Source organism: Homo sapiens, chromosome 21, assembly GCF_000001405.40.
Source record: "Homo sapiens chromosome 21, GRCh38.p14 Primary Assembly".
NCBI classification, from domain to species: Eukaryota; Metazoa; Chordata; class Mammalia; order Primates; family Hominidae; genus Homo; species Homo sapiens.
The window spans coordinates 8,169,632-8,239,820 of record NC_000021.9 but is presented as its reverse complement, the minus strand read 5'-3'; the positions used below and the strand labels follow the sequence as shown (position 1 = coordinate 8,239,820).

Genomic DNA, 70,189 nt, shown 5'->3' with positions numbered 1-70,189 from the left:
TACTGCCTTCTCTTCCGATAGCTACGTTCTCCGTCCTATTTTAAGAACTCAGTTCTTCATAAGACTTGTGTGGTTTTCGATTTTTTCCCAAGTCTGGTTGATCCTTGTGTTGTTATTTTTTTAAATGTGTATCGTCTGTTCAGCTATTTTGCAGGAGTCGCATTCTTAAAAAAATCTTAACCCTATCAAAAATTGTGTTTGTTTAAAGGAGGATTATTCAGATTGGCCAGCTTTTACTAGGAAGAGTGTAAATGCTGACGTATTTAGGTAGCTCTAAATACTGAGCAACTTTATTCTAACCACAAAATAGATAGCCTTTCTTTTGTCTTCACTTTCACTATCATTAGCACAGTGTTTAATACCGTTTCTTCATCTATAACACAATTATAATGATATAGGAAGCCACTCAAATAAGGCAGACATGTTGCGTTGCGCTTAAAAAAAAAAAAAAAAAGAAGTCTCTCTGTGGCACGGAATGAGGTGTGGCTCGAATCTAGAATCTCCAGTGAAAACCAATGAAAGAGGGTGAAACCCCGTGTCTACCAAAAAAAAAAAAAAAAAAAAAAAAAAAAAAAAAAAAAAAAAAATGAGCCGGCCATGGTGGCGCTGAGACAGGAGAATCACTTGAACCCAGGAGGCAGAGGTTCCAGTGAGCTGAGATCACGCCACTGCACTCCAGCCTGGGGGACAGAGCAAGACTCCATCTCAGAAACAAACAAACACACAAAGCCAGTCAAGGTGTTTAATTCGACGGTGTCAGGCTCAGGTCTCTTGACAGGATACATCCAGCACCCGGGGGAAACGTCGATGGGTGGGGTGGAATCTATTTTGTGGCCTCAAGGGAGGGTTTGAGAGGTAGTCCCGCAAGCGGTGATGGCCTAAGGAAGCCCCTCCGCCCAAGAAGCGATATTCATTTCTAGCCTGTAGCCACCCAAGAGGGAGAATCGGGCTCGCCACAGACCCCACAACCCCCAACCCACCCCACCCCCACCCCTCCCACCTCGTGAAATGGGCTCTCGCTCCGTCAGGCTCTAGTCACACCGTGTGGTTTTGGAACCTCCAGCGTGTGTGCGTGGGTTGCGTGGTGGGGTGGGGCCGGCTGTGGACAGAGGAGGGGATAAAGCGGCGGTGTCCCGCGGGTGCCCGGGACGTGGGGCGTGGGGCGTGGGTGGGGTGGCCAGAGCCTTGGGAACTCGTCGCCTGTCGGGACGTCTCCCCTCCTGGTCCCCTCTCTGACCTACGCTCCACATCTTCGCCGTTCAGTGGGGACCTTGTGGGTGGAAGTCACCATCCCTTTGGACTTTAGCCGACGAAGGCCGGGCTCCCAAGAGTCTCCCCGGAGGCGGGGCCTTGGGCAGGCTCACAAGGATGCTGACGGTGACGGTTGGTGACGGTGATGTACTTCGGAGGCCTCGGGCCAATGCAGAGGTATCCATTTGACCTCGGTGGGACAGGTCAGCTTTGCGGAGTCCCGTGCGTCCTTCCAGAGACTCATCCAGCGCTAGCAAGCATGGTCCCGAGGATCCCAGCTCCCAGCAGAGGCACTTTTGGTCACACAGGATCCTGGGCAGGAAAGTTCTCAGCAGGCTTAGGCCTCCTAGCCAAAAAGCCAAAACCACTTCTGGGATTTTTTTCAAAGAGCCAGTGGTTCCACAAGGGGCCGTGGGTAGTTGTGGAAATGGAGAGAAGTGTTTGCACGTACATATTTGAGACAGGACGGACAGGGCTCGGTCACAGATCACTTAGGACACGGGCAGATGCACATTGAGAAAACTCTTCCGGCATCCTAGGGGAACAGAGGTACGATTTTTCGAGACAGTCGAGGGAGAAGCCACCCCAGATTTTAGGATTGGATCTTTATTCATATGTAGTTTCTATGAGGTATCCAAGTCCAGAAATCAACTCGCCAGTTCTGTACAGCATTCTGTAGGGAGATCAAATCTGGGATGTCAGAAGTGAAGAATTCAGGCCTTGGTAAGGGATTAGATTAGATGTACTTGAGCTTCTTTTGCAAAAAAAGAGAGGGCGGGGGATAGCGAGAGCCAGAGACCGAGACAGACAGACGGACAGACAGACAGAGAGAGAGAGAGAGAGAGAGAGACAGAGAGACAGAGACAGAGACAGACAGAGAGAGACAACGATACACAGAGAGAGAAAGACAGAAAGAGAGAGAGAGACAGATAAAGAGACAGACGGAGAGAGACAGATAAAGAGACAGACGGAGAAAGACAGAGATGGACAGAGACAGAGAGAAACAGAAAGAGAGAGAAACAGACAGGAAGGGAGAGAGACAGGCAGAGAGAGAGAGTAAGACAGAAGACAGAGTGAGAGAGACAGGCAGAGAGAGACAGAGAGAAGGAAAGAGAGAGACAGTCAGAGAAAGACAGAGACGGAGAGAGAGAAACAGAAAGAGAGAGAGAGACAGAGACAGAGAGAAACATACAGACAGGGAGAGAGAGAGAGAGAGACCGACAGACAGACAGAGAAAGGGAGTAAGACAGAAGACAGACACAGTGAGAGAGACAGGCAGAGAGAGAGAGAGAGAGAGAGGCAGAGAGAGAGAAACAGACAGGCAGAGAGAGAGAGACACAGAGAGAGAGAGAGAGAGAAGACAGACAGAGAAAGAGAGAGACAGAGACAGACAGAGAGACAGAGAGAGGGGGAGGAAGGGCGTGCTCAAGAAATAATCACACATATTTTATAATGCTTTTGATCCCATAAACGGTGGCCGGGGTATACTTTGAAAACAACGACAACGACAACAACAACGACAACGACAACAGCAACGACGACAACAACAACAACAACAACAGCAACAAGAGCAGCAGCAGCATTCGCCTACGGATTTCTAGAAAATAAGATGTCATGATGAAGGATAGTAAACATCAACCGGCTCTCACTGCACGTTGAGAGAGTCACAAAAGCGCTAGTTCACAACAGGAAAAAACGGCAGCTAACGTGTCTTGGGGAAAATAGACGTCTTCCTGAAAACTGGGGATTTCTACTTCACCTGAAAAGAAAGACATACGAGAAAGGAAAAACACGAACAAAACAAAACAGAACGAAACAAAACAAGCCAACAAACACGGGCCAAGGCGCCGTCCCTGGAAATCTTAAGTGAGCAAAGTTATTAGTTTTCAGAAAGCGTTTCTATTTTGGGCAAGTACTGAGAAGGCCCAGACTAGAGCCGTGGCGCCCTTCGCATTGTGAAACTCTGCTGGCCGGAGGGCGGAGAAACTAAAACATCGTGATAAAAGGTGACCGAGACCCAGCCAGGGTGAAGCTTTCCTAGGGAGGGAGGCCTGAGGCGGGAAGCAGCGGGGGGAAAAGCCTCACAACTGCAGACCCGCCCGCTTGCCCACGCGGGTCAAGGGGCTATGCCATCGGCCCAAGCTGCCTCCGGGGAAGTGGGACCGTGCCGCCCCCATCTTCAAAAACGGTGGCCCCCGAGTGAGGCCTGACGCCCACCGATGCAAATGTCAGCCTGGCAAGAATGAGATCGCCGGCAAGGGGTGGGGGAAGGGGAGAGAAGACGGAGGCACACCGGGGTGGCTCTGGAAGGTTTCCAAGCAGGGTGTTGGGAGGCGGGGGGGGGGGGGGCGGTTTGGGGGAAACCCACCTAACCGACTCACTAAATTAAGGTGAAGGGACGTGGGTAGTGGGGGGAGCCGGGGGGCAACTTGAAAATTAAACTGACCCTTCCCAAAGCCCAAGTAGAAGAGTCTAGGCGCCAAAACACAAAGAAAAGTAAAGCGCCGATCAAAGAACAATAGGGCCCCCGCCAGGGCGGAGGTTCCCTAGGCGAGGTTCCCTAGGCAACGAGGGAGAGAGGGAGGGGCCTCCAGAAGGGAGAGAGAGAAACCCGTTGCCCCAGGCTCGGTGAAGTCGGCGAGACCTCCCTCCGTGTCACGTCGACTTTCAATAACAGTGGCCGCTAGGTGATGCCCGAAGACAACCGATGCCTGCCTGCAAATGTCCGTCAGCAGGGAAAAGAATTAATGAATTAATTAATTTCCGTATTTATTTAGAGACCGAGTCTCACTCACTCTACAGCCTGGGCCGTAGTGCAGTGGCGCGATCTCGGCTCCCTGCAGCCTCCGCTTCCCTGGTTCAAGCGATTCTCCCGCCTCAGCCTCCCGAGGAGCTGGCATTACAGGGGCCTGCCCCACCGCTCCCGACTCAGCTTTGTATTTTTAGTAGAGACGGGGTTTCGCCGTGTTGCGTCCGGCCTTAACAGTTTATGTTGAAGTCGAGGAGCTTATCGGGGAAATAGGAGAAGTACGGACGCCACACGTGACCGAGAGAAAAGTCTGAAAATGCCCCTCGCATCCAAGCGGGGACCCGGCCTCGACCTCCCGAAATCGTACACCGAGTGGGGAAGCCCAGCAAGGCCCGCCTGTCTAGATTCCTCTCGGCCTCTCTAAGCACCGAAGCACGCGCTTCTCACTCTCGTGGAAGGGGCAGGGCCCTACCCGGCACGGGGGTGTCTGACAGACTGACAGAGAAAGAGACAGACATAGAAAGACAGAGATGGACAGCGAGAGATAGAGAGAAACAGACAGAAAGAGAAAGAGAGAGAGACAGAGACAGAGACAGAGAGAGAGAGACAGACAGACAGACAGGGAGGGAGAAAGACAAACAGAGAGAGAGAGAGAGAGAGAGAGAGACAGACAGACAGACAGACAGACAGAGAAACAGACAGAAAGAGAGAGAGAGACGGAGAGAGAGTGAGTGAGAGGGAGAGAGAGAGACATGGAGGGAGAGAGACAGACAGAGAGAGAAACAGACAGAAAGAGAGAGAGAGACGGAGAGAGAGTGAGTGAGAGAGAGAGAGAGAGACATGGAGGGAGAGAGACAGACAGAGAGAGAAACAGACAGAAAGAGAGAGAGACGGAGAGAGAGTGAGTGAGAGAGAGAGAGAGACATGGAGGGAGAGAGACAGACAGACAGAGAGGCAGGCAGAGAAAGAGAGTAAGACAGAAGACAGACACAGTGAGAGAGACAGGCAGAGAGAGAGAGAGACAGAGACAGAGAGAGAGAAAGAGAAAGAGACAGACAGAGATGGACAGAGAGACAGAGACAGAGAGAGAAACAGACAGACAGGGAGGGAGGGACGGAGACAGGCAGAGAGAGAGAGACAGGCAGACAGCCAGAGAAAGAGAGTAAGACAGAAGATAGGCACAGAAAGAGAGACAGACACAGAGAGAGACAGAGAGACAGAGAAAAAGAAAGAGAGAGACAGACAGACAGAGAAAGAGACAGACAGAGAGAGAGAGAGGCAGAGAGAGAAACAGACAGACAGGGAGAGAGGGACGGAGACAGACAGAGAGAGAGAGAGAGACAGGCAGACAGCCAGAGAAAGAGAGTAAGACAGAAGATAGGCACAGACAGAGAGACAGACACAGAGAGAGACAGAGAGACAGAGAAAAAGAAAGAGAGAGACAGACAGACAGAGAAAGAGACAGACAGAGAGAGAAAGAGAGAAACAGACAGAAAGAGAGAGAGAGAGAAACAGAAAGGGAGGGAGAGAGAGGGAGAGACAGACAGACAGACGGACAGGCAGAGAAGGAGAGTAAGACAGAAGACAGACACACACAGTGAGAGAGACAGACAGAGAGAGAGAGAGAGAGAGAGAGAGAGAGGCAGAGACAGAGACAGAGAGAAAGAGAGAGACAGACATAGAAAGACAGAGATGGACAGAGAGACAGAGAGAAACACCCAGAAAGAGAGAGAGAGACAGAGAAAGAGAAAGGGAGGGAGAGAGAGAGAGAGAGAGAGAGAGAGAGACAGACACACAGACAGGCAGGCAGGCAAGGAAACAGAGTAAGACAGAAGATAGGAACAGAGAGAGAGAGAGAGAGACAGAGAGACGCAGAAAAAGAAAGAGAGAGGCAGACAGACAGAGAAAGACAGAGACAGACAGAGAGAAACAGGCAGAAAGAGAGAGAGAGAGAGAAAAACAGACAGGAAAGGAGAGAGAGAGAGAGACAGAGAGAGAAAGAGAATAAGACAGAAGACAGACACAGTGAGAGAGGCAGAGAGAGAGAGAGAGAGAGAGAGACAGAGACAGAGACAGAGAGAAAGAGACAGACAGACAGAGAAAGAGACAGACAGAGAAAGACAGAGAGAGAAAGAGAGAAACAGGCAGAGAGAGAGAGAGCTAGCGAGAGAGAAACAGAAAGGTAGGGAGAGAGAGAGAGAGACAGACAGACAGATGGACAGGCAGAGAAGGAGAGTAAGACAGAAGACAGACACAGTGAGAGAGACAAGGAGAGAGAGAGAGAGAGAGACAGAGACAGAGACAGAGACAGACGACAGAAAGAAAGAGAGAGACAGACAGACAGAAAAAGACAGAGACGGACAGAGAGAGACAGAGAAACAGAGAGAAAGAGAGAAAGACAGAGAGAGCGAGAGAGGGAGAGAGAGAGAAACAGAAAGGCAGGGAGAGAGACAGAGAGAGACAGACAGATAGACAGGCAGAGAAAGAGAGTAAGACAGAAGATAGGCACAGAGAGAGAGACAGAGAGACACAGAAAGAGAAAGAGAGAGGCAGACAGACAGAGAAAGGGACAGACAGAGAAAGACAGAGACAGAGAGAGAGAGAGAGAGAGAGAGAGAGAGAAACAGACAGAAAGAGAGAGGGACAGGGAGAGAGAGAGACAGACAGACAGACGGACAGGCAGAGAAGGAGAGTAAGACAAAAGATACACACAGAGAGGGAGAGACAGAGAGAGAGAGAGACAGAGACAGAGACAGAGAGAATGAAACAGACAGACAGAGAGAGACAGTGAGAAACAGACAGAAAGAGAGGGAGACAGAGAGAACAGACAGGGAGGGGGGAGAGAGAGAGAGAGAGAGAGAAGCAGAAAGGGAGGGAGAGACAGAGAGAGACAGACAGACAGGCAGAGAAAGAGAGTAAGACAGAAGATAGGCACAGAGAGAGAGAGAGACAGACAGAGAGACACAGAAAAAGAAAGAGAGGGGCAGACAGACAGAGAAAGAGACAGATAGAGAAAGAGAGAGGCAGACAGAGAGAGACAGAAACAGACAGAAAGAGAGAGAGAGAGAAACAGACAGGGAGGGAGTGAGAGAGAGACAGACGGGGAGAGAAAGAGAGTAAGATAGAAGACAGACACAGTGAGACAGGCAGAGAGGGAGAGAGAGGGACAAAGACAGAGACAGAAAGAAAGAAAGAGACAGACAGACAGACAGACAGACAGAGAAAGAGACACAGAGAGAAAGACAGAGACGAACAGAGAGAAACAGACAGAGAGAAGGCCCTAGCCCAGTAGCAATACAGTGCCTTTTCTTTCATTTTCTCTTTCTTTTCTTTTCTTTTTTTCTTTCTTGTATATCTGTATGTATGTATGTATGTATGTATGTATGTATGTATGTATGTGTGTATTTATTTATGTACGTATTTATCTGGAGACCGGGTCTCACTCTGTCGCCCAGGCTGTAGTGCAGTGGTGCGATCTTGGGTCACTGCAGCCTCCGCCTGCCAGGTTCAAGCAATTCTTCCACCCCAGCCTCCCGAGTAGCTGGGGTTACAGGTGCCTGCCCCACGGCGCCTGACTCCATTTCGTATTTTCAGTAGAGACGGGGGTTTCACCACGTTGGCCGGGCTGGTCTCGAACTCCTGACCTCGGGATGACAGACGTGAGCCACTGCGTTCAGTGTACAGTACCATTTCTTAGAAATCACTCCTCACGGGAACACACACTTATGGGTGACGTGTAGAGATTTTAGTTAGTTAGTTAGTTAGTTAGTTATTATGTGCGCGGGGAGGTGGGGGGACGGAGTTTGGCTCTTGCTGCCCAGGCTACAGTGCAATGGCCTAGGGGACTCAAGGAGTCAACCTATGGCAGAGAGGACACGTCATTCTGAGCGTAAGGGCCGCAGCGAAAGGTGGCAGGGCCCGCGCTTTTAAAGGCTGAAATCCCGGCGGCTCAGGCCTGTCGTTTCCAGCACTTTGGGAGGCCCAGGAAGGTGGATCATTTGTGGTCAGGAGTTCGAGACCAGCGTGGCCAACGTGGAGAAACCCCGTCTCTACTAAAAATAGAACGATGAGCCGGCCGTCATGGTGCGCACCTGTAATCCCAGCTACCGAAGAAGAATCACTGGAACCCGGGAAGCAGAGGTTTCAGTGAGCCGAGAGAGCGCCACCGCACCGCAGCCTGGGTGACAGAGCGAGAGAGACTCAGTCCAAAAAAAAAGAAAGAAAAGAAGAAGAAGAAAAAAAGAACGGGCCCAAATACTGCATTGTCGCTGAACGTTCTCCCAAAAGGCCAGAAACCCCCTGACTCAGGTCAAGGAGGTGGTGGTTGGTTTTACTTCTCTTTCTCTCTCTCTCTCTCTCTCTCTCTCTCTCTCCCCCCCCCTCTCCCCCCTCTCTCCCCGTCTCTCTCTCTCTCTCCTCTCTTCTCCCCCCCGAACTTTTATTTGTCGTTCAAGCATACATGAGCAAGACTGTGACATAGGTAAACTTGTGACGGGGGTGTTCAGTGTGCAGATGATTTCATCACCCGGGTAGTCAGTGCTGTGTCCGACAGTATTCGTGTTTTGTTTTCTTCCTGAAGCTGTCTCTCCTTCCACCCCTCCTCCCTCAAGCAGGCTTCCGCGTCCCCGGTCCCCCTCGTTCTGCCCATGCAAGAACTGTCATCTGTAAGTTCCCACTTCTAGATGAGAACACGCGGTATTTAGCCGATCTTTGCTTTCATCTTCGGTGGTGGCGGTGAAAGAGGCATGACACTAAATCGACCCTTAGGACGCCGTTTATGTTGAAGTCGAGGAGCTTATCGGGGAAATAGGAGAAGTACGGACGCCACACGTGACCGAGAGAAAAGTCTGAAAATGCCCCTCGCATCCAAGCGGGGACCCGGCCTCGACCTCCCGAAATCGTACACCGAGTGGGGAAGCCCAGCAAGGCCCGCCTGTCTAGATTCCTCTCGGCCTCTCTAAGCACCGAAGCACGCGCTTCTCACTTTCGTGGAAGGGGCAGGGCCCTACCCGGCACGGGGGTGTCTGACAGACTGACAGAGAAAGAGACAGACATAGAAAGACAGAGATGGACAGCGAGAGATAGAGAGAAACAGACAGACAGAGAGAGAGAGAGAGAGAGAGAGAGAGAGAGAGAGAGAAACAGACAGGGAGGGAGAAAGACAAATAGAGAGAGAGACAGACAGACACACAGAAAGACAGAGACAGAGAGAAACAGACAGAAAGAGAGAGAGACGGAGAGACAGTGAGTGAGAGAGAGAGAGAGAGAGACATGGAGGGAGAGAGACAGACAGACAGACAGAGAGGCAGGCAGAGAAAGAGAGTAAGACAGAAGACCGACACAGTGAGAGAGAAAGGCAGAGAGAGAGAGAGAGAGAGAGAGAGAGAGAGAGAGAGAGAGACAGAGAGAGACAGAGAGAGACAGAGAGAAAGAAAGAGAGAGAAAGAGAAAGAGACAGACAGAAATGGACAGAGAGAGAAACAGACAGACAGGGAGGGAGGGACGGAGACAGGCAGAGAGAGAGAGAGAGAGAGAGAGAGAGAGAGACAGGCAGTCAGCCAGAGAAAGAGAGTAAGACAGAAGATAGGCACAGACAGAGAGACAGGCACAGAGAGAGACAGAGAGACAGAGAAAAAGAAAGAGAGAGACAGACAGACAGAGAAAGAGACAGACAGAGAGAGAAAGAGAGAAACAGACAGAAAGAGAGAGAGAGAGAGAGAGAAACAGAAAGGGAGGGAGAGAGAGGGAGAGACAGACAGACAGACGGACAGGCAGAGAAGGAGAGTAAGACAGAAGACAGACACACACAGTGAGAGAGACAGACAGAGAGAGAGAGAGAGAGAGAGGCAGAGACAGAGACACACACACAGTGAGAGAGACAGACAGAGAGAGAGAGAGAGAGGCAGAGACAGAGACAGGGAGAAAGAGAGAGACAGACAGAGAAAGACAGAGATGGACAGAGAGACAGAGAGAAACAGATAGAAAGAGAGAGACAGAGAGAGAGAGAGGCAGAGGCAGAGACAGAGACAGGGAGAAAGAGAGAGACGGACAGAGAAAGACAGAGATGGACAGAGAGACAGAGAGAAACAGACAGAAAGAGAGAGAGACAGAGAGAGAGAGAGACAGACAGACAGACAGGCAGGCAGAGAAACAGAGTAAGACAGAAGATAGGCACAGAGAGAGAGAGACAGAGAGACGCAGAAAAAGAAAGAGAGAGGCAGACAGAGAAAGACGGAGACAGGCAGAGAGAAACAGACAGAAAGAGAGAGAGAGAGAGAAAGAGACAGGAAGGGAGAGAGAGAGACAGACAGACAGAGAAAGAGAATAAGACAGAAGACAGACACAGTGAGACAGGCAGAGAGAGAGAGACAGAGAGAGAGAGACAGAGACGGAGACAGAGAGAAGGAGACAGACAGACAGAGAAAGAGACAGACAGAGAAAGACAGAGACAGACAGAGAGAGAAAGAGAAACAGGCAGAGAGAGAGAGAGAGAGAGAGAGAGAGAGCGAGAGAGAAACAGAAAGGGAGGGAGAGAGAGAGAGACAGACAGACAGACGGACAGGCAGAGAAGGAGAGTAAGACAGAGGACAGACACAGTGAGAGAGACAAGCAGAGAGAGAGAGAGAGACAGAGACAGAGACAGACAGAAAGAAAGAGAGAGACAGACAGAAAAAGACAGAGACGGACAGAGAGAGACAGAGAAACAGAGAGAAAGAGAGAAAGACAGAGAGAGCGAGAGAGGGAGAGAGAGAGGGAGAGAGAGAGAGAAACAGAAAGGCAGGGAGAGAGACAGAGAGAGACAGACAGACAGACAGGCAGGCAGGCAGAGAAAGAGAGTAAGACAGAAGATAGGCACAGAGAGAGAGACAGAGAGACACAGAAAGAGAAAGAAAGAGAGAGGCAGACAGACAGAGAAAGACAGAGACAGAGAGAGAGAGAGGAACAGACAGAAAGAGAGAGGGACAGAGAGAGAGAGAGACAGAAAGGGAGAGAGAGACAGACAGACAGACAGACAGACGGACAGGCAGAGAAGGAGAGTAAGACAGAAGATACACACAGAGAGTGAGAGACAGAGAGAGAGAGAGAGAGAGAGAGAGAGAGAGAGAGAGAGACAGACAGACAGAGAGAACGAAAGAGACAGACAGAGAGAGAGAGAGATGGACAGAGAGAGACAGTGAGAAACAGACAGAAAGAGAGAGAGACGGAGAGAAACAGACAGGGAGAGGGGGAGAGAGAGAGAGAGAGAGAGAGAAACAGAAAGGGAGGGAGAGACAGACAGACAGGCAGAGAAAGAGAGTAAGACAGAAGATAGGCACAGAGAGAGAGAGAGAGAGACAGACAGACAGACAGAGAGAGAGAGACCGACAGAGAGACACAGAAAAAGAAAGAGAGAGGCAGACAGACAGAGAAAGAGACAGACAGAGAAAGACATAGACAGACAGAGAGAGACAGAAACAGACAGAAAGAGAGAGAGAGAAACAGACAGGGAGGGAGAGAGAGAAACAAACAGGGAGGGAGAGAGAGAGAGAGAGACAGACGGGGAGAGAAAGAGAGTAAGACAGAAGACAGACACAGTGAGACAGGCAGAGAGGGAGAGAGAGAGACAAAGACAGAGACAGAGACAGAGAGAAAGAAAGAGACAGACAGACAGAGAAAGAGACACAGAGAGAAAGACAGAGACGAACAGAGAGAAACAGACAGAGAGAAGGCCCTAGCCCAGTAGCAATACAGTGCCTTTTCTTTCATTTTCTCTTTCTTTTCTTTTCTTTTTTTCTTTCTTGTATATCTGTATGCATGGATGTATGTATGTATGTATGTATGTATGTATGTATGTATGTATGTGTGTATTTATTTATGTACGTATTTATCTGGAGACCGGGTCTCACTCTGTCGCCCAGGCTGTAGTGCAGTGGTGCGATCTTGGGTCACTGCAGCCTCCGCCTGCCAGGTTCAAGCAATTCTTCCACCCCAGCCTCCCGAGTAGCTGGGGTTACAGGTGCCTGCCCCACGGCGCCTGACTCCATTTCGTATTTTCAGTAGAGACGGGGGTTTCACCACGTTGGCCGGGCTGGTCTCGAACTCCTGACCTCGGGATGACAGACGTGAGCCACTGCGTTCAGTGTACAGTGCCATTTCTTAGAAATCACTCCTCACGGGAACACACACTTAGAGGTGACGTGTAGAGATTTTATTTATTTAGTTAGTTTAGTTAGTTAGTTAGTTTGTTAGTTAGTTATTATGTGCGCGGGGAGGTGGGGGGACGGAGTTTGGCTCTTGCTGCCCAGGCTACAGTGCAATGGCCTAGGGGACTCAAGGAGTCAACCTACGGCAGAGAGGACACGTCATTCTGAGCGTAAGGGCCACAGCGAAAGGTGGCAGGGCCCGCGCTTTTAAAGGCTGAAATCCCGGCGGCTCAGGCCTGTCGTTTCCAGCACTTTGGGAGGCCCAGGAAGGCGGATCATTTGAGGTCAGGAGTTCGAGACCAGCGTGGCCAACGTGGAGAAACCCCGTCTCTACTGAAAATAGGAATATGAGCCGGCCGTCATGGTGTGCGCCTGTAATCCCAGCTACCGAAGAAGAATCACTGGAACCCGGGAAGCAGAGGTTTCAGTGAGCCGAGAGAGCGCCACCGCACCGCAGCCTGGGTGACAGAGCGAGAGAGACTCAGTCCAAAAAAAAAGAAAGAAAAGAAGAAGAAAAAAAAAGAACGGGCCCAAATACTGCATTGTCGCTGAACGTTCTCCCAAAAGGCCAGAAACCCCCTGACTCAGGTCAAGGAGGTGGTGTTTCGTTTTCTCTCTCCCTCCTCTCTCTCTCTCTCTGTCTCTCTCTGTCTCTCTCTCTCTCTCTCTCTCCTCTCTTCTCCCCCCTAACTTTTATTTGTCGTTCAAGCATACATGTGCAAGACTGTGACATAGGTAAACTTGTGACGGGGGTGTTCAGTGTGCAGATGATTTCATCACCCGGGTAGTCAGTGCTGTGTCCGACAGTATTCGTGTTTTGTTTTCTTCCTGAAGCTGTCTCTCCTTCCACCCCTCCTCCCTCAAGCAGGCTTCCGCGTCCCCGGTCCCCCTCGTTCTGCCCATGCAAGAACTGTCATCTGTAAGTTCCCACTTCTAGATGAGAACACGCGGTATTTAGCCGATCCTTGCTGTCATCTTCGGTGGTGGTGGTGGTGGTGAAAGAGGCATGACACTAAATCGACCCTTAGGACGCTCCCCTCCGTCCCCACCCCGCACCCCCTCCCCACACACACCCTCATTCCCGCACCCCCTCCTCAAACGCAAGAAAGGAAGAAATGAAAGTAAGAGGTGAGCCTGCAAGGCGGTGGAGGCGGGGGATCTCAGAGGGCGAGCAAGCGATGGCGGTCGGGGGATGTGTCGGCTGAGGTATCAAAAATAGGGGACCCAGTTTTCAGCCCCAACACACCCCCTAATCCTCAGCCGCAGCCAGCCTCTGGGTGGGGTTGCGCCTGTCAAAGCTTCCGAATGGAGAGAAGCCCAAGGCTACGGAAGGCATCAGCTCCAACTCCAGGAAGGGAATAAGGCTCTGTGCATACGAATGGGGCTTTGAAAGGCGTTGCCGCGGCTTCCAAAGCGATGCGCTGTGCCTCGCCTCGCCTCGCCCCGCCCAGAGCGAGACTCCGTCTGAAAATAAGTACACAAATAAATCATAAGATAATTCATCAAGAAAGAAAGAAAGAAAGAAAGAAAGAAAGAAAGAAAGAAAGAAAGAAAGAAAGAAAGAAAGGATCAGTAGAGCGATGGTGGTCGTGAGTCATTCCCCGGAGTCCAGGCGCAGTGGCTCACGCCCGTCACGCCAGCACTTTGAGACGCCGGGCAGGAGGGTTGCAAAGAAATGATGAGACCCCGTCTGTGGGAAAACATTTAAAAATGAAGGCCGGGCGCGGTGGCTCACGCCTGTCATCCCAGCACTTCCGGAGGCCGGGGAGGGCGGATCACCTGAGGTCGGGAGTTCGAAACCAGCCCGATCGACATGGAGAAGCCCCGTCTCCACTAAAAATACGAAATCAGCCAGACGTGGCAGCGCATGCCCGCAATCCCGGCTACTCAGGAGGCCGATGCAGGAGAATCGCTTGAAACCGGGAGGCAGAGGTTGCGGTGAGCCAAGATCGCGCCACCGCACTGCAGTCTAGGCCACGAGAGTGAAACTCTGTCTCGGGGGAAAAAAAAACAATTAAAAACGGTGTGGGCACAGTGGCGCGTGCCCGCGGTCCCAGGCTCTGTACTCTGGAGGCTGAGGTGGAAGGATCGCTCGAGTCCAGGAGCGTCCACGCTGCAGGGAGTGAGTTACGACGGCACCACTGCCGGGGTGACGGAGCGAGATGCCGTCTCTAAATCAGTCAATGAGATCACTGGAAGGCGCTCTCTGCGTCTCACTTTCCAAGAGGGTCTCTTTGGGCCAAGCAGGCATGGTGCCTCCCGCCAGTCATCCCAGCACTTTGGGAGGCTGAGGCGGGAGGAAAGAAGGAAGGGAGGAAGGGAGGAAAGAAGAAAAGAAGAAAGGCAGGAAGGCAGGAAAGAAAGAGGGGAAGAGAGAAAAAGAAAAAGAAAGAAAGAAAGAAAGAAAGAAAGAAAGAAAGAAAGAAAAGAGAAGCAAAAAGAAGAAAAGAGAAGGGAAGAAAAGAAAAGCAAACGGGGAAGGGGCATATCTCCTTGACCGGTGACTGCCCAGGATACAGTGGGTCACGGCCGACCGAAGCCTCGACCTGTGGGGCCTCAAGTGATCTTCTCCTCGTCTCAGCCTCCCGAGTAGCCGCGACTACAGGCGGCCATCACCGCGCACAACTCATCTTATAATAACATCATGATTCTCTCGACACGGGGTCTCGCTCCGTCATCCAGGCCGCATCGCCACGGCACGATCTCAGCTCATCGCAACCTCGGCCTCCCCGGTTGGAACAAGTCGCCCGCCCCAGTCTCCCGAGCGGTCGTGATTCCAAGCCCACGCCACCAGGCCCGGCTAATCGTTCTATTTTTCAGAGAGACGGGGTTTCGCCACGTCGGCCAGCCTGGTCTCGAACTCCCGGCCCCAAGCGATCCACCCGCCTCGGCCTCCCAAAGTGCCGGAGTGACAGGCGTGAGCTAGCGTGCCCGGCCCAGATCATCTTTTTCATCAATTGTAGAGAAGGGGTTTCGTCAGCCAACGGGTGGAGGGTGGGGCGGGTTTTACTCAGCCTGCGTACTGTGAAAAGGGGAAGTGAGTGTGCTCTGTGAACTAGATATGGAAATTGTGTGTGTGTGTGCGCGCGTGCGCGTGCGAGAGAGAGAGAGAGAGAGAGAGAGAGAGAGAGAGAGAGAGAGACCAATCCCACCACGAGGACCCGGAAATAGTGTTTGATCTGTGTCCCTGCCTAGTCACCTGTCTTGTGTGTCGATGACTGAGGATTCCACAAATGAAGGTCAGCGGTATCTATTGAGCTGTTTCTCCCTCTCGTGCGTCTCATCTGTGTGCTGGAGAAAGGGAAGAGAAGAGGTTCCGATGGGAAGTTGTCTTCACGCCTGAGGCAGCTGAAGGCAGACCGAAGGGAAGGAGGGCATCCTAGGTGACATTTCCATACCCACGCACCCTTTACAATGCTGGGGCTGCCAGTCCACCCTGTACGTCAACCCACCCCCAAGAACAGCACGGTCCGGGGTGGTCCAGTCTGATCCCAACCGGCCCACCCGGGGCATCCGGTGGAAGTCTTCGCCGGAGGATCCGAAGGCAGCATCAACGCGGTTCCCCTGGGGTCGCCCGGCAAAGGCCAGCCGGGGGAGGGTAGCGGGACGTGACGGGGGGGTGGGGGTCGCATCCGCCTCAGAGCTCCCTGGAAGGTGGCAGGTAGCCGGTGGGGCACGCCGAGCCAGAGACGTCCGGCAGGATATAGATCTGGAAGGCGTGTCAGTCCTCTCCCATACCTCTCCTATGGAAAATGCCAGGGCGGCGGTGGGAGCCTCGGCTGGGGGAGAAGCGGGGACAAGGGGGAGAGGGAAGGAGGCCCTCGGGAGGTTTCGGCACCGAAAACCCACTCAGCCAAGCTCCCTCCGTGTTTCCGGGTCCAAGGTACACCCCGGGAGACGGCAAGAGAAACGTTCACACCGTGCTTTCCGTCTTCGTGTTTATTTCTTTCATCTTTTCCATTTTACGAGAGATGCTCATTTCAACAACCAGACGGCGGATGTGACGGGAGAAGCGTCAAGGCCAGGAGTTTGAGACCAGCGTGAGCAACAGAGCAACACACGTAGGAGAGCCCAGCTGAAAGAAATGAAAGAGGAGGAGGAGGAGGAGGAGGAGGAGGAGGAGGAGGAGGAGGAGGAGGACGACGACAAGGGGGGGTGGGGGGGGAGGAGAAGGAAAGAAAAGAAAAGAAAAAAAAGAAAAAGGAAAACAACCACCACCAAGAAAGTTAAGATTCTCCAACGGTCGGAAGTTGAAGACCAGCCTGACCAAGATGGAGAAACCCCATCTGTAGTAAAAATAGAAAAATTAGCCGGGCACGATGGCTCATCTCTGTCATTCCAGCTACTCGGGAAGGCTGAGGCAGGAGAATCACTTGAACCTGGGAGGCGGAGGGTGCGGTGAGCCGAGAGCCGCCATCGTACTCCACCCTGGGCGACAAGAGTGAAACTCCGTCTAAAGAGAATAAAAAGAAAGAACGAAAAGGCGGATCGGTGAGATGCGTCTGGAAATTTTCTTCGTTCGCAGTCCCCGTATTAAAAACGGAAAGAACCGACCCACGACAAACACGACCAGAGCGTACCGTGCCCACGCGTGTCATCACAGCACTCCGGGAGGCCGATGCGGGAGGATCTCTGGAGCCTAAAAGTTCGAGATCACCTCGACACGTGAGATGACGCCTACAATAATAATAATCATAGAAGTTTGAAAAGAGACCACGTGTGCCCAGAGCATGGACAATAAAGCGAGAGCACATCCGTACTAAAAAGAAGACGATTGATAGGCAGGCAGGCAGGCAGGCAGGCAGGCAGGCAGGCAGGCAGGCAGGCAGGCAGGCAAATGTAGAAGGAGCCAGGCGCAGCGTCTCACGCCTGTAATAGCAGCAGTGTGGGCGGCCGAGGCAGGCAGGCGGATTGCTTGAGGACAGGAGTTCGAGACCAGCGTGGGCAACATGATAGAACCCCGAAACCCATCTCACTCACATACATACATACATACGTACATACATAGATACACACACACACACACACACACACACACACACACACACACACACACACACACACACCTACCTACGGAAAACATGAGAAACAACATAAAAGTCAGCCGGTGTGGTGGTGCGCGCCTGTAGTCTCAGGTAATGGGGATGGGAGGGATCAGAGGCAGAACGACCGTTTGGTCGGTCCAAAGCGTTGAGGTTGGGGTGATCCTGGGCGGCAGAGACAGAGGAAGACCCTGCCAGTAAGGGAGGGAAGGAAGGAAGGAAGGAGGGAAGGAAGGAAGGAAGGAAGGAAGGAAGGAAGGAAGGAAATAAACAGGCAAGCAGGCAAGCAAACGATGAACGTGACAATGACACAGAAGAACCCATGAGAATAAACGAGCAAATAACAGGGTATGAATGAAGCTAAAAGGCAATTGAGATCGCAATCAATCGTTTTCTCTGCACCCCACCCCACCGCAGCCCACGTAAGCTGGAGTGGAAGTGTGCGATCACAGCCCACGTTAACCTCTCCCTCCCGGGCTTAAGAGATCCCTGTAGTCCCAGCTATTTGGGAGGCTGAGGTCACCAGAGCGCAGAGACAGAAGACCAGGCGGGCCGGCCCCAAAAGAAAAGAAAATAAATAAACGAAAATTATTAATAAATAATGAATGAAGGAAGGGAGGAAGGATATACATACACGTGTATGTAAATGAAATGGGGCTTCGATACATATTCATCCATTAAAAGTAACATAATATAAACGTATTAATTATGGAAATATCATTTACATAGTTTTATCACTACGGGGGGTGTGTGTGTGTGTGTGTGTGTGTGTGTGTGTGTGTGTGTGTGTGTGTGTGTGTGTATGTGTAGATGTATGTTCATACACGGCAGCGTTCAGAAAATAAGATTGAAAAAAGGAAGGAATCGGCCGGGCATGGTGGCTCACATCTGTACTCCCAGCAGTCTTTGGGAGGCCGAGGCGGGCGGATCACTAGGTCGGGAGTTCGAGACCAGCCCGGCCAAAATGGTGAAATTACGTCTTTACTCGAAATAGAAAACTTGCTGTTTGCTTGAACCGTGGAGGCAGAGGCAGCAGCAGCAGCGAGCCGAGAAGGCACCAAGGAGGGAGGGAGGGGAGAGAGACAGAGAGAGAGAGAGAGAGAGAGAAAGAAAGAAAGAAAGAAAGAAAGAAAGAAAAGAAAGAAAGAAAGAAAGAAAGAAAGAAAGAAAGAAAACGCAAGGCAAAACCAAAAAGCAAAAAAGGAGGAAGCATTACTGGCTGACGGCAGCAGTGACTCCCTCTTAAAAGTCCCGCGGACGCAAACTCGCAGTGGGGCTGAAAAAAATGTAGAAGAGGGAGTTCCGCGTGGTCCCAGCTCCACCGCGGGCCGAGGCCGGTGGAGGTCGCCGGCGCGTGAACCGGAATCGACGCCCTCGCGTCGGTGCGCCGCAGCGTCCGGCGGCCGCCTGCTGGTCGACCCGGGACACGTGCAGACGCCAGCTAAGTCCGGAGCTCGCGGGCGGCAGCTGGTCGACCCCGGAGGTGCCGACCGAGACGGGGACGCGGCGGGTCCGGCTCGTCCCGACGGGCACTCTTACACGCCGCTCGGTGGAGAAGGCCCGCCGGTCGACCCGGGACACGGCGAGACAGCGGCTAAGTGTCAAGAGCCGAGAAGGCACCAAGGAAGGGGAGAGAGGGAGGGAGGGGGAGGGAGAGAGAGAGAGAGAGAGAGAGAGAGAGAGAGAGAGAGAGAGAGAGAGAGAGACAGAGAGAGACAGAGAGAAAGAGAGAGAGAGAGAGGGCGAGAGCGAGAGACAGAGAGAGAGAGAGAGAGAGAGAGAGAAAGAGAAAGAGAAAGAAAACGAGCGAGGGAGAGAGCGAGAGAGCGAGAGCGAGAAAGAAAGAAAGAAAGAAAGAAAGAAAGAAAGAAAGAAAGAAAGAAAGAAAAAAAAAAAAAAAAAAAAAAGGCAAGACAAAACCTAAAAGCAAAAAAGGAGGAAGCATTACTGGCTGACGGCAGCAGTGACTCCCTCTTAAAAGTCCCGCGGACGCAAACTCGCGGTGGGGCTGAAAAAAATGTAGGAGAGGGAGTTCCGCGTGGTCCCAGCTCCACGGCGGGCCGAGGCCGGTGGAGGTCGCGGGCGCGTGAACGGGAATCAGCGCCCTCGCGTCGGTGCGCCGCAGCGTCCGGCGGCCGCCTGCTGGTCGACCCGGGACACGTGCAGACGCCGGCTAAGTCCGGAGCTCGCGGGCGGCAGCTGGTCGACCCCGGAGGTGCCGACCGAGACGGGGACGCGGCGGGTCCGGCTCGTCCCGACGGGCACTCTTACACGCCGCTCGGTGGAGAAGGCCCGCCGGTCGACCCGGGGCACGGCGAGACAGCGGCTAAGTCTCAAGAGCCGAGAAGGCACCAAGGAAGGGGAGGGAGGGAGGGAGGGAGGGAGGGAGGGAGGGAGGGAGGGAGGGAGAGAGAGAGACACAGACAGAGACAGAGAGAGAGCGAGAGGGCGAGAGCGACAGAGAGAGAGAGAGAGAGAGAGAGAGAGAGAGAGAGACAGAGAGACAGAGAGAGAGAGAGGGCGAGAGCGAGAGACAGAGAGAGAGAGAGAGAGAGAGAGAGAGAAAACGAGCGAGGGAGAGAGCGAGAGGGCAAGAGCGAGAGAGAGAGAAAACGAGCGAGGGAGGGAGAGAGCGAGAGCGAGAAAGAAAGAAAGAAAGAAAGAAAAAGAAAGAAAGAAAGAAAGAAAGAAAAAAAAAAAAAAGGCAAGACAAAACCTAAAAGCAAAAAAGGAGGAAGCATTACTGGCTGACGGCAGCAGTGACTCCCTCTTAAAAGTCCCGCGGACGCAAACTCGCGGTGGGGCTGAAAAAAATGTGAGAGAGGGAGTTCCGCGTGGTCCCAGCTCCACCGCGGGCCGAGGCCGGTGGAGGTCGCGGGCGCGCGAACGGGAATCGACGCCCTCGCGTCGGTGCGCCGCAGCGTCCGGCGGCCGCCTGCTGGTCGACCCGGGACACGTGCAGGCGCCGGCTAAGTCCGGAGCTCGCGGGCGGCAGCTGGTCGACCCCGGAGGTGCCGACCGAGACGGGGACGCTCCGGTTGCGGTTCGTCCCGACGGGCACTCCTACACGCCGCTCGGTGGAGAAGGCCCGCCGGTCGACCCGGGACACGGCGAGACGCCGGCTGAGTCTCACGCCCGCGGGCGGCAGGCGGTCGACCCCGGAGGCCCGACCGAGGAGAGGTCACGAGCGGAGGTCGGCCGGGTGCGCGGACGCCCCGTGGGGCCTCGCCGCCCGCCGCCCACCACCCGCGGTCTGCTGGTCGACCCGTGCGGAGGAGCGAGGAGGAAGGACGCGCGAGGGCCGGGACCCCGGGTGGCCGCCCCACCGGGGCCCGCGCGGCCAACCCCCGGGACGGGGACCGGCGGGCCACGGGCCCGGCTCGGCGCGGCCGCCTCCGCGGCTCCCAAACCACGCTCCCCGGACCCCGTCCCGGCCCGGAGCGGACGAGCCGCCCCGGCGGTGAACGGGGAGGAGGCGGGAACCGAAGAAGCGGGGCGCGCCGACCGGGGTCGCGCGCCCTCCCCCCCACCCCCACCACCACGCCCGCGGTCGGCGGGAGAGGCCGGGAGGGAGGAAGACGAACGGAAGGACGGACGGCGCCGGACGCGCACGCCCCGCCGGGCCCCCCGCACGCACGCGCGCGCGCGCGCGCGGACAAACCCTTGTGTCGAGGGCTGACTTTCAATAGATCGCAGCGAGGGAGCTGCTCTGCTACGTACGAAACCCCGACCCAGAAGCAGGTCGTCTACGAATGGTTTAGCGCCAGGTTCCCCACGAACGTGCGGTGCGTGACGGGCGAGGGGGCGGCCGCCTTTCCAGCCGCGCCCCGTTTCCCAGGACGAAGGGCACTCCGCACCGGACCCCGGTCCCGGCGCGCGGCGGGGCACGCGCCCTCCCGCGCGCGCGGGGCGCGTGGAGGGGGGGGCGGCCCGCCGGCGGGGACAGGCGGGGGACCGGCTATCCGAGGCCAACCGAGGCTCCGCGGCGCTGCCGTATCGTTCCGCCTGGGCGGGATTCTGACTTAGAGGCGTTCAGTCATAATCCCACAGATGGTAGCTTCGCCCCATTGGCTCCTCAGCCAAGCACATACACCAAATGTCTGAACCTGCGGTTCCTCTCGTACTGAGCAGGATTACCATGGCAACAACACATCATCAGTAGGGTAAAACTAACCTGTCTCACGACGGTCTAAACCCAGCTCACGTTCCCTATTAGTGGGTGAACAATCCAACGCTTGGTGAATTCTGCTTCACAATGATAGGAAGAGCCGACATCGAAGGATCAAAAAGCGACGTCGCTATGAACGCTTGGCCGCCACAAGCCAGTTATCCCTGTGGTAACTTTTCTGACACCTCCTGCTTAAAACCCAAAAGGTCAGAAGGATCGTGAGGCCCCGCTTTCACGGTCTGTATTCGTACTGAAAATCAAGATCAAGCGAGCTTTTGCCCTTCTGCTCCACGGGAGGTTTCTGTCCTCCCTGAGCTCGCCTTAGGACACCTGCGTTACCGTTTGACAGGTGTACCGCCCCAGTCAAACTCCCCACCTGGCACTGTCCCCGGAGCGGGTCGCGCCCGGCCGGCGCGCGGCCGGGCGCTTGGCGCCAGAAGCGAGAGCCCCTCGGGGCTCGCCCCCCCGCCTCACCGGGTCAGTGAAAAAACGATCAGAGTAGTGGTATTTCACCGGCGGCCCGCAGGGCCGGCGGACCCCGCCCCGGGCCCCTCGCGGGGACACCGGGGGGGCGCCGGGGGCCTCCCACTTATTCTACACCTCTCATGTCTCTTCACCGTGCCAGACTAGAGTCAAGCTCAACAGGGTCTTCTTTCCCCGCTGATTCCGCCAAGCCCGTTCCCTTGGCTGTGGTTTCGCTGGATAGTAGGTAGGGACAGTGGGAATCTCGTTCATCCATTCATGCGCGTCACTAATTAGATGACGAGGCATTTGGCTACCTTAAGAGAGTCATAGTTACTCCCGCCGTTTACCCGCGCTTCATTGAATTTCTTCACTTTGACATTCAGAGCACTGGGCAGAAATCACATCGCGTCAACACCCGCCGCGGGCCTTCGCGATGCTTTGTTTTAATTAAACAGTCGGATTCCCCTGGTCCGCACCAGTTCTAAGTCGGCTGCTAGGCGCCGGCCGAGGCGAGGCGCCGCGCGGAACCGCGGCCCCGGGGGCGGACCCGGCGGGGGGGACCGGCCCGCGGCCCCTCCGCCGCCCGCCGCCGCCGCCGCGCGCCGAGGAGGAGGGGGGAACGGGGGGCGGACGGGGCCGGGGGGGTAGGGCGGGGGGACGAACCGCCCCGCCCCGCCGCCCGCCGACCGCCGCCGCCCGACCGCTCCCCGCCCCCAGCGGACGCGCGCGCGACGAGACGTGGGGTGGGGGGGGGGNCGCGCCGGCGCCCGCCGGGCTCCCCGGGGGCGGCCGCGACGCCCGCCGCAGCTGGGGCGATCCACGGGAAGGGCCCGGCTCGCGTCCAGAGTCGCCGCCGCCGCCGGCCCCCCGGGTGCCCGGGCCCCCCTCGCGGGGGACCGTGCCCCCGCCGCCGGGGCCCCGCGGCGGCCGCCGCCGGCCCCTGCCGCCCCGACCCTTCTCCCCCCGCCGCCGCCCCCACGCGGCGCTCCCCCGGGGAGGGGGGAGGACGGGGAGCGGGGGAGAGAGAGAGAGAGAGGGCGCGGGGTGGGGAGGGAGCGAGCGGCGCGCGCGGGGTGGGGCGGGGGAGGGCCGCGAGGGGGGTGCCCCGGGCGTGGGGGGGGCGGCGGCGCCTCGTCCAGCCGCGGCGCGCGCCCAGCCCCGCTTCGCGCCCCAGCCCGACCGACCCAGCCCTTAGAGCCAATCCTTATCCCGAAGTTACGGATCCGGCTTGCCGACTTCCCTTACCTACATTGTTCCAACATGCCAGAGGCTGTTCACCTTGGAGACCTGCTGCGGATATGGGTACGGCCCGGCGCGAGATTTACACCCTCTCCCCCGGATTTTCAAGGGCCAGCGAGAGCTCACCGGACGCCGCCGGAACCGCGACGCTTTCCAAGGCACGGGCCCCTCTCTCGGGGCGAACCCATTCCAGGGCGCCCTGCCCTTCACAAAGAAAAGAGAACTCTCCCCGGGGCTCCCGCCGGCTTCTCCGGGATCGGTCGCGTTACCGCACTGGACGCCTCGCGGCGCCCATCTCCGCCACTCCGGATTCGGGGATCTGAACCCGACTCCCTTTCGATCGGCCGAGGGCAACGGAGGCCATCGCCCGTCCCTTCAGAACGGCGCTCGCCCATCTCTCAGGACCGACTGACCCATGTTCAACTGCTGTTCACATGGAACCCTTCTCCACTTCGGCCTTCAAAGTTCTCGTTTGAATATTTGCTACTACCACCAAGATCTGCACCTGCGGCGGCTCCACCCGGGCCCGCGCCCTAGGCTTCAAGGCTCACCGCAGCGGCCCTCCTACTCGTCGCGGCGTAGCGTCCGCGGGGCTCCGGGGGCGGGGAGCGGGGCGTGGGCGGGAGGAGGGGAGGAGGCGTGGGGGGGGGGCGGGGGAGGACCCCACACACCCCCGCCGCCGCCGCCGCCCTCCGACGCACACCACACGCGCGCGCGCGCGCGCCGCCCCCGCCGCTCCCGTCCACTCTCGACTGCCGGCGACGGCCGGGTATGGGCCCGACGCTCCAGCGCCATCCATTTTCAGGGCTAGTTGATTCGGCAGGTGAGTTGTTACACACTCCTTAGCGGATTCCGACTTCCATGGCCACCGTCCTGCTGTCTATATCAACCAACACCTTTTCTGGGGTCTGATGAGCGTCGGCATCGGGCGCCTTAACCCGGCGTTCGGTTCATCCCGCAGCGCCAGTTCTGCTTACCAAAAGTGGCCCACTAGGCACTCGCATTCCACGCCCGGCTCCACGCCAGCGAGCCGGGCTTCTTACCCATTTAAAGTTTGAGAATAGGTTGAGATCGTTTCGGCCCCAAGACCTCTAATCATTCGCTTTACCGGATAAAACTGCGTGGCGGGGGTGCGTCGGGTCTGCGAGAGCGCCAGCTATCCTGAGGGAAACTTCGGAGGGAACCAGCTACTAGATGGTTCGATTAGTCTTTCGCCCCTATACCCAGGTCGGACGACCGATTTGCACGTCAGGACCGCTACGGACCTCCACCAGAGTTTCCTCTGGCTTCGCCCTGCCCAGGCATAGTTCACCATCTTTCGGGTCCTAACACGTGCGCTCGTGCTCCACCTCCCCGGCGCGGCGGGCGAGACGGGCCGGTGGTGCGCCCTCGGCGGACTGGAGAGGCCTCGGGATCCCACCTCGGCCGGCGAGCGCGCCGGCCTTCACCTTCATTGCGCCACGGCGGCTTTCGTGCGAGCCCCCGACTCGCGCACGTGTTAGACTCCTTGGTCCGTGTTTCAAGACGGGTCGGGTGGGTAGCCGACGTCGCCGCCGACCCCGTGCGCTCGCTCCGCCGTCCCCCTCTTCGGGGGACGCGCGCGTGGCCCCGAGAGAACCTCCCCCCGGGCCCGACGGCGCGACCCGCCCGGGGCGCACTGGGGACAGTCCGCCCCGCCCCCCGACCCGCGCGCGGCACCCCCCCCGTCGCCGGGGCGGGGGCGCGGGGAGGAGGGGTGGGAGAGCGGTCGCGCCGTGGGAGGGGTGGCCCGGCCCCCCCACGAGGAGACGCCGGCGCGCCCCCGCGGGGGAGACCCCCCTCGCGGGGGATTCCCCGCGGGGGTGGGCGCCGGGAGGGGGGAGAGCGCGGCGACGGGTCTCGCTCCCTCGGCCCCGGGATTCGGCGAGTGCTGCTGCCGGGGGGGCTGTAACACTCGGGGGGGGTTTCGGTCCCGCCGCCGCCGCCGCCGCCGCCACCGCCGCCGCCGCCCCGACCCGCGCGCCCTCCCGAGGGAGGACGCGGGGCCGGGGGGCGGAGACGGGGGAGGAGGAGGACGGACGGACGGACGGACGGGGCCCCCCGAGCCACCTTCCCCGCCGGGCCTTCCCAGCCGTCCCGGAGCCGGTCGCGGCGCACCGCCGCGGTGGAAATGCGCCCGGCGGCGGCCGGTCGCCGGTCGGGGGACGGTCCCCCGCCGACCCCACCCCCGGCCCCGCCCGCCCACCCCCGCACCCGCCGGAGCCCGCCCCCTCCGGGGAGGAGGAGGAGGGGCGGCGGGGGAAGGGAGGGCGGGTGGAGGGGTCGGGAGGAACGGGGGGCGGGAAAGATCCGCCGGGCCGCCGACACGGCCGGACCCGCCGCCGGGTTGAATCCTCCGGGCGGACTGCGCGGACCCCACCCGTTTACCTCTTAACGGTTTCACGCCCTCTTGAACTCTCTCTTCAAAGTTCTTTTCAACTTTCCCTTACGGTACTTGTTGACTATCGGTCTCGTGCCGGTATTTAGCCTTAGATGGAGTTTACCACCCGCTTTGGGCTGCATTCCCAAGCAACCCGACTCCGGGAAGACCCGGGCCCGGCGCGCCGGGGGCCGCTACCGGCCTCACACCGTCCACGGGCTGGGCCTCGATCAGAAGGACTTGGGCCCCCCACGAGCGGCGCCGGGGAGCGGGTCTTCCGTACGCCACATGTCCCGCGCCCCGCCGCGGGGCGGGGATTCGGCGCTGGGCTCTTCCCTGTTCACTCGCCGTTACTGAGGGAATCCTGGTTAGTTTCTTTTCCTCCGCTGACTAATATGCTTAAATTCAGCGGGTCGCCACGTCTGATCTGAGGTCGCGTCTCGGAGGGGGACGGGCCGCTCGGCGGACGGACGGACGGAATCGCGCCGGCCCGACCGCCCGCCCGACGCTCCGTCGGGAGACGGGCCCGGCGAGGGGGAGAGGCGACGGGAGAGAGAGCCGCGGCCGAGGGCACCCCCGCGCCGCCCCGCCGGAGCGGGACGACCGGAGGGAGGGGCACGGGCCGGGGGCGGGACGGGCGCCGCACGCCCCGACCCGTCTCCCCCGCGGAGGTCGGGGGGACGGGTCCGAGGACGCGGCGCCGCCGCCGCCCCGACGCGGAAGTCGGGACGGGGCCCCGGCGCGGCGCGGCGCGGCCGAGCCGGAGGCGGGCGCGCGACGGCGGACGACACCGCGGCGTCCCGCGGGTCGCCGCCGGGGACACGCGAACCCCGGCGCCGCGGCCACGGGCGCGGCCGGGCGGGCCGCGGGGCGGGCTCCCGGCCCCGGCCGACGCGCCGCGAGGCGAGCCGGGCGGGCGGGCGCGCGCGCGTACGCGCGGGGAGGGCGAGGAGGACGGGCGGGGCCTCGGAGGAGGGGCGGCGGGGGAGGAGGAGGGGCGCGGGAGCGGCGGTCGGCCGGACGCCGGGCCGCCACCGGGGGCGGGCGGCGAACCGCGGCGACCGGGACGCGCTCCCCCGACCCTCTCTCCCCGCCGGCACCCTTCCCCTTCCGGACCCGCCTTCCTCCTCCCCCACCACCACACCGCACGCAACACGCCCCCACCGCCGACGACGCGCGACGACGACGACGACGGGCACGGGACCTTCCACCCGGCCGGGGCCGACGAACCCCGAACCCCGAGCCGCGCGCGGCGCGAGGGAGCCCCCCGAGGGAGGAACCCGGACCGCAGGCGGCGGCCACGGGAACTCGGCCCGAGCCGGCTCTCTCTTTCCCTCTCCGTCTTCGCGGGCGGCGGCGGCGCCGCCCTCCCCGTCTCTCTCAGCCGGGCGCGCCCCCCTCTCCCCCCCGCCACCCGACGCGTGACCACGCAGGGCCCGCGGGGGGAGGGGGAAGGGGCGGGCGCGGCGGCAAGAGGAGGGCGGACGCCGCCGGGTCTGCGCTTAGGGGGACGGAGGGCCCCCGGCGGGCCCTGCGAGGGAACCCCCAGCCGCGCACCCCGAGGAGCCCGGAGGCACCCCCGGGGGCGATTGATCGGCAAGCGACGCTCAGACAGGCGTAGCCCCGGGAGGAACCCGGGGCCGCAAGTGCGTTCGAAGTGTCGATGATCAATGTGTCCTGCAATTCACATTAATTCTCGCAGCTAGCTGCGTTCTTCATCGACGCACGAGCCGAGTGATCCACCGCTAAGAGTCGTACGAGGTCGATTTGGCGAGGGCGCTCCCGACGACGCACCGGGAGGAGGCCCTTCCTGGCGCGGCACGTCCCCCCGCCCCCCCCCAAGAGGAGAGGGGGTTGCCTCAGGCCGGCCAGACGAGACAGCAAACGGGACCGGACTCCGGAGAGGGGTCGGAAGGTTTCACACCACGGGGAGGCGCGCGCCGCCCACGCGGGGGCGAGCGCGGACACCACCCCACAGGCGCCCGGGGGTTCCCGCCCCCACGGCGCGGGGCGCACGCCACACGCGCGGCAGGCGCGCGACGGCCGCCGGGTAAAGCCCCCACCCGACGGCCGCCGCGGCGGCGGCGGCGGCGCGGCCCCGGCCGGGGAGCGGAGTCCGCGGTGGAGGCGCGGGAGGGGCCGGGCCCCTCCCGACGGGACTCCCCCGCGGGCCCACCACCGCCCCCGACCCACGGGCGGACGGGCGATCCCCCCAAGGGGTCTTTAAACCTCCGCGCCGGAACGCGCTAGGTACCTGGACGGCGGGGGGGCGGACGAGGAGGCGGGGGAGGGGACCGGCGTCCGGCCCCCGACCCTCGAGACGCCCTAGCGGGAAGGCCGGGGAGAGCGAGCGGGGCCGTGCCCGGCGGCGCGGAGCGGCGCGGCGGAGGCGACGGGAATCCGGCCGGCCCCGAAGACGGGGAGCCGGCGCGGCGGGGCCGGACGACGGGCCCCGGCGGGGAGGAGGGCACCGAGACCCCCAGACCCGCCGCGACGCCGCCGAGAACCGCCCCCGCGCCCGCCGACACCCACGCCGTCGGGGCCGCTGCCGGGGACCGCTCCCCGCCGCCCGCCGGCCCCACGACACGCGCACACCAACGACACGCCCTTCTTTCTCTTTCTCTCTCTCTCTCTCTCTCCCCCGTCTCCCTCCCGAGTTCTCCGGCTCTCGCGGCCGGCGGGGCCGGGCGGCGAACGAACGAGCGAGCGAACGAACGGGCACGCGGGCCCCGCCCGCGCACGCGCCGCGTCGCGGTGGGGGGGTGGGTGTGCGGAGGGAAGCGCGCGGCGGCGGCGCCGCCGCGGGCCTCGCCCTCCGGGCTCCGTTAATGATCCTTCCGCAGGTTCACCTACGGAAACCTTGTTACGACTTTTACTTCCTCTAGATAGTCAAGTTCGACCGTCTTCTCAGCGCTCCGCCAGGGCCGTGGGCCGACCCCGGCGGGGCCGATCCGAGGGCCTCACTAAACCATCCAATCGGTAGTAGCGACGGGCGGTGTGTACAAAGGGCAGGGACTTAATCAACGCAAGCTTATGACCCGCACTTACTGGGAATTCCTCGTTCATGGGGAATAATTGCAATCCCCGATCCCCATCACGAATGGGGTTCAACGGGTTACCCGCGCCTGCCGGCGTAGGGTAGGCACACGCTGAGCCAGTCAGTGTAGCGCGCGTGCAGCCCCGGACATCTAAGGGCATCACAGACCTGTTATTGCTCAATCTCGGGTGGCTGAACGCCACTTGTCCCTCTAAGAAGTTGGGGGACGCCGACCGCTCGGGGGTCGCGTAACTAGTTAGCATGCCAGAGTCTCGTTCGTTATCGGAATTAACCAGACAAATCGCTCCACCAACTAAGAACGGCCATGCACCACCACCCACGGAATCGAGAAAGAGCTATCAATCTGTCAATCCTGTCCGTGTCCGGGCCGGGTGAGGTTTCCCGTGTTGAGTCAAATTAAGCCGCAGGCTCCACTCCTGGTGGTGCCCTTCCGTCAATTCCTTTAAGTTTCAGCTTTGCAACCATACTCCCCCCGGAACCCAAAGACTTTGGTTTCCCGGAAGCTGCCCGGCGGGTCATGGGAATAACGCCGCCGCATCGCCGGTCGGCATCGTTTATGGTCGGAACTACGACGGTATCTGATCGTCTTCGAACCTCCGACTTTCGTTCTTGATTAATGAAAACATTCTTGGCAAATGCTTTCGCTCTGGTCCGTCTTGCGCCGGTCCAAGAATTTCACCTCTAGCGGCGCAATACGAATGCCCCCGGCCGTCCCTCTTAATCATGGCCTCAGTTCCGAAAACCAACAAAATAGAACCGCGGTCCTATTCCATTATTCCTAGCTGCGGTATCCAGGCGGCTCGGGCCTGCTTTGAACACTCTAATTTTTTCAAAGTAAACGCTTCGGGCCCCGCGGGACACTCAGCTAAGAGCATCGAGGGGGCGCCGAGAGGCAAGGGGCGGGGACGGGCGGTGGCTCGCCTCGCGGCGGACCGCCCGCCCGCTCCCAAGATCCAACTACGAGCTTTTTAACTGCAGCAACTTTAATATACGCTATTGGAGCTGGAATTACCGCGGCTGCTGGCACCAGACTTGCCCTCCAATGGATCCTCGTTAAAGGATTTAAAGTGGACTCATTCCAATTACAGGGCCTCGAAAGAGTCCTGTATTGTTATTTTTCGTCACTACCTCCCCGGGTCGGGAGTGGGTAATTTGCGCGCCTGCTGCCTTCCTTGGATGTGGTAGCCGTTTCTCAGGCTCCCTCTCCGGAATCGAACCCTGATTCCCCGTCACCCGTGGTCACCATGGTAGGCACGGCGACTACCATCGAAAGTTGATAGGGCAGACGTTCGAATGGGTCGTCGCCGCCACGGGGGGCGTGCGATCGGCCCGAGGTTATCTAGAGTCACCAAAGCCGCCGGCGCCCGCCCCCCGGCCGGGGCCGGAGAGGGGCTGACCGGGTTGGTTTTGATCTGATAAATGCACGCATCCCCCCCGCGAAGGGGGTCAGCGCCCGTCGGCATGTATTAGCTCTAGAATTACCACAGTTATCCAAGTAGGAGAGGAGCGAGCGACCAAAGGAACCATAACTGATTTAATGAGCCATTCGCAGTTTCACTGTACCGGCCGTGCGTACTTAGACATGCATGGCTTAATCTTTGAGACAAGCATATGCTACTGGCAGGATCAACCAGGTAGGTAAGGTAGAGCGCGGCGAGGCCCCGACGCGGCCGGACGGCCGGCCGGGGGGCCTCGCGAGGACGGGCCCGGCGCCCCGCAAGCGAGGAGGACGACGGACGGACGGACGGACGGGCCGCGGACGGGCGGACGGGAGGGAGCGAGCGGGCGCGGGGGCGGCGGCCGGGACCGGTGGGGCCGGGGCGGGGCGCGGGAACCGGACGCCCCAACCACCCGCCCCCCACGCGACACGACCACCGGGGCCCCGCGCCACAGACCCGCGACGCTTCTTCGTCGGCCCGCCCGCGAGGAGGCGGACGGCCCGACCCGCGCCCGGCGGCCGGGAGGGACCGGCGGCCACGCGCGCGCGCCCCGGCGCCCGCGGGCGCGCGAGGCGGGGACGGCGCTCCGCCGCCCCGCGGCGCCCCGACGTCCGGGCGGCGAGCGAGAGGCGGACCGCGGTGCCCGGCCCGGGGACAGTCGCGCCGTGCGGCCGCAGCGCCCGCGCACCGGTCCGGTCGAGGGCCCGGGGCCGGCCGAAGCCCGGCTCCGAGCCCCGCCGGCGGGCGCGGGCGCAGGGGTGGCACACGCCACACGACGGCCAAGGGAGGGCGACCGAGGCCGGCCGGCGCGCCCGCCCCCGCCCGGGACGGGGGACCGCGACCGGGGCCGAGGCCCCGGCCCGGGCCCCACCCCCCGACCCGGGGAGAGGGCGAGCGACCGGCAAGGCGGAGGTCGACCCACGCCACACGTCGCACGAACGCCTGTCCGGGAGGGACCACCGGGCCGCGCTCGGGCGCACGCGCGCGCCGAACGGGGCGACGCCACGCGGGGAGGACGGGCTCTCCCCGACGCCGACGCCCGGGACGGACGCCTCGGGGAAGGGCCGCGGCAGGCCCGGGAAGCGAGGCGCACCCGGGGGACGCGCCGACCCGGTTCGGAAGAGCGGGCCGGGAGAAGACGAGAGACCACGGGCGAGGCCGGGGCGACGGGGAAGGCGCGAGAAAGGCGGCCGGCGGGGAAGGGGACGCCACGGGGACCCCTCGAGCGCGGCCGACCGCAGCCGGGACACACGCGCGGGGCCTCACCGCCGCCGGCGGCACCGCGCGGCACCCGGGGCGGCCGACCGGCCCTCGGCGATCCCCGCGGCTCCCCCCACCACCGCCGCCGCAGTCGCGGCCGGTCCCCCGGAACCGTCTCCTCCCCCGCACGCGCCGCAGGCCGACCCCCGGAACCCTCCGGGAAGCCCACCGGGCCCCACGCGGGGCGCCACCGACCCGGTCCCCAAGGCGCGCGCCGGGGGACGCGGACGCCGGGCCGATCAGTGGCCGGCGGCGGCGCCCCACGAGGCGGTGCCGGGTTCGGTCCCAGGCGGGGCCACCAACGGACGTGAAGCCGGTGAGCCGCTCGGGGGGAAGAAGAGGATCGGCGGGCGGCGGGCGGGGAAGAGGGCACAGACGGGCGAGGGCCGGGGACCGCGAGGGCAAGGGCACCCGGGAGCCCGCAGAGGCGGCGGCTCCGGGAGAAACCTCAGGCACGGCCGGGCCACCAGGAAAACACGGCCGCGGGATCCCACCGCCACAGACACGAGGGCGGTCCCGCGGCGCCCCGCCTGGGACGCCGGACGGCCCTCGGCCCCCACCGAGAACCGCCTCGCGAGCCCCGGGGCCCCGCCACCGGGGGCCCCGGAGCGACCGCAGCCACGAACCCGACACGCCACCACCACCGTCGCTCGTGATTCTCGTCCATCCTCCGACCCGGTCCCGCTCCGGGAGACCGGCGCGCCCCCACCGTGGGACGCTTTCCCAGGGCCAGGCGGGCCCGACCCCGTGCCACGCAAACGCGGTCGTCGGCACCGGTCACGACTCGGCACGGGAGCGGGCGGAGAGCCGACTCGCGGCGGAGGGAGTCACGCGCCGGACAGAGCGCCGGGCGCGCACACCCACCGCCCGCCGGCCGCCGCGTCCCAACCCGCTGGGACGCCGGGCCCGGCCCGGCGGGATCCTCCCCCGACTCGGAAGGGGGAGGCGCGGGCCACAGTAGGCGACGAGCCGCACTCGGCCACCACCGCGGTGGCCGGCGGAACCCTCGCTTCTCCCCCCCAACCCCGTCGAGGGGGAAGCGGAGGAGGGTCCTCTGCGAGCGGGTCGCTACGGCAGCGCTACCATAACGGAGGCAGAGACAGAGGCGGCGGCCCGGGGGATCCGGTACCCCCAAGGCACGCCTCTCAGATCGCTAGAGAAGGCTTTTCTCACCGAGGGTGGGTCACACTCCCCCCACCCGCCAGCCGCTCCTCCTCGGGCCCGCAGAGGCGCCGAGGGACGCCTGGGGAAGGGAGGGGGCCCTGCGGTACGAGGAAACACCTGCGCGCGGCCACCTCGAGCGTTCGCGTTCAGGGCGGGGGCCCGGCCGGTGCGCGCGTGCGCGCAACCCCACCAGGCCCCCCCGTCCACCCACCTCCTTCCTTCCGAGGCAGAGCGCCTCCGAAGTCAACCCACACACGACCGGTCGGAGGCAGAACGGCAGCCCCTCGGCGGCCGGCCGGCGCACGCGTCACACCGGCCCGAACCCACCGCGATCGCTCACACGGCCCGCGCGCACCCGCCAGAGGGGAGCACGGGACGTGCGCTCACCGAGAGCAGGCGGGCGCCCTTCCCCGCGTGGGAGGGGCGCGTCTCGTCTCGTCTCACTCAAACCGCCCCGAACCCCACACCGACGAGCTCCCTCAGGACCCACGCGCGGACACCGCGGCGGCGACCGGAGGAGGGGGCGCCGGGGGCGGGAACGACACACCACCGTTCGGCCTCGGGCACCTGAGGGACAACCCGGAGCGCTCCAGGAGCACCGCAAGGGCCCAGGCGGAGCCGACGCTCGCGCAAACCCCCCGAGAGGGCAGCACGACGGGCCGGCGGGACGGCACCCCCACCGCCGCGGAGGGGGGCCGCCCGCAAGTCGACAACCACTGGAGGCGACAGCGAGGGCTGTCTGCCGCGTCAGAGGACCCCGCCGGCCCGCACCCGCGACGCAGAAGGCGGCGGGCGGGACGGCGAGGTCGGGCCGGGGTCCGCACCCCACGCCTTCCCACACGCACCGCCGGCGGGCGGGGAGAGGAGAGACGAGGGGACCCCCGCGGGGCGGAGCGAGAAGGACGGTCCCGTTCGCCACGAACGTCCGCCCCTCGCCCGTCGCGGCTCGGACCCGGCCCGGGAGAGCACGACGTCACCACATCGATCACGAAGAGCCCCCCGGGAGCGGAGGCCGGCCGGCCGGCCAGCGAGCCGATCGGCTCCGGCCAACCCCCCACTCCGGGGAAGGGGCGGCGGACAACCCCGCGGAGACGAGAACGCCTGACACGCACGGCACGGAGCCAGCGGGGTGGGGTTGTCGCGGCCGCCCCGGGCGCCCGCAGCGGAGAGCGCACGGGGGCACGGTGGCCCTCGCCGCCTTCCCCGCCGCCCCCGGGTGGGTCAGAGACCCGGACCCGGGCCGGCACCGGGAGTCGGGACGCTCGGACGCGCGAGAGAACAGCAGGCCCGCGGGCCCCGGCAGGCGGCTCAAGCAGGAGCGCGGCCGGCTAGCCGGGTCACCGGTAGGCCAGAGCCCCGCGCGCATCCGGAGGCCCAACCTCTCCAGCGACAGGTCGCCAGAGGACAGCGTGTCAGCAATAACCCGGCGGCCCAAAATGCCGACTCGGAGCGAAAGATATACCTCCCCCGGGGCCGGGAGGTCGCGTCACCGACCACGCCGCCGGCCCAGGCGACGCGCGACACGGACACCTGTCCCCAAAAACGCCACCATCGCAGCCACACACGGAGCGCCCGGGGCCCTCTGGTCAACCCCAGGACACACGCGGGAGCAGCGCCGGGCCGGGGACGCCCTCCCGGCCGCCCGTGCCACACGCAGGGGGCCGGCCCGTGTCTCCAGAGCGGGAGCCGGAAGCATTTTCGGCCGGCCCCTCCTACGACCGGGACACACGAGGGACCGAAGGCCGGCCAGGCGCGACCTCTCGGGCCGCACGCGCGCTCAGGGAGCGCTCTCCGACTCCGCACGGGGACTCGCCAGAAAGGATCGCGGCAGAGGGACCGCTCCCCGGCACCCGGGGGACGGGGGCGGGACGGTCCCCGGCTCCCCACGGGGACTCGGAAACGAATTCGGCCGCCGCCTCAGACGGCCAGGATGAGCGCGGACCCGCGACCGGGCCGGGAAGGGCGTCCCCAGCCTCCCGCGCCACGCGCGGCGGGTCCCCGCGGGTCGCGGCTCGGGCCTCGGGAGCTACGGCGCGCTGGTCGACCGGCCCGGGCAGCCCCACGCCCGCCGCGGGCCCAGAAGCGCAGCGACAGCCTCTCCCCCACATAAACCTGCACGCCAGAGCTGTGACTCACAAGCGACGCGCCACAGCTCTGGCGCCACCGGGCCAGCCGGGCTGACGACCGCGGGCTTTCCGGAGCTCTGCCTAGCTCACAGCGGGGACGGTCCCCTCCCTCGGCAGCTGCCACCGCAGCTCCGGAAGCCGAGAGCACGATCTCAAAGCGGCCGCCAGATGGAGCCCGACAACCGCCGCGGACGTCAGCGAGACAGATCCGGCTGGCAGGGCGGCCCGTGGACCGCGAAAGCGAAACCGTGAGTCGAGAAGCTCTTCCCGAGGCCGAAAACGCAGCCCCTCTGCCCCAACCCCACACAAACGGTGCCCAAAACGCGTCTCTGCCTCGACCGCGACAGAGTCAGAAGACAACCCACGGCGCGTGGGTGTTTGGAGATGCCTCTCGGAAGCAGGGAGGGAGGGAGGGAGGGAGGGAGGGAGGGAGAAAGAACACACAAGGACTCGGTCGCGGGTCGCTGCAGACACACGGAGAGGCAGAATGCGTAGGCTCTTCCGGAATCCACGCAGAGACAGACGGGGGGAGGGGAGTGGGGAAAAGAGACAGATGGCGAAAGGGAAGGAGGGAGGGAAGGGAGCAGGGAGGGAGGGAGGGAGGGAGGGAGGAAGACAATGGAGAAAAGAGAGACAATTTAGAAAACGTAGATACACAAAGTAAACTTCTGAAACACTCCATTTTTTAAAAGACAGACGGGAAGGAAAGAAACACGAAAAAGAGAGAAAGAATGAGGAAAGAAACGAAGGAAAGAAGGGAAAAAGAAACAGAGAGGAAAGAAAAAAGAAGGAAACACAGGGAACGAAAGAGAAATAAAGCACGAAGGAAAAAAGGACAGAAAGAGAGAAAGAAGGAAAGGAAGAGAGGAAGAAAAACCTAAAGAAGGAGAGAAAGGAAGAAAGGAAGGAAGAAAAACACGAAGGAGAGGAAGAAAGAAAACAGAGATAACTACGTACGCTCGTTCATTTACACACATAAATACGACGCTTTTCATACGTAAAATAAACGTCTTTATCGACGATCCCTTCTTTATAGAGCGATGTGTATTTATTTGTATAACACAGACACCTACATCTATCATACAGAAGTCTATTTCCATACAACCGATACGTATTTACCATACGCAAGAGTATTCAATGCAGAGATACACGTTGTCGTTGTTTGCATATAAGCGTACAGAAACGTTTACATTAATACATATAAGTAAACGCGTGGAAACGAAAGAAATAAAAAAGCGAAATGAGTCAACAGGCCGGGCACGGTGGCTCACGCCCGTCATCCCAGCACTTCGAGAGGCCGAGGTGGGCGCATCACAGGAGGTCGGGAGTTGGAGACCAGCCTGAGCAACATGGAGAGACACGGCGTGCCTACTAAAAACACAAACATCAGCCAAGCCAGGCGTGGGGGTGCCTCCCTGTAATCCCCGCTAATCGGGAGGCTGAGGCAGGAGAAGCGCTCGAACCCGGGAGGCGGAAGGTGCGGTGAGCCAAGACCGCGCCATTGCACTCTAGCCGTGGAAACAAGAGTGAAACTCTGTCTCAAAAGGACGAAACAGAAAGAAAGAAAGAAAGGAAGGAAGGAAGGAAGGAAGGAAGAAAGAAAGAAAAGAAAGAAGGAATGAATGAAAGAAAAGAAAGCAAGAAAGAAAGAAAGAAAGAAAAAGAAAAGAAAGAAAGAAAAGAAAGCAAGAAAGCACGAAAGCAAGCAAGCAAGAAAGCAAGAAAACAAGGAAGCAAGAAAGCAAGCAAGAAAGAAACAAAAGAAAGAAAGCAAGAAAACAAGAAAGCACGAAAGCAAGCAAGCAAGAAAGCAAGAAAACAAGGAAGCAAGAAAGAAAGAAACAAAAGAAAGAAAGAAAACAAGAAAGCAAGAAAGCACGAAAGCAATCAAGCAAGAAAGCAAGCAGGAAAGAAACAAAAGAAAGAAAGAAATCGAGAAAACAAGAAAGCACGAAAGCAAGCAAGCAAGAAAGCAAGCAAGAAAGAAACAAAAGAAAGAAAGAAAGAAAGAAAACAGGAAAGCAAGAAAGCACGAAAGCAAGCAAGCAAGAAAGCAAGCAGGAAAGAAACAAAAGAAAGAAAGAAATCGAGAAAACAAGAAAGCACGAAAGCAAGCAAGCAGGAAAGCAAGCAAGAAAGAAAGAAAAGAAAGAAAGAAAGAAAGAAAACAGGAAAGCAAGAAAGCACGAAAGCAAGCAAGCAAGCAAGAAAGCAAGCAAGAAAGAAACAAAAGAAAGAAAGAAAGAAAGAAAACAGGAAAGCAAGAAAGCACGAAAGCAAGCAAGCAAGCAAGAAAGCAAGCATGAAAGAAACGAAAGAAAGAAAGAAAGAAAGAAAACGGGAAAGGAAGAAAGCACGAAAGCAAGCAAGCAAGCGAGCGAGAGAGAGAGAGAGAGAGAGAGAGAGAGAGAGGCTGGGCGCGGTGGCTCACGCCTGTCATCCCAGCACTTTGGGAGGCTAAGGCAGGCGGACCACCTGAGGTTGGGAGTGGGAGACCAGCCTGACCAACATGGAAAAACACCGTCTCTACTAAAAGTACAAACATCAGCCAGGCACGGTGGCCCATGCCTGTAATCCCAGCTAATCAGGAGGCTGAGGCAGGAGAATCGCTTGAACCTGGGAGGCGGAGGGTGCGGTGAGCCGAGATCGCGCCATTGCCCTCTAGCCTGGGCAACAAGAGTGAAACTCTGTCTCAAAAAAAAGAAGAAGAAGAAGAAGAAAAAGAGAAAGTAATAAAGAAAGAAAGAAAGAAAGAAAAGGCAAGGCCAGGCAAGGCCAGGCAAGGCAAATCTACCTGCTTTCACTACATCTGGGGAGAATCAGGAAAGTCCCCAACAACAACAAGGCCTAAAGTGGAGCTGCCATCTGTCAAACCCGAGCGGAAGAGTCCACGCGGGTTAAAGACACGAAGAAAGACAAGGAAACCCCTGACCAAGGAGAAGAACAATCGGGCCCAGCCAGGGTCTGTCTCCCGGGGTTGTCTGGGCAACCAGGGAGGGCGGGCCTCCGAGACTCCGTCTCGAAACATCAATCACGATAATAACATAAAATGAAGTTAAAAAAAGAAATCACGCATAATTCCTAACGTGTTTGAGGCCTCGAAAGGCGAGAGGCGTATGTGTACGTCACGGTGGGGTTGTTCTGTTTTGTTGTTTTTTTCTTTTTTCTTTTCTTCTTTTTCCCCAGAAACTCACTTTTAATTATTTTGTTGCGTTTCATTTTCATTTTCATTTTGCCTTCAAGTCCAGCGTCGCAAGCATGGCAATACCCCTTCTCTACTAATGTTCAAAAATTAGCAGGGCATTATGGCGCGTGACTGTAATCCCGGCCACTCAGGAGGATGAGACTGGAGAATCGCTTCAACCCGGGAGATATTTGCTGCAGTGAACCCAGTGCACCACTGCATTCCAGCCTGGGTGGCTGAGCGAGAGTCCGTCTTAAAAAAAAAAAAAAAGACACAAGAAAGAACAGACCAAAATACTCCATTGTTTCAGAACATTTCCCCAGAAGACCCCAAACGCCCTGAGTCAGGTCAAGGAGGTGGTGCTTTATTTTACTTGTCTCTCTCTCTTTCTCTCTCTCTCTCTTTCTTCCCTAACTGTTATTTGTTTTTGAAGCATACATGTGCAAGATTGTTTCATAGGTAAACTTCTGAGTAGGGGGTTCAGTGTGCCGATGATTTCCTCACCCGGATTCTCAGCGCAGTCCCCTACAGTTTTTGTGTTCTGCTCGTTTTGCTTTGTCCTGAAGCTGTCTGTCCTTCCACACGTCCTCCCTCAGGTAGGCTCCTGCGTCTCTCGTCCCCCTAGTTCTTCGCATGCATTCTCATTATGTAGTTCCCACTTATGTGTGAGAACACGCGGTATTTAGATGATTATTGTTTCATCTTCGGTGGTGGTGATGAAAGAGGCATGACACTACATCGACCCTTAGGACGCTCCCCTCCATCCCCACCCTACACCCCCTCCCCACGCACACCGTCTTTCCTGCACCCCCTCCTGAAACCCAACAAACGAAGAAAGACAGAAATTAAAGTAAGAGTTCAGCCACCAAGGCGGTGGTGGGGGGGAATCTCAAACGGTGAGCAGGCGATGGGAGTCTGGGGATGTCATGGCCTAGGTAGCAACAATAGGGGACCGACTTTCCAGCCCCCACCCCACACTCCCTAATCCTCAGCCATCACTTTGGAGTTCATCCAAGGAAGGCTGGTCTCAGGGACTACATACCTAACCTCTCTGGGCTTCTATAGGATAAGATGTTATGGCCAGACGCGGAGCTCACGCCTTTAATCTCAGCACTTTGGGTGGTCAAGTTGGGTGGTACGCCTCAGGTTGGGTGTTCTAGACCAGCCTGACCATTATGGAGCTACCTAGTCTCTATGAAAAAAAAAAAATTAGCCAGGCCTGGAGGTGTTTGCCTGTGGTTTCAGCTACTCGAAAGGGTGAAGACTGGAAAATCTCTTGAACACAGGCGGCAGAGGTTGCGGTGAGCTGAGGTCACGCCACTGAACTCCAGCCTGGGCAATAAGAGCGAAACTCCACCTGAAAGACAAAAAAAAAAAAAAAAAAATGAAAAGGAAAGAAGATTTTATGAAGTATAGTTTATACCAATCGGCTCTCACTGTACCTTGAGAGATTCCGAAAATCGCTACTTAATGACCGAAGAAAACACCAGCTAACAGGTTTTGGGGAAAATACACATCTTCCTAAAATTGGTAAAATCTACTTCAACTGAAAAGAGATAAGTAAAGTAAAAACTACAAACAAAACAAAACGTAAAAACAAACACAGACCAAGGCATCGCTTGTGGAAATATTATGTAAGCAAATTGTCACTTTTTAGAAAGCATTTCTATGTTGGGCAAATACCAGTAAGGCCCAGGGAAGATCTGTGAAATGTGGCAGCATGCACCATTTTAAGGGCTGAAATCCATCTGTGTGTCTCCTTTCATCACAACTCTTTTTTTTGGGCGGGCGGATACCTGGAGTTCATGAGTTCAAGAGCAGTCTGGGCAATATAGCAAAATTCTGACTACTAAAAAGGCAAATGTTAGCTGGGTATGGTGTCACACAGAACTATGTTCCAAGAGGAAGCATCACAAATACCCATGGTCCGCAGTCAAGAAATGAACTGAGTTTACAAGTTTGTAGTGTCATTGCTGCCTCGAAAGGTGAGATGCATATGTTTGTGTCACTGCGGGTTTCTATTTCTTCTTGGAAACTCACTTATTTTTAATTACTTTTTTTTTTTTTAGATGGAATCTGACTCTGTCACCCAAGCTGGAGTCCAGTGGCATGATCTGGGCTGACTGCAATCTCCATCTCCCGGCTTCAACAGATTCTACTACCTCAGCATATAGAGTAGCTGGGAGTAGAGGTGTGTGACACCACACCTGGTTAATTTTTGTATTCTTCATACAGACAGAGTTTGACTATGTTGGCCAGGCTGGTCTCAAACTCCTGACCTCGTAATCCTCCCACATCCGCCTAGCAAACTGCTGAGATGAGAGGAGTGGCCCACTGCACCCAGCCTACTGGTTTATTTTTAAAAATAGCAATTTGGGTCGGGCGCAGTGTGTCTCGCCTTTCTATATCAACCAACATTCTTTCTCGAGTCTGATGACCTGGGATCTCCCAGCACTTTGGGAGGACGAGGCCACAGGATTCCTGGAAGTTGGAGTTCAAGACCAGCCTGGGCAACATGGGAAAACCCTGTCTTTACTAAAAAGGTAAAAGTTAGCTGGGTATGGTGGCACGTGCCTGTTATCCCAGCTACTCGAGAGGCTAAGGCAAGAGAATCGCTGGAACCTGGGAGGCGGAGGTTGCAGTGGCCCGATACTGCGCCATGGCCTGACCAACAGAACAAGACTCCATCTCAAATAAATTAATAAATACGTTAGTTAATCGAAAAGTTTAAAAAGAAAACTTCAAGGACGTTGCAGGAATGCACGGGAATGCTTCTCTCATTCCTAAAGATCAGAGCAGAAACACAGTACCATCAGGTTGAGATACAGGCCATTGTGAATCTCTTCTCACTGTGCTCAACTGACACCAAAGAAGGGCAGGTTTCCATGCCGCCCGTTCATCATCACCGCTCTCGTCAAGTATAATTGCAGAGTCATGACTACACAGAGATCTCTCAACCCACCAACTGCGTCCTTACTTGTATGAGTGCAGTTGAAAGAATAAACAGGGCATTTAGCGAAGTAATCATCATATGTTCTTTTGTCTCTCGTGTCTCTCATGAAACCAATCACATTCGTGGACCACTTTTTCCCCACCCTTCGAACATCCACAGAGCATCAAAATAAAAGAGCAGTGAATGCCTTTTACGCGACAAGGAGGAAAAACAACAAAGTGAAAGTCACAGAGGCTTGTGATACACAGGGAGATACAGAATAAGGAGAATTTTCCAAAATCCACACAAAGACAGACAGACAGAGGGATGGAAAGAAAGAAATGAAGAAAAGAGAGAGAGAGTAAGGAAGATCAAGAAAAAGAAAATAGACAGACAGAGATGTAAAGGGAAGAAAGATGAAAAAGAAAACCAAAAGACATAGAAACAGAAAAAAAAAGAATGAGAAATGAGAGAAAAAAGGGAGGAAGAAAAAGAGAGAAGAAAAAGAAAAGACAGAAAGAAAGAGAAAGAAAAAAAGAGAAAAAATGAAGGAAATAAAAAAGAGGGCAGGGCATTGTGGCTCACACCTATAATCCCAGCACTTTGGGAGGCTGAGTTGGAAGAATTGCTAGAGCCTAGGACTTTGAGACCAGCCCTGGCAACACAGTGAGACCCCGTCTCTACTGAAAAAGAAAAGAAAAGAAAAAAATCCGGGCATTATGATGGCAGGCGCCTGTGGTCCCAGATCCTTTGGAGCCTGAGTTGAGAACATCGCTTGGGGTCGGGAGGTGGAGGCTGCAGCGGGTCTTGGTCAGACAAATGCTCTGCAGTCTGTTTCCGAGGCTGTCTTGAACTCCCGAGCTCTAGCGAACTGCCCTCCTCAGCCTCCGAAATTGCAGCCGCCACAACCAACGGTCCTGAAGGTGTCATTGACAGATTTTAGTAAACAGGGTGTTTCGCCATATTGCGAATTTGAACCCAGGCATTTGAAGCTGCAGTGACCCAAAGTCGCGCCACTGCACTGCACTCTGGGTGATAGAGGAAGACTCCATCTCTAAATAATTACATAAATAATAAAAACAATAACAATAATGACAAACAATAATACAAAGAAATAATAAGCAGCAATAATAATAAACAAACTCGTGGGAGTGAAAAACTATAAAAGGTAATTTAGATCACAGTTAATTGCAGTTTATTTCAAGGAATTTTTTTCTTTAACCTGTCTCTCTTACCTTCTGAAACACTCAGACTGGAGGGCAAGGCATCATCACGGCTCACTTCAGCTTCGACATCACAGAATTAAGTGATTCCTGTAGTCTCAGCCACTTGGAAGGCTGAGATAGGAAGATCACCTGAGGGAGTCCTGGAAAGTCGAGGCGGCTGTAAGCCGAGATTGCATTCTTACACTCCAACCTGCCTCAAAAACTACAAATAAATAAAAGGTAAATGTAAAACAACAGCAACTTCAGTGTGTAGAAAGAGGAGCAAGAAAAATAAAAGAAAAACAAAACGAAGAGAAACTGAAAGTACTGTGGAAACAGTTGGAGAGGAAGAAACAACGCAAGGAAAAAGCGACACCTAGTGAATGCGGGCGGTACTGCTGCTGACCAAAGTTATCTGGTCTACCTTAGAAATCCCAAGTTGACGGTCAAGTCCAACGCTTGCCGCGGACATCAGGTGGGCACGGCGACCAGAGACCTGAGGACTGGGGCCTTAGGCCCTGGTCCCAGGTCTTCCAGACAGAGAAGCCCGCGGCCGTGTCAACTGGATGTTGCTTGCTTCCCGCAGTCGGCTGATTCGCGGGCTGATCGGGAAGCCAAAGGCCAGCATCTAATCGACAGGGTCCACCCTAAAGACCAAATGTGGTGCTCGCGGAGGGAAGCGATCAGACGCAGTTGGAACCTTATCACACAGAACCGGCCCAGGTTTGAGGCCGTCTAACTTGGCAGACCTGCCAGCCATTTCCCCGCAGTCCGCTGGTTGACCCGGACAGAGAAGAGGAGTAAAGACACAAGGGTAGTGACTAGCTAGTCTTTCATCCCAGCACCCCTGAGGCGGGGAGAGGGACTGTGACCCCAACAGCCACCCACGGGCATCGCGCGAACACTACTCAGGCAGGGACTGCAGGGGCAAAACCTCTGACACCCGCGCCTCAGCCATTCGCACGAGGCTCGAAGAATCCGGTCCCAACTCGTGGAGGAATTCCCAGCGGGATGGGAGAAAGAAGCTCAATCAGAGAGGTGGAACATCGAGCAGGGGCGCCAACCCTACCTCGCAACCCCCAGCGCTGCATCTTGGAAAGCCTGCTGTTGGGGAACGACCCCTCCCAAATGCACGGCCGACGCCAATGTTATCTCGCGAGAGACAGCCCTGCATGCCCTGGGGCTCCGGGGCGGGGGGCCTGAGCAGGCCCGGGAACTAAGTCCCCGGGGGCAAAAGGAGGAAAGAAGGAAGGTAGAGGTCCAGGGCTGAATTATACAGGACACGCCACAACGCTAGTTTTCCCGCACACTGGTTGAGAGCCCCTTGTGTGGAGGGCTGACTTTCAATAGGTTGCAGTGAGGGAGTTGCTCTGCTCCATAGGAAACCCTGACCCAGAAGCAGGGCGTTTACCAATAGTTTAGTATCAGATTCCCCATAAGCATGTTATGTGACGGGCCAGGGAGCAAACGCCTTTCTGGCCGCACCCCGTTTTTTAGGATGGGGGGCCGCACCCCATTTTTTAGGATGATAAGACCGGAGCAAGGTCTTGGCGCACAGCGGGGCGGAGCGTCCGGCCGGTGGCAAAGGCTGGGGACTGGCTATCTGAGGCCAACCGAGTCTTGCCAGCGCTGCTGCATCCTTTCTTCTGGGCGGGATTCTGATTTAGAGGCGTTCAGTCATAATCCCACAGATGGTAGCTTCACCCCATTGGTTCCTCAGTCAAGCACATACACCAAATGTGTGAAACTTTGATTCCTCTCATACTCAGCAGGATTACCATGGTAGCAACACATGGGCAACAACACATGGAGAACACACGCAGTAAAACTAACCTGTCTCACATGGGTCTAACCATGATGTTTTCCAGGGCATGCACTCCGCTTTTAGATGAATCCATTCCACTTTGCCTTGCCCTTCACAAAGAAAAGAGAACTCGCTGGCCACAGTGGCTCACGCCTGTAATCCCGGCACATTGAAAGGCTGAGGCTGACGGATCACCTGATGGCAGGAGTTCGAGTCCAGCGTGGCCAACATGGTTAAACCCTGTCTCTATGAAAATACAAAAATTAGCTGGGCATAATAACGGGTGCCTGTTAACCCAGCTCCTCGGTAGGCTGAGGCAGTAGAATCGCCTGAAACCAGGAAGCGGATGTTGCAGTGAGCCGAGATTGCTCCATTGGGCTCCATCCTGAGCCTCTAAGCGAGACTCCATCTCAAAAAAGAAAAAAAAAAAAAAAAAAAACGAGAACTCTCTCTAGGGCTCCCACCTGCTTTTGCAGAATCAGAGAATGTGATTGCCGGCAAAGGTTGAGGGGAGGGCGCAGGGGAAAGAAGGGGGAGGAGCAAAGGCTGGAGACACAATAGCTCACTCTGGAACCTTTCCAAGTTTAGTGGGGACAATTTTGAAACTAGCTGACTCTGGAAATTACACATAATTCATAGTATTATTGCTTCTTTGAAAGGTGAGCGGTTCATGATTTTTTTTCTCAGCATTTATTCATTTACTTGTAATAAGTGCATTTAGTTTCATACAGTTTACATACAACCGGTTTGACTGTATCTGCAGAGATTTAGGATAGTTTTTCTTAATGGTAAGCCCTAGGGTGGAGCTACAATGCACTTTCCGTTGTGAACCCTGAAAACTTGAGAGAGGTCTCAGTTAATTTAGAAAGTTTACGTAACCAAGGTTCAGGACGCATACCCGTGACAGCCTCAGGAGGTTCTGAGGACATGTGCCTAAGGTAAACAGAGAACATTATCGTTTTATACATTCTAGGGAGACATGAGACATCAATCAAAGTATGCAAGATGAACATTGGTTCGGTCTGCAAAGGCGGGACAAATTAGCAAACGCGGGAAGACTGAAAGTGAGGAGGGGACTTCCTGGTCAAAGGTAGTTAAGAGACAAATGGTTGCATTCTTTGGAGTTTCTAATTAGCCTCTCCAAAGGAGGCAATCAAATATACATTTATCGCTTGAAACCAGGAGGCGAATGTTGCAGTGAGCCGAGATTGCTCCACTGGGCTCCAGCTTGAGCATCTGAGCGAGACTCCATCTCAAAAAAGAAAAAAAAAAAGAGAAAAGAGCAGAGGAGTGACTTTGAATAGAATGGCAGGTTGGCCCTAAACAGTTGCCAGCTTGACTTTTCCCTTTACTTTAGTGATTTGGAAGCCTCAAGATTTATTTTTCTTTCACACACACAATTTTTAAAACCCAGGTAGAACTGTTCATGCTTACTAAAAAAAAAAAAAAAAAAAAAAAAGGAAGAAAGAAAAACAAATGATAGCCTAGGCGCCCTGGCTTATTTCTGTAAACTCAGCACTTTAAGAGGCTGAGGTGGGTGGATCATCTGAAGTCAGGACTTCGAGAACAGACTGGCCAACATGGCGAAATGACGTCCCTACTAAAAATACAAAAATTTGCTGGGAGTAGAGGCAGGCACATGTAATACCAGCTAGTGGGGAGGCTGAGGCAGGAGAATCGCTTGAATCCAGGAGGCAGAGGTTGCAGTGAGCCGAGATGGCGCCATTGAACTTCAACCTGGGCTACAAGAGCGAAACTGTCTCTGTCTCTAAATAAATAAAGAAATAAGCATTCCCAGCCAGGGTGGAGGTTTCCTAGGCAACAAGGCATAGGGGGAGGGACAGAAGGAGTGCCTCTGAGGTCAGGGTGGGGCCCGAGAGAAACCAGTTTTCCCTGGCTGTGCGCGGGCGGCCAGAAGTTTTGGTGTGATGCCTCCATTTTCAATAACAGTGACCGCTAGGTGACGCCAAATGACAACCGAACGACGTTCCAGCCTGGAATGAGTGGGGTCACTGGTTTAGGGGTTGTCAAGGAAGGAGAAAGAGATGGAGGCCCATGGGGTCGCCGGTCTTCTGATCTCTCCTGGATTACGTTTCCGGGCCCGAGACACCCTCCCAGACAATCCCCGCAGCTCTTCAACCAGTGTCCCTGGGGAAAAGATGATCAGTTCTCAGAAAACATTCAGACAGGCAAGAACATGCGCTCACGTAAGCACATGACAAGTATACAACTTTATATGTGATAGTGAGCTTTCTTTTGCAAAATGTCTTCGTGATGCATTTCACTACATAGTATTGTTGAAAACATCAAATTATAGGAGTGAGCACAGTGGCTCAAGCCTGTAATCCCAGGACTTCTGAAGACCAAGGTGGGAGGCTGGATAGAGGACAGGAGTTTGAGACTAACCTGGGCAACACATCGAGAGAGATTACCACTACTTAAAAATATTGCCCAGCATTGTGGCACATGCCTATATTTCCAGCTACTCAGGAAGCTGAGGCAGGAGGATTGCTTAAGCCCAGGATTCAACGTTGCAGTGAGTGAGCTGTGAACAGGCGACCAGAGTTTTTTTGTTCTCTACAGCTTACATTTTCAATAACGGTTGCCGCTAGTTGTCGCCCAAAGACAACTAAAACACGTGTCATCCTGGAATACGTGGGATCCCTGATGGAGGGGTGGGTGAGGAAGTAGGAGGGGACGGAGGCACACGGAGTCGCCCATTTTCTCATGATTCCCGTTGGACTACTTTTCTGGGTGCAGAGCATCCTCCCAGAAAGTCCCCAAAACCATTCAACCAGAGCTCCTGAAAAAAACAGTCGCACTCTCTGCCCATCGGATCATCCGGAATTTCCATTTATCCATTGAGAAGAATGCTCCATTGGAGTTTGGCGCAGGTTACGGTTACAGGCAGGGGCTGCCTCAGACAGAAGTCTAGTCTACAGAGTTTCACAGTAGACCCTAGGTTCAATCTCTCCCAAACTCAGAGTAGCAATATCTGTCACAGTAGAATGAAGTGCATGAAATGCGTGCTCCGAAGAAAGCGTGTTTCACACAGATGATTTGCACACTTATTCTTGTCCCTAGGCCAGTTGTTTCTTCCAAAATACCCATTACTCAATCGTTCACCCTCTCGTGAACCACTTAGGAATCTTGTTCTATGAATCCTGGAGCTTCAATATTTGACATCTTCAGAAGAACATGAATGCTATCCTAGCCTGGTAGCAATAAGGTACCATTTCTCAGAAAACACGCACCTATGCACACAAGCAAGCATGTATACACACATGCCCGCATCATATCTATACAATTTTACACTGTGATAGTGAGCTTTCTTTCCCTAGATAACTTCGTAATTGCTTTCGCTACATAGTATTGTTTAAAATATCAAATTATAGGTGCTGGGTGTGGAGGTTTGACTCTAGTCAAAGCACTTTGCAGGCAAAGCTGGGAGAATCGCTTGAGGTGGGGAGTGTGAGAACAGCCTGGAAAACATAGCAAAATCTAATCTCTACTAAAAATAAAACAAAATTAGTTAGGCGTTGTGGGGTGCACCTATAGTCTCAGCTACTTAAGAGGTTGAGGCAAGGATTGCTTAAGAACAGGAGTTTGAGATCCTATGATACTCACTCCTGCAACACTGCTGTGGCCCATGAATTGGCTACATGACCAATGACACGGAAGGAACATGATTACAAAATTCCTGGCAAAAAAAAAAAATAGAAAAACTTTTGTGGATAAACTTCTCTCACTGGGTAAATTACATAAAGATATGTCTGTTCTATATGAATCCCTACTAAGGGGTAACCGTATCAGAGCATGATTTTGATAATGATGTGGACAGAATGTCTTGTTCCGTGAGTATGGGTCATTCTTACTTCCCTGTCACCCCCATCATCACCCAATGGGCTTATAAACAAGGTGAACATAGTAGCAGAAATAGAAGCAATGCACGGGCTAAGCAATATGAACTTTGAATCCCAAAGGCCAGTCTGGCTACAGTCAATTCTGAATGTTTAATTTGACAGCAGCACAGATCTACACTGAGTCTTTGATATGACATCATTTCCAGGGTGATCCACCAGGCACCTGGTAGTAAATTTATTACGTTGAATAACTTTTATAATATAGGCGGCAACAGTTTGTACTCACTGGAGTAGGCTCTTACTATGGATACAAATTTGCTTTCCCTGGGTGGAATTCTGCCAAAACTACCCTCCATGGACTCACAGAATCCCTCATCCATCCCTATGATATTCCACTTAGCATTGCTCAGACCAAGAAACTCACTTCACAGCCAAAGTGTAGCAGTGTGCTCATCTTCACGGATGTCAGTGGACTTACCATGCTTTCCATTATCTGGAAGCAACTGGATTAATAGAATGATAGGTTTGTCAGCATTTCCAGCCACCCTAACACCTATATCTCCCTGTGCACCCTAAGGGACTCCACAGAATGGTGAATTAGATACATATATCCAAAGGAACTACATACATTTGTGTTCCCCCATCCAAACCTCCAATCGTATGTAGTTTAATATTTAAAGTTGCTGAAGTTAGCTGTAGACAAAGGACAAAAATTAGAAGTGCAGAGGGAATGGGTTCCTTCATGTGGGTAAAGGAGAGACTTACAAAACCTGCTTAATGTGGCTTTTTGCAGTCTTTTTGCTGCTCACAGCTGAACCACATGAACTTCTACTGTTTTGGACTCATCCAAACCTCAACATTAGCTTTAAGAGCTCCTTGATTTTCCAGCAGGAGAAAAGTGAACATGCAAAGCTCTCAGGTTCATTGTTATAATCCTCTCAAGGATCAGTCTCATTAGCAGACAGCAGAGTCTTGATCTCTTGCTTCACCAAACTAACCACTTGGCCGAGAGAATTTGCTGTTGGTCCTGGGGGAACTTCTCATATCCCTTGCAAGCTCTTCAAGTATTTGTTCCTTTTCCCCTTTCAGAAAGTTGTGTTTATCTCAGCATGCCATAGTCATCTCCAAAATTAAATAATTGTGACGTATCTAAGATTTTATAGCATTTGTAAACAACATATTAACCTTCCATTTTCATCGATGCTGGTAGAAGGCATGAGACACTGAAGTATGAAAAAAAATACCTACTATTTACTGCTTACCTGGAGGCAAAAGCCTCATATTTGTATTAGTTCTCCTTGTCCATACTACGTTTTTTGAAGGATTTCAAAAGGCTCATATGGACATTGTACATGGGGAAGATTTGTGTCATAGCTGAGCAGACTCAAGACTAAGAAACCTCAATCTTTTTAAAGTAGGTTACATGGAAGCCTGTCCAACCTTTGCGTCACAAAGAAAAATTGTCTTTATTATATTGATTGAGTAATTTATCTGCCATTCACCTGAAGAGAAAAACTACTACCCTTTTTCCAGGTTATTTGTGTACAAAAATCTTTGAAAAATAACGTGGAACAGGACAGGTATGTGATGTAATCCACAACAAAACAACAAACTCTAAGAGACTTGTGGAGAACTACATCTCAGTAGCATGCATCTTTCCCATTAAATGTTGCACTAAGCAATCCTGTGATAAAAGACAATCCATTGAAGACTTTCGACATGAAGACTAACCTCGGTTGTTTTGTGTCGTGGGATTGTTCAAGTGATTCTCCAGTGTCAGCCTCCAAAGTAGCTGGGAATACAGTCTCCCAAGACCACGCTCAGCTTATTTTTGTATTTTTAGTAGAGGCGGGGTTTTACCATATTGGCCAGACAGGTCTCGAACTCCTGATCTCAGGTGGTCCGCCTGCCTTGGCCTCACAAAGTGCTAGGAATATAGGCATGAGCCTCCGTGCCCGGCCCCAGAAATGAAAGTTCTAGTGCGCAGTAATGTAATTCTGACAGATAAATGACAGGTGAGAGTAAGTGAAAAATCTAACACAATTTAACATTTTTACATATTTAGACATATTGAAATTGGTTAGCTTATTGGAAAAAGTTAAATGACTAGTAATATATACAGCATATTTATTCTGAATGAATTGCTAATCTAGATTTGAGACATGAAATAATTATTTTTACAACACAGAAACATAAACTGCATTTCCATATACAATTAACAATTTGACAGTAAATTAAGAAAACAATTGTTCGCAACAACATTAAAATAATATAATTCTTAGCAATAAATTTAATAAGGAGGTAAATATCTTGTACAATAAAAAATACAGGATCAGAATGTTTATGAAAAAAACTAAAAAGGACTTAAATAACTGGCAACAAATTCCATGTTCCTGAACCGGAAGATTTAATGAAGTTAAGATGACAATACCACTGCCCAAAGGAGTGTACAGATGTACTGTAATCCCAAGTTTTCATTTTTCCAACTTTTCTTCTGCAAAAAGAAAATAGCTCATTTAAAACTTCATATGGAATTTGAACATCCTCTGAATGTACAGAATAATCTTGAAAAGAAGGACAAAATTAGGTGGCTCACAATTTTAAATTTGAAAACATAAAAAGCTACTAAAATTATAACAGTTTGATAGTGGCATAAGAACAATTGTGGAGATCAAATAAATAAAATAGATACTCCAAAAAACCCTTTCATAAATTATTGTTTGTCTTTTTAAAAGTGTGTCTTAATCATTATGTAAAGACAGTTTGTTACACAAGAAATGCTGGGAAAACAAGTCCACATTTAAACCAGTAAAGTTGAATCTTTATCACATTCCAAGTAGAAAAATTAAATAAAAATTGATTAAAGATATAAAAACAAGTGTTAAACTTTAGTGGTTTCTAATAGTTGTTTTTATTTAACTGGGGACAGCACTAACATGAACAACTTTATACACACAAACTAGAAAACTTTAACGAAATAAATAGATTCCTAGATATACACACTCTCTCAAGATTAAGCCAGGAAGACAATGATTTCCTGAACAGACCAGTAAAAAACTCTGATATTAAATAGGTAATAAGTAGCTTGCCAATCAAAAAAAAAAGCTCTGGACTTTATGGACTTACAGCCAAATTCTACCAAATGTACAAAGAAGAGCTGGTACAATTCCTACAGAAACTATACCCAAAAATTGAGAAGGAGGGTCTTCTCCCCAACTCATTCTATGAGGACAGCATGATCTTGACACCAAAACAGGCAGAGACACAACAAAAACACAAAAAATTAGCCGGGCTTGGTAGCAGACACCTGTAGTCCCAGCTACTTGGGAGGCTGAAGCAGGAGAATGGCGTGAACTCAGGAGGCAGAGATTGCATTAAGCAGAGATCGCGCCAGTGCAATCCACTCCAGCCTGGGCAACAGAGGGAGACACCGTCAAAAAAAAAAAAAAAAAGAAAGAAGGGAAAGAAAACTTCAGGCCAACATTCTTGACGAACATCAATACAAAAGTTCTCAACAAAATATTTGGGAGGCAAATCCAGCAGCACATCAAACAGGTAATCCGTCATGATCAAGTAGGCTTCCTCCTTAGGACGCAAGGTTGGTCCATCATGTGCAAATCAATAAATGTAATACATTACATAAACAGAACTAAAAACAAAAAAAAGATGATTATCTCAATAGACGCAGAAAATAATAAAAGCCGTCTATAAGAAACCCACAGCCAACAATGTGTTGAATGGGCAAAAGCCGGGAACATTATTTTTTAAAACCAGTAGAAGGCAAGAATGCCCTCTCTTGCCATTTCTATTCAACTTAGTATTGACAGTACTGACCAGAGCAATCAGGCTAGAGAAAGAAATCCGAAGAACATCCAAATAGGAAGAGAGAAAGCCAAACTATTTCTGTTTGCAGATAACATAATTCTCTATCTAGAAAACCCTGTAGTTTCATCTACAAAGCTTCTTTAGTTAACAAACAGCTTCAGCAAAGTTTCAAGATACTAAATCAATGTGCAAAGATCACTAACATTTTTCTACACCAACGATAGCCACACTGACAGCAAAATCAGAAAGGCCATCCCATTCACAATTGCCACTAAAATAATAAAATATCTGGAAATGCAGCTCACCAGGGAGGTGAAAGAGCTCTACAATGAGATTTACAAAACACTGCTCAAAGAAATCAGAGAAGATACAAACAAATGGAAAACCATCCCATGCTCACGGATAGGAAGATGCAATATCACTAAAATGGCTATACTTCACAAAGAAATTTACAGATTTAATACTATTTCCATCAAACTGCCAATGAAATTTTTTACGGAGCTAGAAAAAACTATTTGAAAACTCATATAGGCCGGGGGCTGTGGCTCACACCTGTAATCCCAGCACTCTGGGAGGCCAAGGGGTGTGGATCATGAGGTCAGGAGATCCAGACCGTCCTGGTCAACATGGCAAAACTCCTTCTCTACTAAAAATACAAAAAATAGCTGGGAGTAATGGCAGCGCTTGTAATCCCAGCTACTTGGGAGGCTGAGGCAGGAGAATCCCTTGAACATGTATATAATATATACGTATGTTATACATATATTTATTATACTTTAAGTTCTAGGGTACATGTGCACAACGTGCAGGTTTGTTACTTATGTATACATGTGCCATGTTGGTGAGCTGCACCCATTAACTCGTCATTTACATTAGGTATATCTCCAAATGCTATCCCTCCCCCCTCCCCCCCCAACAACATTCCCCAGTGGGTAATGTTACCCTTCCTGTGTCCAAGTGTTCTCATTGTTCAATTCCCACCTATAAGCGAGAACATGTGGTGTTTGTTTTTTTTTGTCCTTGTGATAGTTTGCTGAGAATTATCTTTTCCAGCTTCATCCATGTACACACAAAGGACATGAACTCATCATTTTTTATGGCTGCATAGCATTCCATGGTGTATATGGGCCACATTTGCTTGATCCAGTCTATCATTGTTGGACATTTCGGTTGGTTCCAAGTATTTGCATTGTGAGTAGTGCCACAATAAACATACGTGTGCATGTGCCTTTATAGCAGCACCTAACATGACTTTTCTTATTTTCTTAGATTGTGAGTTTCTTTCAGACTAGGACTCTGCTGAGTCAGCTCTCTGTCCTCCCTGTACTCCTTATCACAGTGCTTGGCTATGACAGATGTTTAATAAATATTTGAGAAACACAGTAAATCCATATGAGTGACACAATGTTACGGAAAACTCTGGTCATTCAACAAATTCTATTCTCCCATTTATTAGGGACACAGCAGAATTACATTTCTTAGCCTCATTTGCATGAGATGTGGAAACGTGACCAGTTATTGTTAATGGTTGTAGAGTGAGATGGATGTGAGTCACATTAAGATGAGTCCATCAAGTCTTCTCGCATGCATTTCTTAAAGTACTTTATTTTCAGGGGACTGAACACAAACGGCAACCACGACTCATGGATGATGAAGACAAATAATGAAAGAACTTTGAGTTTCTGAATGACCACATGGAGAGGAGGTGCCTTTTCAATTTGGCCACCGAACAACTCTGTGATGTGTGCTAAAAAGTGCTGTTAATCTACTGCAAATTAGGGATGTGCTGGTATTTGACAGTTCAGCATAATCTAAAACATGCACTTAAAAACCTATTCACTGAATTAATTTAAAAGGCATTTTTATAGTACACTTAAGATGACAAACGTTAAGGTGGTCTTGCAATTTTTACCCTTCCATTTTGACCGTACTATGTTATATTAGAGAACTTGAGCCACATAAATGATCAGTTTTTATTGCGTCTATTTGATTCTTCTCTCTTTTCTTCTTTACTAGTCTTGCTAGCAGTCTATCAATTTTGTTGATCGTTTCAAAAACCAGCTCCTGAATTCACTGATTTTTTGAAGGGTTTTTTATGTTTCTATTTCTTTCAATTCTGCTCTGATCTTAGTTATTTCTTGCCTTCTGCTAGCTTTTGAATGTGTTTGCTCTTGCTTCTCTAGTTCTTTTAATTGTGATGATAGGGTGTCAATTTTAGATCTTCTCTGCTTTCTCTTGTGGGCCTTTAGTGCTATAAATTTCCCTCTACACGCTGCTTTGAATGTGTCCCATAGATTCTGGTATGTTGTGTCTTTGTTCTCGTTGCTTTCAAAGAACATCTTTATTTCTGCCTTCGTTTCGTTATGTACCCAGTAGTCATTCGGGAGCAGGTTGTTTGGTTTCCATGTAGTTGAGCGGTTTTGAGTGAGTTTCTTAATCCTGAGTTCTAGTTTTATTGCAGTGTGGTCTGAGAGAGAGGTTTTTATAATTTCTGTTCTTTTACAATTTGCTGAGGAGTGCTTTACTTCCAACTATGTGGTCAATTTTGGAATAAGTGCGGTGCGGTGCTGAGAAGAATGTATATTCTGTTGATTTGGGGTGGACAGTTCTGTAGATGTCTATTAGGTCTGCTTGGTGCAGAGCTGAGTTCAATTCCTGGATATCCTTGTTAACTATCTGTCTCATTGATATGTCTAATGTTGACAGTGGGGTGTTAAAATCTCCCATTACTATTGTGTGGGAGTCTAAGTCTCTTTCTAGGTCTCTAAGGACTTGCTTTATGAATCTGTGTGCTCCTATATTGGGTGCATATATATTCAGGATAATTAGCTCTTCTTATTGCATTGATCCCTTTATCATTACGTAATGGACTTCTTTGTCTCTTTTGATCTTTATTGTTTTAAAGTCTGTTTTATCAGACACTAGGATTGTAACCCCTGCCTTTTTCTGTTTTCCATTTGCTTGGTAGATCTTCCTCCATCCCTTTATTTTGAGCCTATGTGTGTCTCTGCACGTGAGATGCGTTTCCTGAATACAGAACACTGATGGGTCTTGACTCTTTATCCAATTTGCCAGTCTGTGTCTTTTAATGGGAGAATTTAGTCCATTTACTTTTAAGGTTAATATTGTTTTGTGTGCATTTGATCCTGTCATTATGATGTTAGCTGGTTATTTTGCTCGTTAGTTGATGCAGTTTCTTCCTAGCCTCGATGGTCTTTACAACTTGGCATGTTTTTGCAGTGGCTGGTACCGGTTGTTCCTTTCCATGTTTAGTGCTTCCTTCAGGAGCTCTTTTAGGGCAGGCCTGGTGGTGACAAAATCTCTCATCGTTTGCTTGTATGTAAAGGATTTTATTTCTCCTTCACTTATGAAGCTTAGTTTGAATGAATATGAAATTCTGGATTGAAAATTCTTTTCTTTAAGAATGTTGAATATTGTTCCCCACTCTTCTGGCTTGTAGAGTTTCTGCCGAGAGATCAGCTGTTAGTCTGATGGGCTTCCCTTTGTGGGTAACCCGACCTTTCTCTCTGGCTGCCCTTAACATTTTTTCCTTCATTTCAACTTTGGTGAATCTGACAATTATGTGTCTTGGAGTTGCTCTTCTTGAGGATTATCTTTTTGGTGTTCTCTGTATTTCCTGAATTTGAATGTCACCCTCCCTTGCTAGATTGGGGAAGTTCTCATGGATAATATCCTTCAGAGTGTTTTCCAACTTGTTTCCATTCTCCTCATAACTTTCAGGTACACCAATCAGATGTAGATTTGGTCTTTTCACACAGTCCCATATTTCTTGGAGGTTTTGTTCATTTCTTTTTATCTTTTTCTCTCTAAACTTCTTTTCTCACTTCATTTCATTCATTTGATCTTCCATCACTGACACCCTTTCTTCCAGTTCATCGAATTGGCTACTGAGGCTTGTGCATTCATCACGTACTTCTCGTACATTGGTTTTCAGCTCCATCAGGTCCTTTACGAACTTCTCTGCATTGGTTATTCTAGTTAGCTATTCATCTAATTTTTTTAAAGGTTTTTCACTTCTTTGCCATGGGTTTGAACTTCCTCCTTTAGCTCGGAGTAGTTTGATCGTCTGAAGCCTTCTTCTCTCAATTCGTCAAAGTCATTCTCTGTCCAGCTTTGTTCCATTGCTGGTGAGGAGCTGTGTTCCTTTGGAGGTGGAGAGATACTCTGATTTTTAGAATTTTCCGTTTTTCTGCTCTGTTTTTTCCCCATCTTTGTAGTTTTCTCTCCTTTGGTCTTTGATGATTGTGATGTACAGATGGGATTTTGTTGTGGATGTACTTTCTGTTTGTTAGTTTTCCTTCTAACAGTCAGAACCCTCAGCTGCAGGTCTGTTGGAGTTTGCTGGAGGTCCACTCCAGACCCTGTTTGCCTGGGTATCAGCAGTGGAGGCTGCAGAACAGCGGATATTGGTGAAAAGCAAATATTGCTGCCTGATTGTTCCTCTGGAAATTTTGTCTCAGAGGAGTACCCGGCCGTGTGAGGTGTCAGTCTGCCCCTACTGGGGATGCTTCCCAGATAGGCTACTCGGGGGTCAGGGACCCACTTGAGGAGGCAGTCTGTCTGTTCTCAGATCTCCAGTTGCATGCTGGGATAACCACTACTCTCTTCAAAGCTGTCAGACAGGGACATTTAAGTCTGCAGAGGATTCTGCTGCCATTTGTTTGGCTATTCCCTGCCCCCAGAGGTGGAGTCTACAGAGTCAGGCAGGCCTCCTTGAGATGCAGTTGGCTCCACCCAGTTGGAGCTTCCTGGCTGCTTTGTTTACCTACTCAAGCCACGGCAATGGTGGGCGCCCCTCCCCCAGGCTTGTTGTTGCCTTGCAGTTTGATCTCAGACTGCTGTGCTAGCAATGATTGTGGCTCTGTGGGCGTAGGACCCTCTGAGCCAGGTGCAGGATATAATCTCCTGGTATGCCGTTTGCTAAGACCTTTGGAACAGTACAGTGTTAGGGTGGGAGTCACCCGATTTTCCAGGTGCAATCTGTCACCCCTTTCTTTGACTAGGAAAGGGTATTCCCTGACCCCTTGCACTTCCTGGGTGAGGCGATGCCTCACCATGCTTTGGCTCACATGGGGTGCGCTGCACCCACTGTCCTGCACCCACTTTCTGACACTCCCCAGTGAGATGAGCCCGGTACCTCAGTTGGAAATGCAGAAATCACCTGTGTTCTGCATTGCCGATGCTGGGAGTTCTAGACTAAGGCTTTTCCTATTCGCCCATCTTGGCTCCACCCCCTCTCTAATTAAATTTTAATGTGAATAGTCTGAAATTATTTTTTCTATATCCTTCAGTTTTTTCATAATTCTTCTCTAACTTTTAGGTTCTATGTTTATGCCCCTTACATTTTCCAGAAATGTTTCTGAAGATTATTGCCCATTTTAAAGTTAAACTAATTTTTTATTTAGTTTTTTGTTTATTCTGTATTCTGCTTATCAATCGCTTGTCAGCTGTGTAGTTTGCACATATTTCCTCTCATTTTCTTTCTTTTTTTTTGAGACAGTCTTGCTCTGTCACCCATGCTGGAGTGCAGTGGCACGATCTCAGCTCACTGTAACCTCCACCTCCTGGGTTCAAGAGATTCCCTGGCCTCAGCCTCCTGAGCAATTGGGCTTTCAGGAACCACGCCCGGCTAATTTTTGTATTTTTAGTAGACACAGTGTTTCACCATGTCAGCCAGGCTGGTCTAGAACTCCTGACCTCAGGTGATCCACCAGCCTCAGCCTCCCAAAATACTGAGTTTATAGGTGTGAGCCATCGTCCCTGGCCAATAGAATATTATTTATACAATGGAGTATTAGCTAGCCATAAAAATAAATACAGAACTGATATGTGCCACAACATGGATAAATAATGAAAACACGCTCAAAGAGAAAAGCCAAAGAAAAAAGGTCACATATTATATTATTATATTTCTATAAAGTGACTAGAATAGAAAACTAGAAATAGAAGCCGGGTGTGATGGCTCACGCCTGTAATCCCAGCACTTTGGGTGGCCGAAGCAGGCAGATCACGACGTCAGGAGATCGAGACCATGCTGGCTAACATGGTGAAACCCTGTCTCTACTAAAAATACAAAGAAAAATAGCTGGGCGTGCTGACAGGCATCTGTAGTCCCAGCTACCCTGGAGGCTGAGGCAGGAGAATGGCGTGAACCAGGGAGGTGGAGCTTGCAGCGAGCCGAGATCGTGCCACTGCACTCTAGCATGGGTGACAGAGTGAGACACCAAAAAAAAAAAAAAAAAAGGAAAGAAAGAAAGAGAGTACTAGAGATAGAAAGTCAATCAGTGGTTACCAAGGAAATTCGGTGGATGAATGATAAATTACTGCTTAATGGATATGGAGTTTTTTTGGTGAGAGGGTGATGAAACTATTTTGGAATTTGATAAGGGTGACAGTTGCATAGCATTGTAAATAAACTGAAAAGCACTGAATTTTACACTTTATATTAGATAGTATGTAGAACTCTATATTGTGTAAATTTTAGCTGACTAAAACATTTTAACAAGCAAAGAAAAATAAACTGTAGGCTTTGTGTGGTGGCTCACACCTATAATCTCAGTTTTTTTCAGAGGCTGATACAAGCAGATCACGAGGTGAAGAGATCGAGACCATCCTGGACAACATGGCGAAACCCCGTCTCTACTAATAATACAAAAATTAGCCAGGCTTGGTGGCACGCCCTTATATTCCCAGCTACTCAGGAGGCTGAGGCAGGAGAATCACTTGAACCTGGGAGGTGGAGGTTGCAGTGAATCACTTGAACCCGGGAGGTGGAGGTTGCAGTGAGCCGAGATCATGCCACTCCACTCCAGTCCCGTGAAAGAGCGAGAAGAGAGAGACTCTGATAAAGAAAGAAAGAAAGAAAGAAAGAAAGAAAGAAAGAAGAAAGAAAGAAAGAAGAAAGAAAAAAGAAAATAAGGAAAGAAAGAAAAGAAAGGGAGGGAGGAAGGAAGGAGAAAGAAAGAGAAAGAAAGAAAGAAAGAAAGAAAAGGAAGGAAGGAATGAAGGAAGAGGAAAGAAAGAAAGAAGAAAGAAAGAAACGGAAGGAAGGAATGAAGGAAGAACAAAAGAAAGAGAAAGAAGAAAGAAAGGAAGAAAGAAAAGAAACGAAGGAGAAAGAAAGAAAGAGAAAGAAAAAGAAGGAAAGAAAGAAAGAAGAAAGAAAGAAAAAGAAAGAAGAAAGAAAGAAAGAAGAAAGAAAGAAAGAAAGAAAGAAAGAAAGAAAGACAGAAAAAAGAAATACTATGAAACAGGAGGGCAAATGAGGGAGCCCTGGAAAACGATTCTGTCTCCACTTTCAAAAAAGATCGCCCCCTCCAAAAAAAAGATCCCCAAAGCTCTGACCGAGAAGGTCTTCTCCTTGGATCCCAGAGCAGTGGTCTGAGGATCTGTCACATTCTACACCAGCCTGAGTGCTCAGTCCCGCACACCCCTAGGCCACTTTCTGCTCTGAAAGACCTTCGGAGGACACAGAGCAATTTCCAAAGTTCTGAGAGTACAGTGGTAATTGATAGACAGCAAGGTCAACTCACTTCTTTAAGCCTTTCAAATTTAGGGGTCACACAGTTCAATTATGTCAATTTGTACAGGGAAAAATTGAAGGTTTTCACTACTGTATTCCTCTCCATATTGGGTGTAGGGGGATTCCTTACCATTTTAATTATGCAGATTAATGAATGGAGAAAGTAAGGTTTTGTCCTTGGAAAGCTATCCTGGTGTTGGCTGCAGCCCAGTCAGATCCATGGAAGCCTTGAGCCTCTCAAGCCATCAGCCTATTGCCTTCCCCTGCCCATGTTATGGGTCCTGGGCATGTTACCAGAAGATGGGGTGCTTCTACCCCATGACAAAGCTGCCCCTATCCTCTATCTTTTTTCTTCTCATCACTCCATCAGCGTTAACTCCTCTTATGACCTTTAGCCTGAGAAGTCTGTGTGTGTATGCACAAACCTGTGGAATTCTATGATGCAGACATGAGTTTGCTTCATATGACGAGAAAATTGGCAAAAATCCCCAGGATCTCAGGGACTCATTCCCAAAACAAACCCCATGAGAGTGTTGAGCCCTGGCCTAGGAGGTCAGAATGCTCTTTTTTCCCTTGGACTCTGCCCACTTCATCATCTCTGGGCCAGTCCCTGCTTCTCTCCAGACCTCAGTTTTTCAGATATCCAATGAGATGTGAGATGTCAAAATGCTTAAGCCACAGCTCAACATGCATATGGTCTAACGTCCCTACCAACTAGGATTGGTGTAGCAAGGCTGTGATCAGGGTGTTCCCAGATCTTCCTCACTTGGGAAGAAATAGATGGGTTCTGCACTGGGCACATGGACCTTCTGTTCAAGAAGGGTCATACACACTTGATCTTTCAAGGCCCACAGACAATGTGTGCAAGTGAGCCCCACCTCCACCCCCAAACAGCTTCCATGGAGCATAACAATATGTCCCCTGTCCTCTGAGTCTGGAAAGTAGTGACATCCTCACTTAACACATGGATTGATGGACCCTTTGTATAATTAAATCTTCCCCACTACTGCCTCCACCACTATGCAGATAGAAAAAAGTCTTAGGAAAGTGACATAACATCCAGAATTACACAGAGATTCCATGGCAAAGCTAGCACTTTAGTTAGGATTACATTTTCCTACATATAGAAGAAAACCCAGACCGGGTGCTGTAGTTCACGCCTGTTATCCCAACACATTGGGAGGTTGAGGCAGACGGATCACCAGAGGTCTGGAGTTTAAGACCAGCCTGACCAACATAGAGAAACCCAGTCTCTACCAAAAATACAAAATTTTCCAGGCGTAGTGGTGCATGCCTGTAATCCCTGCTTCTTGAGAGGCTGAGGCAGGAGAATCGCTTGAACCCGGGAGGTAGAGATTGTGGTGAACCGAGATCGCGCCATTGCACTCCAGTCTGGGCAATAAGAGTGAAACTCCGTCTCAAAAAAATTAAAAAAGAAAACCCAATATAATAGTGCAGATAAGAGAGAGAATGCTTTCTTTCTCATAAATAAGGATGTTAGAGCTGGGCAGTCTGACTCTGAACTGTACACGAAGGTAGTCAAAAATAGTCTGTCATTTTGCTAAAATGTTTTTCTTTTTTGAACTTTGTTTTAAGTTCAGGGGTATATGGGCAGGATGTGCAGGTTCTTTAAATATGGAAACATACCGTCCCGAAGTTTGGTTGTGCAGATTGTTTTATCACCCAGGTATTAAGTCTACTAACTATTAGTTATTTTTTCTGATTCTCTCCCTCCTCTCACCCCCTACCTCCTGATAGGCCCTGGTGCGTGTTGCTCCCCTCCATGTTTCTGTGTGTTCTCATCATCTACCCTCCACTTATAAGTGAGAAAATGTGGTATTTGGTTTTCTGTTTCTGTTAGTTTTTTAAGGATAATGGCCTCCAGCTCCATCCATGTCCCTACAAAGGACATAATCTTGTGCTTTTTTATGGCTGCATAGTACTCCATGTTGTATATGAACTACGTTTTCTTCAACCAGTCTATTATTGATGAACATGTAGGCTGATTTGATGTCTTTGCTATTGTGAATAGGGCTGTGATGAACTTGTGCGTGCAGGTATCTTTATAATAGAATGACTTATATTTGTTTGGGTATATACCCAGTAATGAGATTGCTAGGTCAAATGGTATTCTTTTCTTTAGGTCTTTGAAGAATCACCACACTGTCTTCCACAACGTTTGAACTCGACCAACAGGGTAAAAATGTTGCTTTTTCTCCACAACTTTGTCAGCATCTGTGATTTTTTGATTTTTTCATGGTAACCATTATACCTGGTATAAAATGATATCTCATTGTGGTTTGGATTTACATTTCTCTAATGGTCACTGATGTTGAACTTCTGTTTCATACGCTTATTGGCTGCATGTATGTCTTCTTTCAAGAAGTGTTTCTGTGTGTCCTTTGGCCAATTTTTAATAAGGTTGTTTGTTTTTCTCGTGTAAATTTATGTTCCTTATGGATGCTAGAAATTAGATTATTGTCAGATGCACAGTTTGCAAAAATTTTCTCCCATTCTATACATTGTCTGTTTACTCTGTTGATAGTTTCTTTTGCTGTGCAAAAGCTCTTTAGTTTAATTAGATCCCATTTGTCAATGTTCTCTTTGTTCTAATTGCTTTTGCGCCTTCATCATAAAATATTTGCCCATGCCTATGTCCTGAATGGTATTGCCTAGGTTGTCTTCCAAAGTTTTTATAGTCTTGGGTTTTACATTTAAACCATGTTGAGTTTATTGTTGTATATGATGTAAGGAATCTTTCTTTATTTTTTAAATTTAAATTGGGTTCTGAAGTACAAGTGCAGAATGTGTAGGTTTGTTACATTGGTATATGTGTGCCATGGTGGTTTACTGCACCTATCAGCCCGTTATCCAGGCTTCAAGTCCCACATGTATTAGCTAGTTATCCTAATGCTCTCCCTCCCTTCGACTCCCATTCCCTGACTAGCCCCAGTTGTGTTGTTTCCCTTCCAGTGTCCATGTGTTCTTATTGTTCAACTCCCACTTATGAGTGAGAATATGCGGTGGTTAGTTTTCTGTTCCTGTGTTAGTTGCAGAGGATGATGGAGGAAGGGGTTCAGTTTCAATTTTTTGCACATGGCTAGGCAGTTATCCCAGCACCATTTATTGAGTACAGAGTCGTTTTTTCATTGCTTGTTTTTGTCAGGTTTGTCGAAGATCAGTTAGTTGTAGGTGTGCAGTCTTATTTCTGGGTCCTCTATTCTGTTTCATTGGTCTGTGTGTCTGTTCTTGTACCAGTACCATGCTGTTTTGGTTTCTGTAGCCCTGTAGCACAGTTTGAAGTTGGGTAGTGTGATGCCTCCAGCTTAGTTCTTTTTGTTTGGGGTTGTCTTGACTATTCAGGCCTTTGTTGGTTCCATATAAATTTTAAAATAGCTTTTCTAGTTTTGTGAAAAATGTCATTGGTAGTTTAACGGAAATACTATTAACTCTATAAATTTCTTTGTGGAGTGTGTCTACTTTAACAATATTAACTCTTTCTATCCATAAGCATGAAATGTTTTTCTATTTGTTTATGTCATGTCTGATTTCTTTGAGAAGTGGTTTATAGTTCTCCTTGTAGTGGCCTTTCACTTCTCTTGTTAGATACATTCCTTGGTATTTTATTCTTTTTGTGGTAACTGTGAATGAGTGTTCATTCACGATTTTGCTCTTGGCTTGACTGTTGTTGGTATATAAGGATTTAGTGCTAGTGATTTTGGCCCATTTATTTTGTATCTTGGGACTTTGTTAAAGATATTTATCAGCTTAAGAAGCTTTGGGGTTGAGACAATAGGGGTTTTCAAGATATAGAATCATGTCGTCTGACATCAGGTGTTGTTTAATTTCTTTTCTTTCAATTTGAATGCCTTTTTCTCTTACCTGATTGCTCTGCCCAGTACTTCCAATACTATCTGAAATAGGATTCATGAGAGAGGGCATCCTTGTCTTGTGCCCGTTTTAAAAGGGAATGCTTTCAGCTTTTGCCCTTTCAGTATGATATTGGCTGTGGGTTTGTCATACATGGTTCTTATTATATTGAAGTATGTTTTTTTCAATACCTAGTTTATTGAGAGTTTTTACAAGAATGGATGTTGAATTTTATGGATGCAAAGATTTATCTGCATCTATTCAGACAATCATGTGGCTTTTGTCTTTAGTTCTGTTTATGTGATAAATCACATATTGATTTGTGTACGTTGAATTAAAGTTGCATCCCACAGATGGAGCCTACTTGATTGTGGTGGATAAGCTTTCTGATGCGCTGCTGGATTTGGTTTGCCCCTATTTTGTTAAGAATGTTTGCATAAATGTTCATCAAAAATATTGGCATGAAGTTTTTTTTTTTCTTTTTTTATTTTATTATTATTATACTTTAAGTTTTAGGGTACATGTGCACAATGTGCAGGTTAGTTACATATGTACGCATGCACCATGCTTGTGTGCTGCACCCATTAACTCGACATTTAGCATTAGGTATATCTCCCAATGCTATCCTTCTCCCCTCCCCCCTCATCACAACAGTCCCCAGAGTGTGATGTTCCCCTTCCTGTGTCCATGTGATCTCATTGTTCAATTCCCACCTATGAGTGAGAACATGCGGTGTTTGGTTTTTTTGTTCTTGTGATAGTTTACTGAGAATGATGATTTCCAATTTAATCCGTGTCCCTACAAAGGACATGAACTCATCATTTTTTATGGCTGCATAGTATTCCATGGTGTATATGTGCCACATTTTCTTAATCCAGTCTATCATTGTTGGACATTTGGGTTGGTTCCAAGTCTTTGCTATTGTGAATAGTGCCGCAATAAACAAACGTGTGCCTGTGTCTTTAAAGCAGCATGATTTATAGTCCTTTGTGTATATACCCAGAAATGGGATGGCTGGGTCAAATGGTATTTCTAGTTCTAGATCCCTGACGAATTGCCACACTGACTTCCACAATGGTTGAACTAGTTTACAGTCCCACCAACAGTGTAAAAGTGTTCCTATTTCTCCACATCTCCTCCAGCACCTGTTGTTTCCTGACTTTTTAATGATTGCCATTCTAACTGGTGTGAGATGGTATCTCATTGTGGTTTTGATTTGCATTTCTCTGATGGCCAGTGATGGTGAGCATTTTTTCATGTGTTTTTTGGGTGCATAAATGTCTTCTTTTGAGAAGCGTCTGTTCATGTCCTTCGCCCACTTTTTGATGGGGTTGTTTTCTTCTTGCAAATTTTTTGAAGTTTTGTTTTTTTTCTTGTGTGTCTGCCAGGTTTTGGTACCAGGATGATGTGCTCTCATAGAAAGAGTCGGGAAGGAAGCCCTCTGTTTCAGTTTTTTGAAATAATTTTAGTGGGAATTGTACCAGTTCTTCTTCATAAATGTCATAACCTTCAGCTTTTAATCTTTGTGTTTCTGATCTTTTTGTGGTTTGTAGGCTATTTATTACTGCCTGAATTTCAGAGCCTGTTGTTTGTCTTTTCAGGGATTCAATTTCTTCCTGGTTTATTCTTGAAGGGTGTATGTGTCCAGAAATTTATCCATTTCTACTGAATTTGTTATCTTATAGGCATAGAGGTGTTTATGATATTTTCTGATGGTTATTTTTATTTCTGTGGGGTCAGTGGTAACCCTTATTATTTCTGATTGTGTTCATTTTAATTTTTGATATTTTCTTCCTTATTAGTCTACTACTGGTGTATTTATATTATTGGTTTTTTCAAAGAAAAAGAAACAGCTCCTGAATTTGTTGATCTGTTGAATGGTTTCTCTTGTCCCTATCTCCATCAGTTCAGGTCTGATTTTGGTTATTTCTTGTCTTCTGCTAGCTCTAGAACTTCTTTGCTCTTGTTCCTGTAGTTATTTTTGTTGTGAAGTTGTAACTTGAGACATTTCTGGCATTTTAATGTGGGCATTTAATGCCATAAATTTTCATCTTAATACTGCCTTAGCTGTGTCCCAGAGATTCTGGTATGTTTTGTCTTTGTTCTCATTGGTTTCAAAGAACTCCTTGATATCTGCCTTAATTTCATTATTTACCCAAAAGTTATTCAGGAGCAGGTGATTCAATTTCCATTTAATTTTATGGTTTTCAGTAAATTATTTCATCGTGAGTTTTAATTTGATTGTGCTGTGATCTGAGCCACTGTTTATTATGATTTCAGTTCTTTTGCATTTGCTGAAGAGTGTTTTACTTCTGGCTAAGTGACCAATTTCAGAGAAAGTGTCATGTAGTGATGAGAAGAATGTATATTCTGCTGTTTTCATGTGGAGAGTTCTGTAAATATATATCATGTCCATTTGATCCAGAGCTAAGTTCAGGTCCTGAACATCTTTGTTAATTTTCTGTCTCAATAATCTTTCTAATACTGTCAGTGGGATGTTAAAGTCGGTCACTATTATTGTGTGGTGTTCTAAGTCTCTTTCAAGATATCTAGAAACTTGTTATATGAATCTGGGTACTCTTGTGTTGGGTGCATATATATTTAGAATAGTTAATTCTTGTTGAATTGAATTATTTGCCGTTATGTAATGACCCTCTTTGTTGTTGTTGTTGTTGTTGTTTTTAATCTGTGTTGCTTTAAAGTCTGTTTTGTTGGAAAGTAAGACTGCAACCCTTGCTTTTTTAGGTTTTCCACTTGCTTGGTGAAATTTCCTCCATCCCTTTATTTTTAGCCTATGTGTGTCCCCGCATGTGAGATGGGTGTCTTGAAGAGCATACCAATGGGTCTTGGTTTTTATACAATTGCCACCCTGTGTGTTTCAACTGGGGCATTTATCCCATTTACATTTAAGGTAAGTATTGTTATGCGTAGATTTTATCTTGTTATCTTGATGCTAGCTGGTTATTTTTATTTTTCAGACTTGTTTATGTGGTTGATTTATAGTGTCAATGGTCTGTGTACTTGAGTGTGTTTTTGTGGTGGCTGGGAATAATTTTCCCTTTCCAAATTGGTGCTTCCTTCAGGAGCTCTTGAAAAGCATGTCTGGTGTTCATGAATTAACTCGGAATTTGCTTGTCTGAAAGGGATGTTATTTCTCCCCAGATTAAGCTTAGTTTGGCCAGATATAAAATTCTGGCTTAAAGTTTATTTTCTTTAAGAACGTTAAATATTGGCCCCCAATCTCTTTTGGCTTGTAGGGTTCTCACTGACAGCTCTGCTCTTAGTCTGATCAACTTCTTTTTGTAGGTGACTTGGCTTTTCTCTGCGGCTGAGCTTTTTTTTCTTTTTTTTTCTTCCATTTCAAGTTTGGGGAATCTGACGTTTATGTGTCTTGGGTATGATTTTTTCTTGGAGTATCTTACTGAACTTCTCTCCATTTTCTGAATTGTTGGCCAGTGTAGCAAGGTTGGGGAAGTTCTCATTGATGATATCCTGAAATATGTTTTCCTGATTGGTTCCATTCTCCCCAGCTCTTTCAAGTACACCAATCAGTTGTAGATTTGGTCTCTTTACATAATCCCATATTTCTCAAAGGTTTTGTTTATTCCTTTCATTCTTTTTTTCTATTCTTCTCTGCATGTCTTCTTTCAGAAATACAAACTTCAAGCTCTGAGTTTCTTTCCTCATTAATACTTGTGATTGCATTATGAAATTTTTGTATTGTGTTTTACAGTGCTATCGGGTTGGTTAGGCTCCTCTCTATCCTGGCTAATTTGTTTGTCAGCTCCTGCAATATTATATTGTAATTTTTAGCTTTCTTGTATTGAGTTAGAGCATGCTCCTTTAGATCAGTGAAGTTCATTTTTATCCACATTCTGGGGTCTACTTCTGTTATTTCAGGGATCACAGCCTCACCCTTATTCTGAACTCTTGCTGGAGAAGTAGTGTGGTCATTTGGGAGAGGGAGAGCACCCTGATTTTTGAGTTTTTAGTATTCTTGTTGTGATTCTCACCTTTGTGTGCCTATCTATCTTTAATCTTTGAGGTTGCTGGCCTTTGAATGAGATTTTTGTTTGTTTCTCTTCCTTTTAACTGTTTGGCCATTTTGTGTGGGGCTGCTGTAGTTTGTTGGGCATCTGCTCCACTCTCTTGTCACCTCGGATTTTCCAGTATCTGGGGGTATCACCAGTGAAGGCTGTGAAACAAGAAAGATAGCAGCCCACTCCCTTCCCTGGGAGCTCCATCCCAGGGCGGGTGCAGACATGTTGAGGGCTCGAACACACCTGTAGGAGGTGACTGGAAACCCCAGTTGGTAGGTCTCACCCAGCTAGGAGGAATAGGATTGGGGACCCACTTAAGCCATCTAGCCCCACTTTCATAGATCAGCCATGCTGTGCGGGGTACCATTTCTGCCCTTCATCAGATTGGGCTCTCCAAAGCCTGGAGGCTGAAACAGCAAAGTGGCTGAAACAGCAAAGATGGTGGCCAACCCCTCTCTCTAGGAACTCTGGCCCAGGAAGTTTTTAAACCTCTGCCAGCCAGACAACATCAGTGGGAGTTGCTGGAGGCCCTGGTTGGGAAGTTCCACCCAGAGATGCAGAGCATATTAGGTCCCACTTAAAGAAGCAATCTGATCACATTATGGCAGATCCACTGTGCTATGCTGGGGGATTCCTTCTTCCCTGGGATGGTTTGGACTCTCCTAAGCCCACTGATTGTTATGGCTGAGTTCTCCAAACAACAAATATGAAGACCCACTGCTCCCAATGTGCACTGCATCCAGGAATAAATCAAAACTCTGCCTGCCGGAGAATATGGAAGGGGCTGTCTGGAGGCTCTGGTAGGAGGCCCCACTCTGAGATGAAAAAGGTATCTGGGTCCCACTTCAAGAAGTAGTCCGGCCAAACTTTGGGAGGGCCAATGTGCCGTGCTAAGGGATTTCTTCCATCTGCCATGAGTTTTTTTTTTTTTTAACTCTCCTAAACCTCCAGGCTGGAATGGCTGAGTCATCCAAACAGCAAATATAGCAGCCAGCCCCTGCCTCCAGGAACGTTGTTCCATCCCAGGTAATTGCAATGCTGTTGCTGGGGGCTGGATGGAATTCCAAGCCAGTTGATCTTATCCTGTGAGGCGTCATGGAAGTGGGGCCCACTGATGCTGCTCAGGCCCATGGATTCAGCTTCCTTTCTAGGGGCATTTACGGAGATCCAACCTCCCACCTTGTCTGAGTTGCAGTCACCTTTGCCAGAGATCTCAGAGCCAAAATATGTAAAGCTCCTGCGATTCTGTTTGTGTCTGAGCAGTTGTTCTGCCGGGAACACGCAGCTCTGTGTATCAGACCAAAGGCCCTGGTGGAATAAGTTTACGAGAAAATCTCCTGATCCGAGAGTTGCAAAGATCCATGGGAGAAGTGTGGTTTCTCAGGGTCACGTATTTGCTCACCACTTCCTTGGGCAGGGTAGGTTCCCTTTGGTCTGTGTTACTCCCGGGTGGGCGGTTGCCATGCCCTTCTTTTTCCCATGGGTTGAGCTGTTTCCTTCATTAGTCCCACTGCAAATATCTGGGTGTTTCAGTTGATGGTGCTGTATTTATTTTCCCTCTTTGTTTCTTTTCATGAAAGCCACACACCATAGCTACTTCTAGTCAACCCTCTTGGCACACTTTGCTACAATATTTCAGTAGATGGTTTTTATCCTGTAGGCTGTCTCATGGTCCCATATGGCTGGCTGTAGGAGCACAAGCCTGCACCAGCAACCATGTCCATTTCAAAGGCTAAGAAGTAGGAAAGATGCAAGGTCAAAGTGGCTTGCACAGCTGCATCAGCTCCATCTGAGGAATCTCCCTGAAGTCCCATCAATACTTATGGTTACAACCAATTGTCTTGAATAGGGGTCAGAAACTATAACCTTTGTGTTTGTAAGTTGCTGTTTGAATAAAACTAAATTTCTAATTTTGTGTTTTGTTTTGTTTTGTTTTGTTTTGTTTTGTTTTGTTTGATGGAGTCTCACTCTGTCACCAGGCTGGAGTGCAGTGGTGTGATTTTGGCTCACTGAAACCTCTGACTCTTGGGTTCAAGTGATTCTCCTGCCTCAGCCTTTCAAGTAGCTGGGATTACAGGTGTGCTTGCATCACCATGCCCAAAATGCTGGGATTACAGGCATGAACAACCACACCCAGCCCTGACTCTCTGTTTTTAAGAGTGAAAGCAAAATTAAAACTGTGGCGATGACAAGTGCTCTTTTTCTACACTAAATTCAAAGGTAAACAGAAGAAGATGGAGGTTTTCTCAGGTGAAGTGGGCACTCATTTTTCAAACAAAGCCTTTTTTGGTGATTATTTATTTTCAGATCAGATGGGAAAAAAATCTGGGTTCTTGTAAGCACTCCCTTTATGACCAAATGTTAGTCAAGCTTAACTGAACCCTCTTTTTGACTAAGCCAACCTTGACTTCTTGCCCTGCTCCTGGTTTGAGAGGCTCACTTTCATAAATCCTGCTAATACTGTTTAGTAAAAATCCACATATCCCTTATGTCTACTAATATCGTGATTCCCTTTCTTTGATATTTAAGTCCTTAGCCAACCTGTAACCAGCCTTCTGCTATAAAAAGTTCCTCTTCCTCCTTTGGTATTTTATCAAATGTTTTTCAATAATTTTTATCCACTGATTTATTCTGCTTATTGACTATAAATTCTTCGTTGTCTGTGTTCAGAGTTATGATCAATTTCTGAACTGAACCCTATTACGATGGCCATAAAATCTACTACAATAGTATTAATGTCTTTCTTCCCAATTTTTAACAAACATCAGAAATTTTTATTTCACAGTTTCCCAACAGTATGTTTGAGTATAAAAACAGTTTTCAGTTTGCCCCCAAAAATGATGTGATCCACTGTGTAGATGTGTATGCCTGATCCTTGTGTCCAAAAAAGTATGTTTTTATTTAAATGGGGTGAGGGTGACAGATTATAGAGCCAATGTTTTCCTAAAATGCTGAGTCATAAGTGAAACCATACAAATCAAGAATATAGAATGCTTGGACTCCAACGTTTTTAACCCTGAGGATATTTTGATGTCCATAATTTATATTACTGTGAAAATAATGCACAAGAAAGAAAACTGATAGCTCTCCCTCTCCCTCTCCCTCTCCCTCACCCTCTCCATCTCCCCACGGTCTCTCTCTCCCTCTCTTTCCACGGTCTCCCTCTGATGCCGAGCCGAAGCTGGATGGTACTGCTGCCATCTCGGCTCACTGCAACCTCCCTGCCTGATTCTCCTGCCTCAGCCTGCCGAGTGCCTGCGATTGCAGGCGCGCGCCGCCACGCCTGACTGGTTTTCGTATTTTTTTGGTGGAGACGGGGTTTCGCTGTGTTGGCCGGGCTGAGCTCCTAACCGCGAGTGATCCGCCAGCCTCGGCCTCCCG

General features: G+C 51.6%; 1 long non-coding RNA gene, 6 other non-coding genes and 1 pseudogene across 10 annotated transcripts in view; 1 reads left to right on the top strand and 7 right to left on the bottom strand.

Annotated features, from left to right (window-relative positions):
- CDC27P9 (cell division cycle 27 pseudogene 9) overlaps nt 1-587 on the top strand; it is a 3,844-nt pseudogene extending 3,257 nt beyond the window's left edge. Inside the window, exon 1 of the transcript XR_430342.5 lies at nt 1-587. This exon is cut by the window's left edge and continues 3,257 nt beyond it. The product of XR_430342.5 is annotated as a cell division cycle 27 pseudogene 9 (transcript).
- A 19,931-nt stretch (nt 588-20,518) lies between these two features.
- Nucleotides 20,519-33,833, bottom strand: RNA45SN2 (RNA, 45S pre-ribosomal N2). The gene has a single exon (NR_146144.1). It is a non-coding gene; the product is annotated as an RNA, 45S pre-ribosomal N2 (ribosomal RNA).
- RNA28SN2 (RNA, 28S ribosomal N2) lies at nt 20,880-25,933 on the bottom strand. The gene has a single exon (NR_146148.1). It is a non-coding gene; the product is annotated as an RNA, 28S ribosomal RNA N2 (ribosomal RNA).
- On the bottom strand, nt 27,094-27,250 carry RNA5-8SN2 (RNA, 5.8S ribosomal N2). The gene has a single exon (NR_146147.1). It is a non-coding gene; the product is annotated as an RNA, 5.8S ribosomal RNA N2 (ribosomal RNA).
- On the bottom strand, nt 28,322-30,190 carry RNA18SN2 (RNA, 18S ribosomal N2). The gene has a single exon (NR_146146.1). It is a non-coding gene; the product is annotated as an RNA, 18S ribosomal RNA N2 (ribosomal RNA).
- Nucleotides 31,169-31,348, bottom strand: MIR3648-1 (microRNA 3648-1). The gene has a single exon (NR_037421.1). It is a non-coding gene; the product is annotated as a microRNA 3648-1 (primary transcript).
- Nucleotides 33,834-34,414: 581 nt separating the features above from the next.
- Nucleotides 34,415-34,506, bottom strand: MIR6724-1 (microRNA 6724-1). Its single transcript, NR_106782.1, has one exon. It is a non-coding gene; the product is annotated as a microRNA 6724-1 (primary transcript).
- Nucleotides 34,507-37,741: 3,235 nt separating this feature from the next.
- LOC124904993 (uncharacterized) lies at nt 37,742-44,083 on the bottom strand. 3 transcript variants are annotated; one of them, XR_007067805.1, is made up of 4 exons: nt 42,933-43,010; nt 41,894-42,086; nt 38,231-39,083; nt 37,742-37,978 (listed from the first exon to the last, which is right to left on the bottom strand). It is a non-coding gene; the product is annotated as an uncharacterized LOC124904993 (long non-coding RNA). The 3 variants fall into 3 exon arrangements; XR_007067804.1 differs by having other exon boundaries at nt 41,894-44,083; XR_007067803.1 differs by having other exon boundaries at nt 38,769-39,083; nt 41,894-44,068.
- Nucleotides 44,084-70,189: the final 26,106 nt, after the last annotated feature.